This window comes from Neoarius graeffei, chromosome 19 (assembly GCF_027579695.1).
Source record: "Neoarius graeffei isolate fNeoGra1 chromosome 19, fNeoGra1.pri, whole genome shotgun sequence".
Lineage (NCBI taxonomy): Eukaryota > Metazoa > Chordata > Actinopteri > Siluriformes > Ariidae > Neoarius > Neoarius graeffei.
The window spans coordinates 63,086,243-63,147,190 of NC_083587.1; the positions used below are offsets into that span (position 1 = coordinate 63,086,243).

General features: G+C 41.7%; 4 protein-coding genes across 5 annotated transcripts; 1 reads left to right on the forward strand and 3 right to left on the reverse strand.

The window, feature by feature from the left end:
• Positions 1–973: 973 nt before the first annotated feature.
• rab25b (RAB25, member RAS oncogene family b) lies at positions 974–8,561 on the reverse strand. Of its 2 annotated transcripts, XM_060900395.1 has the most exons (6): positions 8,455–8,561; positions 8,222–8,293; positions 6,616–6,811; positions 1,980–2,173; positions 1,765–1,845; positions 974–1,648 (listed from the first exon to the last, which is right to left on the reverse strand). In XM_060900395.1, the coding sequence occupies exons 2-6, from the start codon at positions 8,256–8,258 to the stop codon at positions 1,521–1,523; spliced, it is 636 nt and encodes a 211-aa protein (XP_060756378.1). In that variant the 5' UTR covers positions 8,259–8,293; positions 8,455–8,561; the 3' UTR covers positions 974–1,520. The 2 variants fall into 2 exon arrangements, with proteins under 2 accessions (XP_060756378.1, XP_060756377.1); XM_060900394.1 differs by lacking the exon at positions 8,455–8,561 and having other exon boundaries at positions 8,222–8,448.
• A 3,860-nt stretch (positions 8,562–12,421) lies between these two features.
• Positions 12,422–29,562, reverse strand: lamtor2 (late endosomal/lysosomal adaptor, MAPK and MTOR activator 2). The gene is made up of 4 exons (XM_060900984.1): positions 29,402–29,562; positions 28,999–29,161; positions 12,720–12,809; positions 12,422–12,630 (listed from the first exon to the last, which is right to left on the reverse strand). The coding sequence occupies exons 1-4, from the start codon at positions 29,467–29,469 to the stop codon at positions 12,574–12,576; spliced, it is 378 nt and encodes a 125-aa protein (XP_060756967.1). The 5' UTR covers positions 29,470–29,562; the 3' UTR covers positions 12,422–12,573.
• Positions 29,563–33,176: 3,614 nt separating this feature from the next.
• Positions 33,177–47,844, reverse strand: ubqln4 (ubiquilin 4). Its single transcript, XM_060900396.1, has 11 exons — positions 47,654–47,844; positions 44,534–44,685; positions 44,184–44,344; positions 41,827–42,089; positions 41,383–41,541; positions 40,969–41,182; positions 40,617–40,756; positions 40,148–40,231; positions 39,210–39,325; positions 38,855–39,029; positions 33,177–34,740 (listed from the first exon to the last, which is right to left on the reverse strand). Exons 1-11 carry the CDS (start codon positions 47,798–47,800, stop codon positions 34,588–34,590), a joined length of 1,764 nt encoding a protein of 587 aa, XP_060756379.1. The 5' UTR covers positions 47,801–47,844; the 3' UTR covers positions 33,177–34,587.
• Positions 47,845–52,348: 4,504 nt separating this feature from the next.
• Positions 52,349–54,137, forward strand: LOC132868008 (1-phosphatidylinositol phosphodiesterase-like). The gene is made up of 3 exons (XM_060900985.1): positions 52,349–52,516; positions 52,884–52,939; positions 53,285–54,137. Exons 1-3 carry the CDS (start codon positions 52,394–52,396, stop codon positions 54,135–54,137), a joined length of 1,032 nt encoding a protein of 343 aa, XP_060756968.1. The 5' UTR covers positions 52,349–52,393.
• The last annotated feature ends 6,811 nt before the right edge of the window (positions 54,138–60,948 follow it).

Genomic DNA, 60,948 nt, shown 5'->3' on the forward strand with positions numbered 1-60,948 from the left:
GTGTTTAAGCCAAATCCAAAAACAGATTATATAATGCATAATTATACACTCACTGGCCACTTTATTAGGAACACCCATACCTCCACCTGCTGTTTGATGCAGTTCTCTAACTAGCCGATCCCTCGACAGCAGCACGATGCATCAAATCATGCAGATACAAATCAAGAGCTTCAGTTAATGTTCACAATGTTCAAACATCAGAATGGGACAAAATTGTGATCTCAAAGTGTGACTTTCTTTCACTGTGGCGTGGGTGTTGGTTTGAGCCAGATGAGTATTTTTGGTTTGAGTATTTCAGAAATTGCTGATCTCCTCCTGGGGTTTTCACACACAACAGTCTCTAGAGTTTACTCTCAAGAATGGTGCGAAAAACAAAAACACTGAGTGAGTGACAGTTCTGTGGGTGGAAACAAACGCCTTGCTGATAAGAGAGGTCAGAGGAAAATGGACAGATTGGTTTGAGCTTATTTGGCCAGGAAGGGTATAGTAACTCATATAATCACTCTTTACAACCGTGGTGAGCAGAAAAGCATCTCAGCATGCAACAGAAGAACACATTGGGTTCCACTCCTGCAGCCAAGAACAGGGATCTTAGACTCAAGAACATGTTCCTATTAAAGTGGCCATATCAAATCAAGTTTATTTGTATAGCGCTTTTAACAATAAACATTGTCGCAAAGCAGCTTTACAGAATTTGAACGACTTAAAACATGAGCTAATTTTATCCCTAATCTATCCCCAATGAGCAAGCCTGTGGCGACGGTGGCAAGGAAAAACTCCCTCAGATGACATGAGGAAGAAACCTCGAGAGGAACCAGACTCAAAAGGGAACCCATCCTCATCTGGGCAACAAAATATGAAAGTATGAATATAATTTTAGACCTCGATGACCATGAAATATTTTTTAAACCGATAAGGAATGTTTTGATGTGATTTAAATATCAGAAAAAGAGGACATTAGTGTTTCATATGCATGCATAATCAATTTATTAATCATCAGTTACAGTTCACTCTGCCATATTTGATTGATATGTCAGTGTTAAAAGAAAACTTGTGTCCTTATTATAATAATAAGGTTTTATCAAGGGAAAGATTGCAAGTTAGGAAATGTAATGTGTGCCATTTTAATCTAGTCTGACAACTTTTAGTGTAAAACAACATTGTCAATGCCACATTTACATCTAACAGTCATTTGAAATGAATCCTAAAAGATGAGTAAAGATAGCTGCTGTGTGGTGACATTATTTCATAAATAACATCCTTTTCACAAAACTAAGAATCGCTTTTTTTAAAAATGCTGGCGTGCATGCGAGAGAAGACAGGAAAAACATCTAAGAAAGCAATTTCAGCCTAAAAAAAAACATGCACAAGAATACTTTCTCGTGATATTAACACAGTAGTGACACCCCACAAAGAAACACACATATGGCCACATCAGTCAACAAACAGTGGTTCGTTTGGATTCATCATTGGACAAACAGCACCCAGCACCATGTCCTTCCATGGTGTGGTCTTCATTCTTATGAGTTTATACAGCAGGGCTTCTTCTCGACCTGAGCTTCAGTGGGTGTGGCATTGGGATTGGACAGTGACACGGTGCCACCTGATCCACGAGTCGTCTCTTTGCTGCTTACTTTTTTGTGGATTTCTACAAGATAGATGATAAATTAGCTTCCCAATTCCCATCACAAAGTCTGCTGCCTAAATTCCAAGCATGGAAAAATGAGCAGAAATACAAGCTGTAGTATTGACAGTATACAGTACCTGTGAGGACGTTGTTGAAAGCTGCCTCAACGTTTGTTGATTCCAGTGCAGAGGTTTCCATGAACAGCAATCCATTCTTTTCTGGTTACACAGGAAAAATATACCATATGTCCATTGAGTGTGTATTATAACAAATGTATAACAAGTTAAATAGATTGTATAACAGGAAAGTACATCTTAAATAAATAAAAAAATAAAAATACATAAATACCTACCTGCAAAATCTTTTGCATCCTCAGTTGGCACAGCTCGTACCGATGCCAAGTCTGACTTGTTACCAACGAGCATGACCACAATTTGGGGATCGGAATGGTCATAAAGTTCCTTCAGCCAGCGCTCAGCACTTTGGTAGGTCAGGTGCTTTGAAATGTCGTAAACTAGTAGCGCTCCAACAGCACCCCGATAATAACTGCAGCAAAGAAACAGCAGAGAATCAGGAAATTGATTGGAGCAGTGTTTCCCATACCGGTCCTTGGTGGTTCTCTGAATGGTCATATTGTTGCTCTGTCTCACACCTACATTTTAACATCTACACCAGCTCTTCTGTGTTCGTGATTGCTTGATTTTAAGTCTGTTGGCAACGAGGATAGAGTAATAATTTGGACCATCATCTGAGAGTCTCCAAAGACCAGTTTGAGAAACACTGGAAAATTGGAATTTTTCATTAAAAAGTTAATTTATGTGATGGTTCTCCAAAATGATGTTCAACCAAATAATTCCTTTTTTGGATTTAGCTGTTGCTTAGGCATAACCTACAATGGCAGATGTTTTCTAATTGGGTTTCAAGTCATCAACCGAATGAGAAATGGGAACTCAAAAGGTGCAATAAGACAGAACGAGACAGTCAACGACGGCGTAGCTCACTCTGGGCCTGTCTAGTCCAGAAGGAACGGTCTAAAGTGCACAATAAATGTTGCAAGCTATATACACTATATACAAGCTACAGTGGGGCAAAAAAGTATTTAGTCAGCCACCAATTGTGCAAGTTCTCCCACTTAAAAAGATGAGAGAGGCCTGTAATTTTCATCATAGGTACACTTCAACTATGAGAGACAGAATGGGGGGAAAGAATCCAGGAAATCAAATTGTAGGATTTTTAATTAATTAATTGGTAAATTCCTCAGTAAAATAAGTATTTGGTCACCAACAAACAAGCAAGATTTCTGGCTCTCACAGACCTGTAACTTCTTCTTTAAGAGGCTCCTCTGTCCTCCACTCATTACCTGTATTAATGGCACCTGTTTGAACTCATTATCAGTACAAAAGACACCTGTCCACAACCTCAAACAGTCACACTCCAAACTCCACTATGGCCAAGACCAAAGAGCTGTCAAAGGACACCAGAAACAAAATTGTAGACCTGCACCAGGCTGGGAAGACTGAATCTGCAATAGGTAAGCAACTTGGTGTGAAGAAATCAACTGTGGGAGCAATTATTAGAAAATGGAAGACATACAAGACCACTGATAATCTCCCTCGATCTGGGGCTCCACGCAAGATCTCACCCTGTGGGGTCAAAATGATCACAAGAACGGTGAGCAAAAATCCCAGAACCACACGGGGGGACCTAGTGAATGACCTGCAGAGAGTTGGGACCAAAGTAACAAAGGCTACCATCAGTAACACACTACGTCGCCAGGGACTCAAATCCTGCAGTGCCAGACGTGTCCCCCTGCTTAAGCCAGTACATGTCCAGGCCCGTCTGAAGTTTGCTAGAGAGCATTTGGATGATCCAGAAGAGGATTGGGAGAATGTCATATGGTCAGATGAAACCAGAATAGAACTTTTTGGTAAAAACTCAACTTGTCATGTTTGGAGGAGAAAGAATGCTGAGTTGCATCCAAAGAACACCATACCTACTGTGACGCATGGGGGTGGAAACATCATGCTTTGAGGCTGTTTTTCTGCAAAGGGACCAGGACGACTGATCCGTGTAAAGGAAAGAATGAATGGGGCCATGTATCGTGAGATTTTGAGTGAAAACCTCCTTCCATCAGCAAGGGCATTGAAGATGAAACGTGGCTGGGTCTTTCAGCATGACAATGATCCCAAACACACCGCCCGGGCAACGAAGGAGTGGCTTCGTAAGAAGCATTTCAAAGTCCTGGAGTGGCCTAGCCAGCCTCCAGATCTCAGCCCCATAGAAAATCTTTGGAGGGAGTTGAAAGTCCGTGTTGCCCAGTGACAGCCCCAAAACATCACTGCTCTAGAGGAGATCTGCATGGAGGAATGGGCCAAAATACCAGCAACAGTGTGTGAAAACCTTGTGAAGACTTACAGAAAACGTTTGACCTCTGTCATTGCTAACAAAGGGTATATAACAAAGTATTGAGATGAACTTTTGTTATTGACCAAATACTTATTTTCCACCAATAATTTGCAAATAAATTCTTTAAAAATCAGACAGACAATGTGATTTTCTGGATTTTTTTTCTCATTTTGTCTCTCATAGTTGAGGTATACCTATGATGAAAATTACAGGCCTCTCTCATCTTTTTAAGTGGGAGAACTTGCACAATTGGTGACTGACTAAATACTTTTTTGCCCCACTGTATATATAGAAGCTATATACACCCTAGGAATACTGACCTATTTGCCAGAAAGAATCCAAAACAGCAAGGAATTGACTGAGAAGCAGCAATTTTTGTTGAACTGCTCATTAAGGCTTAATTAGTCCATAACTTCATTAATAATTGTAATTAAGCAAATATGGGTAGAAGTTATATGCACTCTAGCTACCCCTACCTTCATGCCAGAGAGAATCAAAATCGGTGAAGAACTGAAGGAGAAGAAGCGATTTGGCTCATTAGGGCTTAATTAATAATTGTATTTTGTAAATCTGGTACACCCTGTACCAGATTTTCTATGGGGTTGAGATCTGGAGACTGGCTAGGCCACTCCAGGACTTTGAAATGCTTCTTACGAAGCCACTCCTTCGTTGCCCGGGCGGTGTGTTTGGGATCATTGTCATGCTGAAAGACCCAGCCACGTTTCATCTTCATATCTTCATTATTAATTGCAATTATGCAAATTTGAGTAGAAGCTATATGCACCCCAGGCAGACCTACCTTCCTGCCAAAAAGGACAAAAATCAGTGAAGAATTGAGAGAGAAGAAGCAATTTTCGTGAAACGTGGACGACGTTGGACGGACAGGATGGACGGACAACACATGATGGGATAAGCTCATCACCTGTCGGCTGGATGAGCTAATACTTGTCCTGCTTTCTGGGTAAAGGACAGTTTTCATCTCTTCCCTGCCAATCACAGCAACCCCGTCATGGGCATCTGTAAGCACCCTGTACCAGGTAGTTAGTTTTCTTGATTGCCTGTTTTAGATATGGTGAGACTTTGGAGAGAGCAAAATGAGATTTTAGGGCCAAAATGATGGCCCATCCTTGCAGTTTCAGTGAACCAGTCTGAGAAACACTGGAAGTTTGCAGTTTTTGACTTGAGATGGTCTTCATTTAGGATCTACATTTCTTTTGCAATTTCTCAGTTTTCTAATCTTTTGGATCAGAAGACTAACCCAAATCCAACTAATGCAAAATATGGCCTAAAGGTTGTAGAAGCAGCCTTGGACCCAAAGGGTTGCTGGTTTGATTCCCTAGACTGGCAGGGCTGAAGTACCCTTACGCAACACACCTAACCCCCAACTGCTCCCCAGGTGCTGTGTATGTGTGTGTGCTTGTTGTACGTCACTCTGAATAAGAGCGTCTGCTAAATGCCTGTAATGTAATGGATTACACAAAGAACTAGAAGGGCTCTTGGTAAAGTGTATACCTCTGCCAAGCCACATATTAGAATATCCTGGTATCCACATATATATCCAGATTTGCATCAAAATCTAATCAATTGTTCCTTGGCCCATGGCCTACCTTTCCTCAAAATCCATTCACTACTTTTTAAGTTACGTTGGGAACAGACAAACAAGCAAACAAACAAATAAACATAGATGAAAACATAACCTCATCCAACAAAGCCAGCGGAGGTAATTAGGTTTTGGATTCAGTTGTTACATGAAATAACACCAAGTTGAACCAAGTATTTGGCAGATATCAACTAACTGGGTTTCAAGACATGCAGGGACTCCCAAGTAACACAATTGTCTAAACATTCATCCTTTCTTTAGATTGCAAGTTGGACGAGAGTGCGATGAACCATTTCTCTTCACATGTCTCGGAGTAAGAAGGTGTTTGGCAAGATGAGGGTTAAACAAGACCCATGTCTATGAGCAGATGTATGGCCCTTTCTACTTGAGGGCCTCACCATCCCATCACTCACTGTAATACCTTTTTTGACCACATGCTTTAATTTTGTGTAACACTGAAGATGGTGAGAGTTGAAATGATATAGGTGTATTCTGAGAAAAGAGCAGATACAGTGGCAGTGTCCATTAAACCAATCTCCTCATGACAACGTGGAGTGTATTTATGGCTACCACATATTGAATGTGTTGCACAGTGTATCGCTTCACATCCTGCCATGTTGTTTATGTTGGTATTGAACCAATTGTACAAGGCATATAAATTTACTTTTAGACACGCATGTGCAGCAGCCACCTTGGGCAAAAGTTAAAGCGTAACCACTACCTTCAACCTCACAGATTAGTAGATGTTGTCCGACCATGAAGACGAGCTTACGTGGTGAGAAAATGGTTGTAAATCTAAAAGTAAAACTGGATTTCGTCACCACAAAATTTTTTGATGATTGAGATTTTTGGACTTTTATAAGGACCTGTGATTCCTGAGCAAGATGCCCTTCTGATGAGGACTGACTGTTGAGTGTGATGGAATATTGAACACTGAAATGGCCTTCTATTGTACAGTTGGACAACAACCATGATTACTTACGCCGAGGTGATGGCACGATACCGCTCCAGTCCGGCTGTGTCCCAAATCTGGGCTTTAATCGTGAGGCTGTTCAGCTCTATCGTCCTCGTACTGAACTCCACACCAATAGTGGTCCTGCTGTCATGGTTGAACTCGTTCTTAGTAAAGCGTGAAAGCAAGTTGCTCTTGCCTACGCCCGATTCCCCTATGAGAACCACTGGGGAAATAAACACAGAGGTGATTATAAAGCCAGGATGTTGGGAGTTAGTACAGGTTCGGACCTGTACTATTTAGCAACTGTGGTCAGAAAATCACTTTAGGTTGGACTGGACTGGGACTGGTCTAATCTTCAGGTGGATTGAAGAAGTTATGAGTCATTTGAGAGTGAATTATGTGAAATACCTGTTATTGTACACTCCCTGTAACAATTTGGGATGTTGCATGTAATGTCTAGGCAAGCCGAGAGAGATTTGAAAGTTTCATCACTGAGAGCATCACACCCATGAAACAGTCCGTCCCAATTTTTTTTGGCAAAACAGAAATGAGGAAATTGTGCTGGGAAAAAAACCAAAACCTTGCTGATTCACACAGGCGTCTTAAACTTGTGCAATTTCAGGATTAAAGTCCCCCCCAAGTACAGCATCTTGCTACACTTGAATAGTTGTGCGTCTGAACTCAATATGATGAGATAAATCCAGATCCAGTACTTTCAAACACATTCCTGTAATATTGTAGCAACCCAGAACTATAAAAACCAGCTGTGATTTTGTTTTTCACAAAAGATAAGAAAAGTAAGGGATTTGCTGCTCCTTTGCCAGATTATTGCAGAACTTTGCACTTTCTAAAGCAACATGGAATTCAAAAATACCCTGTTCTCCCTTATTCAGTAACCTGTCGTGTACAAACAACACACCAGTTGCTATGGCAAATCAGATTTGTGACCTTGAAGCATTTTGTTCAGCTCGTGTTGTGTGTAGTGAAAAATGCTGGACGAAAATATCTCACTCTGGCTCCATGCATGCAAGGCATGCAACTGCACAAAAGTGTAGGTGTTCGTGTCAAACTGTTCAGCAAACATGTATTTCTTTCTCGTCGCCACTTCAGCCAACGTTCCTCCTGATTGAAGCTCTGCACTTCCAGTATGCACAAAGCATTTCCTCTACAGAGCATTTCAGAGAACAGGATACTCACTGGATGACATATCACGAGACAGGCGTTATCATCAATTTATCATTAGGAAGGATATTAGACAGAGGAATTAGGTTTAGTTCTGAGCTGCAGCGTGATTATACGACGTTATTATCATGGTTTGTTTCCGTGAAGCATAACATGACCATAAAACTGATCCTGATCCCTCATGGTAGTATTCTCAGAATGTTTTCACGTCAAACACGACACAGCAGCAGCATGTGATCGAGACGCTGTTTGCTCAGTAGCCGAATCCTGTATTGCTTAATAACTTTTTGGAGAATCTCATTTGCTGTCAAATATCAAAGCATTGCTCTTGTGTACTTTTCTTACAGACACTCTTCAGATAGTTTCTAAGCCAACAAAACACTGTGTACGTTCTGAACTCACAGGAAAAGGTTTTAATATTGTATAATATAAAGATAAAAATAAGACACACCTTTAAAGACAAAGTTGTAAGCCTCGTCTGACCCCATTCTCAGCCCTCACATTAGTTCTTCTTTTTCAAACTCTGGATAAAACACCATGAGTCAGGATCCAGAAGGAAGACCAAAGAGGGATGACAAAGCACTCAGTCAGCACTGCCAGATGTTGAGGCAAGAATGAAACCAAGAAACAAAGAACCAATGAGGAATGCTCCAGCTGTCTGTGTGTTGAGGGGTGAAGTTTTACCTGCGAGGACGAGGAAGCAGCCTTGACGTTTGGCTTGGCATTTCCGCTGAGAAGTAGAACTCAGGTGGTTGGAGATGGGGTGTGACCGAATCGTAAAGCAGGTTGAACGAGTTGGGCAAGCACAGGTGCAGTCACATGAAACTGCCCTCACTGCTGCACCTGCTCAACCAATGACAACACAAGTTGACACTAGGACCGCCCACTTTTCAGGAAGAGCCAATTCCCGAGCTGGCTGTGTAGAGCAGGAATGCATTGCCTTCAGCTCTAGAGCTTGCTTACATAGACAAGTGTACACTTCCTGATTTGAGAGTGTGTGTGTGTGTAAACGCAGATTGCACTCAGCTTGGTTTGGCCATTTGGGACGTAACCTTTCTTCTAGTGCAAGCAGAGCAGTCTGAATAGCACCTGTTACTGTGCCATTCTCATTAAAACTTTTTGTAGTCAGGACACCAATGCCTTCAGTGTATTAAAAAAAAAAAACTGAATAACTACAACAGTGTTTTCAGCCTGGTTTTGAAATCACAAAAACAGGACAATGGTGTCTAAGACAACAGTGTTACAACAGTTCCTTATATGACAACACATAAGGAAATTAAAAAAAAAGCTGCATGAAAGGAACTTTGAGGCAGATGAGATGGTTAAGTGTAAAGAAATGTATAAGGTTACTTCCTTTTTTGGAAAAATTCTTCAAATTTGTGAAATTATCATCATACAAGTTTGAAACAAACCAACAAAGTGAGATTGTTTAATTGCAGTTTACTGAAATACAGGATATTAATTGTAAAAATTGGACTCATTGTTAGACTGGTTAAGTAAGAATCAGTTAAAATCACCAACAACAACCAACCAAGTACAAAATGACCAGAGTTCAGATAATAGATTACAACCAAAAAAAAAAAAAATCCAGAAAAATCGCAAATATGATCAGAATTCCAACAAAAAGTCTCTTTTGCATTAATATCTAAATAAGTACGTAGACTGACGCTGCTGTATGATAGGATCTAGACAGTGATCCTCACTTCCTTCTTGTCTTTAGTTCTCATTGTACAGGGAATAATGCTGTTAGGAACTGACAAAACAAACAGACCTTACTTTTATCTCTTTTATAAATGATGCATAGCCTTGACTTGACCTACAGTGGTGCTTGAAAGTTTGTGAACCCTTTAGAATTTTCTATATTTCTGCATAAATATGGCCTAAAACATCATCAGATTTTCACACAAGTCCTAAAAGTAGGTAAAGAGAACCCAGTTAAACAAATGAGACAAAAATATTATACTTGGTCATTTATTTACTGAGGAAAAAGATCCAATATTACATATCTGTGAGTGGCAAAAGTATGTGAACCTTTGCTTTCAGTATCTGGTGTGACCCCCTTGTGCAGCAATAACTGCAACTAAACGTTTGCGGTAACTGTTGATCAGTCCTGCACACCGGCTTGGAGGAATTTTAGCCCATTCCTCTGTACAGAACAGCTTCAGCTCTGGGATGTTGGTGGGTTTCCTCACATGAACTGCTCGCTTCAGGTCCTTCCACAACATTTCGATTAGATTAAGGTCAGGACTTTGACTTGGCCTTTCCAAAACATTAACTTTATTCTTCTTTAACCATTCTTTGGTAGAACGACTTGTGTGCTTAGGGTTGTCTTGCTGCATGACCCACCTTCTCTTGAGATTCAGTTCATGGACAGATGTCCTGACATTTTCCTTTAGAATTCGCTGGTATAATTCAGAATTCATTGCTCCATCAATGATGGCAAGCCGTCCTGGCCCAGATGCAGCAAAACAGGCCCAAACCATGATACTACCACCACCATGTTTCACAGATGGATAAGGTTCTTATGCTGGAATGCAGTGTTTTCCTTTCTCCAAACATAACGCTTCTCATTTAAACCAAAAAGTTCTATTTTGGTCTCATCTGTCCACAAAACATTTTTCCAATAGCCTTCTGGCTTGTCCACGTGATCTTTAGCAAACTGCAGACGAGCAGCAATGTTCTTTTTGGTGAGCAGTGGCTTTCTCCTTGCAACCCTGCCATGCACACCATTGTTGTTCAGTGTTCTCCTGATGGTGGACTCATGAACATTAACATTAGCCAATGTGAGAGAGGCCTTCAGGTGCTTAGAAATTACCCTGGGGTCCTTTGTGACCTTGCCGACTATTACACGCCTCGCTCTTGGAGTGATCTTTGTTGGTCGACCACTCCTGGGAAGGGTAAGAATGGTCTTGAATTTCCTCCATTTGTACACAATCTGTCTGACTGTGGATTGGTGGAGTCCAAACTCTTTGGAGATGGTTTTGTAACCTTTTCCAGCCTGATGAGCATCAACAACACATTTTCTGAGGTCCTCAGAAATCTCCTTTGTTCGTGCCATGATACACTTCCACAAACATGTGTTGTGAAGATCAGACTTTGATAGATCCCTGTTCTTTAAATAAAACAGTGTGCCCACTCACACCTGATTGTCATCCCATTGATTGAAAACACCTGACTCTAATTTCACCTTCAAATTAACTGCTAATCCTAGAGGTTCACATACTTTTGGCACTCACAGATATGTAATATTGGATCATTTTCCTCAATAAATAAATGACCAAGTATAATATTTTTGTCTCATTTGTTTAACTGGGTTCTCTTTATCTACTTTTAGGACTTGTGTGAAAATCTGATAATGTTTTAGGTCATATTTATGCAGAAATATAGAAAATTCTAAAGGGTTCACAAACTTTCAAGCACCACTGTAGATTCATTATTTTTGCAAAGTATATTCCCTTCCCATCAAATACACTTTTTTATTAAACAAATTAAAATGGTTTATTCTTCAGGTTTCGAAGTTACCTCAACACCTAAAACACGTACTTCCTTCCTTCCCTCCCTCCGTCCATCCATTTTAGCTGATCATCTTTTTATATATAAAAGTGTTGAATACGGCTTTGTAGCCAATGTTTAGAAGTTTCCAGAATGTCAGGACTTCCTGGATATTTTGTCTGTTAGGTCATCATCCTAGACTATAATGCTGTTATTAACCCCCCCCCCCAAAAAAAAAAATAAATAAAATGTTCAGAAACCTTGTGAAGCATCTAAGAAAAAAAAAAGTGTTAGTGTGAACAATGTGATGCATATTTATTTTCTCCTGCTGTATGAATAAAGTAGATTTGTTAGGTATTTCCACTGGACCTATAATCAGCTACATGTGGATTTCATGTCATTTATTTATATATTTTTTATTACATAAAAATGGTTAACATCTTCGTGTACCCATAAAAGGACACCGTGATTTCTAGGTAAGAATTAGATGTTGGAACTATAAGGCAATTCTTAATTCATCTGGCCAACAGGCGATGAGCTTATACAATCATGGGTTATCCGTCATCCACATTTCACACAAATCACTTCTCTCTTAATCCTTCACCGATTTTTATTCTATTTGCATGATTACAATTATTAATGAAGTTATGGACTAATTAAGCCTTAATGAGAAGTTCAACAAAAATCTCCCCTTCTCGGTCAATTCCTCGCCATTTTGGATTCTTTCTGGCAAATAGGTCGGTATTTCTAGGGTGGATATCACTTCCATATATAGCTTGGATGTAGCATATATAGCTTATAACATTTATTGCGCAAGGTGGCCCACTTTAGATCGTTCCTCCTGGACTAGGCGGGGCCGGAGTGAGCTACGCTGTCACTGACAGTCCCGTTTTACTGTTCAACAGAAAATAAATTTTACATTTCCTGATCTTAAGATACACTTGAACAATTATTAGTTATATCCAAATGAACTTCCTGGAATTACATCAGAACAATTTCAACACTGAATTGCTCTGTCAATGATAATGAAATAAAACCAGTGTTAGAACAAATATACAAAAAAAAGCAAACATTTATTGTTTTTTTTTAAACCAAATTTTGGCTTAATTGAAAGTTTACTGGTAAGGTTCAAACACGGGGGGGGGGGGGGGGGGGGGGGGGGGGGGGATTTGGGGGTGATTTACATCAAATTCTGATCAGTACTTGTGTAAAGAACAGTGCAATTTTAGTCTGTGATCAACTAAGCAAATAAATAAAGCCTGAAATAACAGGGTTTTAGCAAAGTAAGGGTCAAATTTCAGATTTATCCATCTACGATGCTGCAACTTGCGTCAGTGGTTCCTGAAGGTACTCCACCAGGGCCTCTGCCTAAAAACAACACACACAACGAAATATTTTCAAATGCAATTTAAAAATTAAAAAAAAGCATGCACAGCGTGTCCGTTCCACATCTTTACCTTGGCTTTCAGCATCCCGAAGCCCACAGTCTCCTTCGCATACATGCACAGAAGTAAGTTTGCGACCCGGGTAATGGCCACTCTGCCTTCCTGTAATCACAACCATGTGGCTATTTAGCATAAACAGTGAAGACACTTTTGTATCATCAGTGGTAAAACATATACAAAAAAAGATTTACATTTTATTGTTTTTTTTTTTTTAAAGGAGCAGAGCATTTTTTTTTAAATAATGCTCTGCCTGCAATTAGGTTTTTCCATCATATACACCACAAATGTCACACAAGACTGTTTATCTCATCTCATCTCATTATCTGTAGCCGCTTTATCCTTCTACAGGGTCGCAGGCAAGCTGGAGCCTATCCCAGCTGACTACGGGTGAAAGGCGGGGTACACCCTGGACAAGTCGCCAGGTCATCACAGGGCTGACACAGACACAGACAACCATTCACACTCACATTCACACCTACGGTCAATTTAGAGTTGCCAGTTAACCTAACCTGCATGTCTTTGGACTGTGGGGGAAACCGGAGCACCCGGAGAAAACCCACGCGGACACGGGGAGCACATGCAAACTCCACACAGAAAGGCCCTCGCCGGCCCTGGGGCTCGAACCCAGGACCTTCTTGCTGTGAGGCGACAGCGCTAACCACTACACCACCGTGCCGCCCAAGACTGTTTATATTAATTTTAAAAAAAAATAAATAAAAAAATAAATACTTACTATCCACTTTTTTACAAACATCTGTAAACTCATTTTCCTGCAATTATCTGATCAGCCAATCACATGGCATCAGCACAATGCATAAAATCATACAGATACAGATCCTTCAGAGAACATCAGAATGGTTAAAAACAGGATTTCAGAACGTGACTGACTGTTGCATGGATGTTTGAGTATTTCAGAAACTTGATCTCCTGGGATTTTCACTCGCAACAGAAGAGGATTGCTCTTACAGGGGTGATTGAAAAACACTACTGCGGATGATCTGTGTTTTCACAGAGCGATGTTACGTGATTAAAGTTGAGATTTCTCCTCTTGTGATCGTTGTTCCAATTAAACATGCTGATGGCTCTCCAAGACCTGATAAGCGTTGGCGCAGTGATTTTGATTGCATCCAGCACAACGCAACCAGTCTTGGCTTAAAATAAAAAAATGTGCCTTTCCATTTCAAGTTTTCAAAATATTGCTGCAAGTCTGAAAAACCATATGATACGAGTCGAGCGGATAAACATTTTCGTAATGAGTTTTTCCAAAATCCATGTTTCCATTACTCAGTTTTTTTAGTTCACAATTTCAGATTGCGCATTAAGCAGGTTGTCAACAATGTGCAGTTATTACTCTCACATGTCACTTTCTCTTACAACCCCGATTCCAAAAAAGTTGGGACAAAGTACAAATTGTAAATAAAAACAGAATGCAATAATTTACAAATCTCAAAAACTGATATTGTATTCACAATAGAACATAGACAACATATCAAAATGTCGAAAGTGAGACATTTTGAAATTTCATGCCAAATATTGGCTCATTTGAAATTTCATGACAGCAACACATCTCAAAAAAGTTGGGACAGGGGCAATAAGAGGCTGGAAAAAAGTTAAAGGTACGAAAAAGGAACAGCTGGAGGACCAAATTGCAACTCATTAGGTCAATAGAGATCTTGCATGTGACGTCACAGCCGATCCAGATTGTGACATACGCCATCTTGTCGGTCAAACGCCATATTTCCGCCTTCTACTTCTACTTCTGGTTCTACTTCTGCTTCTACCTTTTCTTCTGGAAAACCCTACTATATACAATTCTACTACAATGGCTGCAGCTACAAGCTCTCCCTACCTGTGCAGGTTTATGTTTTTTTTGTGTATCTTTGCGTGTTGTTCGTCTGTATCGGACTGCAACATCCACTACAACCGTATGGACTTACTGGACATTGGTTTCCAGCAGAAAATGACGGTTTGTAGCAATTTCCATCGCATGCACAACATTCCGGACGAGATAGCGAGACCAGCGGGGTCTCCGTGGATTGTTATCGGAAGCAAAGCGAAGGAGGCGGCGTCGGGAGTGGAAGCAAAAGCGAGGCTGCAGGCAGAGCCGGCCTGTTGACTAAGCTCAGAAAACAGCCACTCAAATCTCCACTGCTAAGCCTCTACCTCTCCAACGCCAGATCCATGGTAAACAAGACGGACGATTTGGAATTACAGCTGGAATTACCGTATTTTCCGGACTATACGTCGCTCCGGAGTTTAAGTCGCATCAGCCAAAAAATGCATTATGAAGACGAAAAAAACATATATGTCGCACCGGACTATAAGTCGCACTTTTTTGAAGGGTTATTCTATCCATGGAATCTGTGATTGTATCTGATAAGCAGCGCGTGGTTACTGCGCGACTGCATTGTTTATTTAATAAACGAACAGCTGAGCAGTGATAACGCGCCCTTTGCCCTGTAAGTAGCCTAGTCTGATTATTTTAAATATCTACTACTATCTTTAATACTATCACTATCGTTATTACTAATAGCCTATATTATTATTATTATAACTAATATTAGTAGCCTATTACTGATGCATTAATCAGTTTGCTTTTAGATTATTTTTACCGGTAGGGCTTATTATCGCCCCATGGCTCTTTCATCTTTGTTATTAAAGCTGTAGTCATCATCGAGGAGAGTCATTCTTCATTTTTGTCGAATTTTATTTCATTAAATCAGAGGTCAAGTAGGCTATAGGTATATCATCTCCAGAGACAACCGTCTAGTGAAAAAAAAACAACAACCGCTTTTAAATACCCTACTTAAATCCTTAAAAAGAGTAATTTAACTCATGTCTTGTGTGATCTGATCTCCAATGGTGAAATAAACCGGTTGTGATATGAGTAGTCTGTTATTTTAGAAGATAAATTTAATATATAGCCTAATAAAAATATTTTATAACATATCACGACATATTACTGTCTGTAACTGTTCGTCACTAAAGCGTTTTCTAAGATCATAATGTCTGATATTATTATTTTTTTTTTTACACACACAATAAGCGCGTGTGCGTAAAGTTATAGTAAACCACCCCCCACCTTTTTTTTTTTTGAGTCGCCGGACCCACCCACCTCCTGCGTTCCGGGACCTCCCACTTCACAAATTAAGCACTGCCTAAAATCATTACATAACTTATTTAAATAACTATAGGCCTATCATTAATAATAAAACACAGGTCAATCAAGTTTATCAAGCTGATGATTTCACTCCAAATCAGCAAATCCATTGAATTCCTCATCCTCAGTGTCGCTTCTGAACAACTCTGCCAACTCCAGCGGCAGACGAAGCGCCGTTTCCTCTTCTTCTGCATGGCTGTCGTCAGACTCGGCATCAGCTCCAGTTATTCCGCGGTGAAAAAAAAACAAAAAAACAAAAACATATATACGTCGCACCGGAGTATAAGTCGCATGGCTAGCCGAACCATGAAAAAAAGTGCGACTTATAGTCCGAAAAATACGGTACCTTATTCTATAATCGGCTGGTCAGTGCTAGATACTACTGATATATCTAGTATCAGTACTAGTAATACTTAAGTAACTTACCCGTCCAATGAGGATTGTTATTTTCTTGTTTACAAGATGCCACATCTGAATCGCTGACAAATCCTGAATTTCTGTAAAGATAACTGTCCAGAGATTTATAAGCACGCAGTGCTTCACCACTGAACAGCGAGGGAAAGTTAGTGAAGTAATTATACACATCTGGGTATTCCACCTCTGGCAGTTCAATATCCACTGACACCGTCATGAAAACTATGTCCGGTAAGCCATAAGGGTCACTAATCTGTAGATCGTTTATTTTAGACATGCATCTAATTATCTGTTCATTAGAAAAATGAGCCGTGTAGTCCGTCGGTTGAAACTGATCCATTCTGTACACGAGTGCAGCAGTATTCAGCTGTGTTTTTTACCGACAAGATGGCGGCTGTTAACTTTCCGGTCACGTGACTGCAAGATCTCTATAGGCAATAGGTCATTAACATGACTGGGTATAAAAAGAGCATCTTGGAGTGGCAGTGGCTCTCAGAAGTAAAGATGGGAAGAGGATCACCAATCCCCCTAATTCTGCGCCGACAAATAGTGGAGCAATATCAGAAAGGAGTTCAACAGTGTAAAATTGCAGAGTTTGGTCATCATCTACAGTGCATATCATCATCAAAAGATTCAGAGAATCTGGAAGAATCTCTGTGCGTAAGGGTCAAGGCCGGAAAACCATACCGGGTGCCCATGATCTTCGGGCCCTTAGATGGCACTGCATCACATACAGGCATGCTTCTGTATTGGAAATCACAAAATGGGCTCAGGAATATTTCCAGAGAACATTATCTGTGAACACAATTCACCGTGCCATCCGCCGTTGCCAGCTAAAACTCTATAGTTCAAAGAAGCCGTATCTAAACACGATCCAGAAGCGCAGACGTCTTCTCTGGGCCAAGGCTCATTTAAAATGGACTGTGGCAAAGTGGAAAACTGTTCTGTGGCAGACGAATAAAAATTTGAAGTTCTTTATGGAAATCAGGGACGCCGTGTCATTCGGACTAAAAAGGAGAAGGACGACCCAAGTTGTTATCAGCGCTCAGTTCAGAAGCCTGCATCTCTGATGGTATGGGGTTGCATTAGTGCGTGTGGCATGGGCAGCTTACACATCTGGAAAGACACCATCAATGCTGAAAGGTATATCCAGGTTCTACAGCAACATATGCTCCCATCCAGACGACGTCTCTTTCAGGGAAGACCTTGCATTTTCCAACATGACAATGCCAAACCACATACTGCATCAATTACAGCATCATGGCTGCGTAGAAGAAGGGTCCGGGTACTGAACTGGCCAGCCTGCAGTCCAGATCTTTCACCCATAGAAAACATTTGGCGCATCATAAAACGGAAGATACGACAAAAAAGACCTAAGACAGTTGAGCAACTAGAATCCTACATTAGACAAGTATGGGTTAACATTCCTATCCCTAAACTTGAGCAACTTGTCTCCTCAGTCCCCAGACGTTTACAGACTGTTGTAAAGAGAAAAGGGGATGTCTCACAGTGGTAAACATGGCCTTGTCCCAACTTTTTTGAGATGTGTTATCATGAAATTTAAAAGGTCACCTAATTTTTCTCTTTAAATGATACATTTTCTCAGTTTAAACATTTGATATGTCATCCATGTTCCATTCTGAATAAAATATGGAATTTTGAAAATTCCACACCATTGCATTCCGTTTTTATTTACAATTTGTACTTTGTCCCAACTTTTTTGGAATCGGGGTTGTATATGTAACACTGGCGCTTGCACTACCCCCCCGAGACAATGCATGCACATTTCTTAATTATTTCTACGTTAATTTTACTTCCATTTTTATATTTAGGAATTTGAATCTTTTTATTGCTATTCTTCATGTGCATGCTTATTTTCCAAACTGGAAGTCTGCCATGTTGGATGATAACCAAGATAGCAGCACTTCCCGTGTGAACACCTGCAACGCCTTGTAATTTTCTTTTGATTTCATTGCATGCATTTGAGGAAAGACAACGCCTGCCTTGTGTGTGGGATATAACTGTGGTAATAATGCCACTCGTGACAAAGAGAAACAGTTCTTTAGAATTCCCAAAATAATTAAAAACAGCGACAAAACAGATGAACTGTCCAGAGAACGCTGTGCGTACGCTGTGGTTCAAAAACATAAATCCTAAGGACTTAACTGAGGAAAAAGCTAAATACACCCATGTGTGTGGTGACCACTTTATATCTGGTAATACTTTGTTGCTAATTAAAGCTCTGTTTTCTGCTGATTAAACTGAACTTTTGAGCTTTAGGCCATTATTAAAAAATGTTCTGTTTCCGGTCCACCGGCCGGGTGAGTGCCGTTTGTGCGGTTGAATTTTTTTTTTTTAAACGCCGGTTTTTCGACATTATTTTCAGGTTCGTAAATCTAAAATCGAACTTGACATTTACGCATTCCGCGCAGAATATAGAATCGAATCAACTCTGCGCATGCGCCGTGCGGCACAAAAAAAATGGCAGCCACCATGAAGGAAGGAGATCCGGAGTTTTCAAACATTTGCTTAAGTGTGAAATCGCAAAATGGTATTCTAGCGAACAACAAAATAGTAAAGATTCAGAAAAACAAATCATTCAGTGATCATTTTAATAGTGTAATTTCATCCGAACTAGGCCTAACGGTCGATTCAGAACTACAAAAAGTCCGTGTGTCGGACCATCACAAACCGTTACTGGAAAATTCGTTTGATCTTGATCCATCCGAGACGTTACAAACAGCTTTTGAGTTTTGTTATGCAAAATTCATTACCTACTTTGTTAATGACCCTGACAGATCTGTAGAACCTAATACATATATTCAAAATGAGAACGGAACTGAACAAAAAAAAAAAAATGCGTTTACGGAGCTAATGCAGGTTGGCTGGACAGAATTAAAAACTGTGTCTGTAGCAAATAAAAAGAACGAATTACACAACGAAATTATAAAAGACATCCAGAGAGAAGGACCTTGTCTATCTAGACATACTGGCCAAACTGAAGGAACAAATGTAGTAATGAACATTACAAACTGCTTGTGGTATTTAGACGGCCGCCAAGACATAATCAAAGAGGCAGTGAAATGCCGAGGACCGTCTGTGGTGACGCCTGTTCCTGCACGGTAGGTTTTATAATAATAAAGTTTTTGTACAAGTTTCAGTTGATTAAACTGTCATTTTATTAAATGTGTCTGCTTTTGTAATAAAAAAAAAGTACTGAAAGAAAAAGCAAACAGCATTGCGATTTATCCATCCATATAAATTAAAAAAAAAAAAAATCCCTCCCTCCCTACTGAACATTTTTTTGCTCACCCGGTGGACAAGAAATGGATTTTTTTTTTTAAGGATGGCCTTATGCCGCTTTTCCACTACCAACGCGGCTGAGTCGAGCTGAGTGGGGCTGTTGGACTTGCATTTCGACTACAACCGCGCTGAACCGTGCTGGCTGGAAGTGGGTGGACACATTGGGTGGAGTTAGCGAAAGTGGGTGGACGCCAGGTGATGTCGTTAGGCAGCGCAAACAGTGACATCAGTGACCTTTTAAGCGGTAGTCTCACTACCCGGAGAGTAAACAATAAACATGGAGGACATGGAGTCGTTAGTGTTGCTGGTCTTGGTGCTGTGGCTTGTTGTCGCCGACAACGCCAACAGATACTGGCAAGAGCGTATAGATGAGGCGAGGTGCATAAGGCTTCATAATTCTCGTAATTCTCCTTCTTCCGGGTTTACAGATCCCAGCGTGCTCGCGGGGCGTGTGTGGGCGTGTGAGAACACTCCTCCTCACCAATCAGTGCACAGGGGAGTGTCTCCTCACGCCCCTAGCCTCACTCGGCTCGGTTTGGCTCGCTTCAGCCCCACTCCAAAACCGTGCGAGTTTTGGGGGCTGAGCAGGGCTGAAGCGAGCTGAGTCGTGCTGTTCTTAGATAGTCGAAACGCGAGCCGTGTCGGGCTGAAGCGAGCTGAAAAAGGGTAGTGGAAAAGGGCCATTAGTGCAAACACTGTGCTTCTCACCTTGCACCAGCAAACCTGCGCGATAAAACAAATCCAGATTGGGCACCAACACTCAAATTAGGAGACGATAAACTCAAGATGAAAACTCGTCTCACAGTATCAAGAAGCAACAGGATAAATGAAAGATCTGCCAAGAAAGCCAGATTAGAAGCAGCGCAAACCTTAGCAAGTTCGTATACGCAAGGAGAACAATGTGGGTCAACTTCGCCAGGTGAGATATTAGCGACGCCGTTCCAGTAACTTTGTTTTACTCATGCCCTTTTTTTTTTTTTTGGTAGAACGAGAGAGTTCACAATATCAGGGTATTCAATCGGTGCTAATGAGGCTAAATCCTCTATATAATCAGACGGCTTTAACATATATGGGTCAAAGGCACAAATTTCAACTTTTTCTCAGAATCTTGACTTGGCAGAGGACTCCAGAGAATCATAATACAGGGTTAGGCGAAATTATGTTCACACTAATGGATTATTTTTCTCCTGAATGTGTGGTGCGCCGTGACTGCTGCTGGCGTAATTGGGCCCTGCTTGGAGTTGCTTGCTGGTTTGTGTGTGTTGAACACGATGGTGAACATCATCTCATCTCATTATCTCTAGCTGCTTTATCCTGTTCTACAGGGTCACAGGCAAGCTGGAGCCTATCCCAGCTGACTACGGGCGAAAGGCGGGGTACACCCTGGACAAGTCGCCAGGTCATCACAGGGCTGACACACAGACAACCATTCACACTCACATTCACACCTACGGTCAATTTAGAGTCACCAGTTAACCTAACCTGCATGTCTTTGGACTGTGGGGGAAACCGGAGCACCCGGAGGAAACCCACGTGGACACGGGGAGAACATGCAAACTCCGCACAGAAAGGCCCTCGCCGGCCATGGGGCTCGAACTAGAGGTCTGCGCGGGTCGGATTTTTCAGTCCCGCTCCCGCCCGTGCCCGCAAAGAATTATGATTTTCAGTCCCGCTCCCACCATATTTTGTCCCGCTCCCGCCAGCAAATCCCGCATGATGCAGACGTTCGCGTTATTTCTCAGGAAAGTTCTTGTCTTGACACAGCGTGATGGTGCCCCGCCCCCTACTTTGAGTGGATTTGAGCATAAATATCTACAGCTCACGTTTGTTATTGTTTACCTTGTTTCTGAATTCAGCATGTAGTATCTCTAATAATAATAATAATAATAATAATAATAAGCTGTCAAATGATTAAAATATTTAATCGCAAATCGCACATTTTTATTACATGAGAAACCATTGTAATTCTCTGATCAGTATAAAAAAGTGAATGGGCTTGCTTTGTACCAATGTTTTTTTTTTTTTTATTGCAAAGCAGAGCTAGTAAGAGAAGTGAATTGATTTACTGCTTGCGTTAGTCTACAACTTTAATCAGAGAGACAGTTACACAGTGACGGTAGGCTTGACTCAATGCTATCCCAGAAATCCTTCCTGTAATATGCAAATTTGGCCGCCTCTGATTGGACAGCCAAATTTGCATATTACAGGAAGGATTTCTGGGATAGCATTGAGTCAAGCCTACCGTCACTGTGTAACCTGTCTCTCTGATTAAAGTTGTAGACTAACGCAACAAGTAAATCAATTCACTCATGGTTCTCTTGCTAGCTGGGTGTGAACTGCGAGTCATTAGAGTGATCAAAGAATTTCCCGTTAGGGTGATCAATGGCAAGTTTAAGATGCCATTCCTCACTCAATCTGGCAATCTGACTTTCTCTGCAAATTTAGGCATCTTAAAATGTTTTTATTAATGCCAAATAAAATATCCAGCACAAATTATATATGATAGACATAAATTAATTTATAAATTTTATTTCAAGCACGTTTTTTGTTAGCGGGACTGCAGCTCATCACCGCTCCCACCCGCGCCGCATATGTGCACTCCCGCTCCCATATGTGCACTTCCGGTCCCGCCCACGCCCGCAATGAGCTTTCAAAATTTGTCCCGCGCCGCACTGCTTTGCGGCGGGTCCCGCAGGACTCCCGCGGGAGTGCAGGGCTCTAACTCGAACCCGGACCTTCTTGCTGTGAGGCGACAGCGCTAACCACTACACCACCATGCCGCCCACGATGGTGAACAGGTTGTGTAAATCATCTTGCACATATGATGCATGTTTTGTGAATAAATGGTTTCTACTATTTAAGCGTTAACATAATTTTGACTAACCCTGTAGTTCTAGAAAGTCAGAGATGCATCACAGTTATTGTTCGCAGGAGGCGGCATTTTGGATTTATAGATCATCCAACATGGCGGAGAATGCATATGTCACACTATTTTGTCACGTAGTTGCACATGAACACTGTTAAACTCCTGTAGGGCTCCAATGTCGAGAGACTTGTTTCTGGTTCGTACCTCGTCCAACACATTTCACTGCAAGTTGACCCTGCGCTAACATGCATATGACGAATAAAACTGAACTTAGTGGAAACACACCTGGTGTCTCGAGTCAACGGTGATGTGAGCGGTCTGAGGGGAGCAGAGGTGGACGGTAACAAAGTACATTTACTTGAGTGTTTTTTTTTGGGAAACTTATGACTTTAACTTCACTACATTTGAAAGACAAATATCGTACTTTTCACTCCACTACATTTCTATCAAGGTCCTCGTTACTTTGAAGCAGCTGTTTTTTTTCACAGGTGACACTAAAGCAGCCGATCAGTAATCACTCGGGTCAGGTCACATCCATAGACTGGATAAAATCTAGTTCAATGATTTCTCCGCAGCATTATTTAACACGATCAGCTGATGGCAGAATGGAAGGAGGCGGTTCTTCTGAGGAATGCACGCACTCGTGGCTTTACCTAGAACCCATGTTTCAGATGCATTTTGTTTTAAATGTTTGCCAAAAACGAACCACATTACGGCCTACAAAAACTCACCATCCAACCTACAGAAGCACATTGAGGTGTGTATTAAATGTTTTATTCCAAGATAAAGCTTGCACTGAAGTTGTCTGTGCATTTAGAGCTAGCGATAACGTTGCAATAGCTATGCAGTCTGTTTAGTCAAATGACTTTCTATGGATTTTCCCGCCAAGTTGCCATCGCCTTGTCCATGGCTAACGTTAACACATAGCTAGTTAACTTGGACACTGTTAGTTAGCATGTAAAAACAGAGAGTTGCGCCAACATGAATAACGTTAACTTATCTGAAGTGCTTTCAGAAATACGTTTTAGCATAATCTTGCCAAATAAAGAATATAGAAATCTCTCTTTTCTAGTATTGTTAGCTACCCAATATGATTTCGAGTTTGAAAAGCGTTTGCTAGCATGTCAGGTGGAGTTCCACTGACTAGCTAGCTTAACATTAAACCACCATGATGGCACAGCATGCGTTCATTTTGTGAATTCACATGTGTGTCTTTGGTAGTGGCATTAGGTTTTGTAAGCATTGTGGCAATAATACAACGATGCGTTGACAGAAAATGTACTTTCAATACAACCCCGATTCCAAAAAAGTTGGGACAAAGTACAAATTGTAAACAAAAACGAAATGCAATAATTTACAAATCTCAAAAACTGATATTGTATTCACAATAGAACATAGATAACATATCAAATGTCGAAAGTGAGACATTTTTGAAACTTCATGACAGCAACACATCTCAGAAAAGTTGGGACAGGGGCAATCAGAGGCTGGAAAAGTTAAAGGTACAAAAAAAAAAAAAAAAAAAAAAAAAAAACCGGCTGGAGGACCAAATTGCAACTCATTAGGTCAATTGGCAATAGGTCATTAACATGACTGGGGATAAAAAGAGCATCTTGGAGTGGCAGCGGCTCTCAGAAGTAAAGATGGGAAGAGGATCACCAATCCCCCTAATTCTGCGCCGACAAATAGTGGAGCGATATCAGAAAGGAGTTCGACAGTGTAAAATTGCAAAGAGTTTGAACATATCATCATCTACAGTGCATAATATCAAAAGATCCAGAGAATCTGGAAGAATCTCTGTGCGTAAGGGTCAAGGCCGGAAAACCATACTGGGTGCCCATGATCTTCAGGCCCTTAAGGCCTCTGCATGCTCTTGCGACAAGGCTTTCGCAGATAGCTTTTCGCAGACAGTTGTAATTTATCGTTGAGCGGGGAGTAATAGGTGTGCGCGATGTTATTCACCGGCACAACGCAAGGGGGCGCGAAGTCGCTAGGAGTAGTTGGTGGGTGTGGTTAGTGGAGTGTTTATCCTCTGGTTACTTATAATGACTAGAACTTTTTTTTTATAATGACTAGAACTGGAGTCGTATAGATGTACGTACTTCCTCAATCAACCGCTCTTCATGCTGCTCCATCTTCGCTCGTGTTTTTAAAAATGGCGGTCGTGAAAACAAACCAAACCGGGAAAGTAGGGAAGCGGAAGTGCGTGTACAGCGGATGTAGAGTGGACCAATCAGAGCCCTCTTGTCTGCGACGCTGTCTGCGAGGCTTCTGCGGTGGTCACAATTTTTGGGAGGTGCGCGCAGAGCGTCTGCGAAGGTGGGGGGGCTACGCAGACACTGTCTGCTACGCTATCTGCGAGGACTGGGTTGTCAGCATAAATTGGCCTTTAGATGGCACTGCATCACATACAGGCATGCTTCTGTATTGGAAATCACAAAATGGGCTCAGGAATATTTCCAGAGAACATTATCTGTGAACACAATTCACCGTGCCATCCGCCGTTGCCAGCTAAAACTCTATAGTTCAAAGAAGAAGCCGTATCTAAACATGATCCAGAAGCGCAGACGTCTTCTCTGGGCCAAGGCTCATTTAAAATGGACTGTGGCAAAGTGGAAAACTGTTCTGTGGTCAGACGAATCAAAATTTGAAGTTCTTTATGGAAATCAGGGACGCCGTGTCATTCGGACTAAAGAGGAGAAGGACGACCCGAGTTATCAGCGCTCAGTTCAGAAGCCTGCATCTCTGATGGTATGGGGTTGCATTAGTGCGTGTGGCATGGGCAGCTTACACATCTGGAAAGACACCATCAATGCTGAAAGGTATATCCAGGTTCTAGAGCAACATATGCTCCCATCCAGACGACGTCTCTTTCAGGGAAGACCTTGCATTTTCCAACATGACGATGCCAAACCACATACTGCATCAATTACAGCATCATGGCTGCGTAGAAGAAGGGTCCGGGTACTGAACTGGCCAGCCTGCAGTCCAGATCTTTCACCCATAGAAAACATTTGGCGCATCATAAAACGGAAGATACGACAAAAAAGACCCAAGACAGTTGAGCAACTAGAATCCTACATTAGACAAGAATGGGTTAACATTCCTATCCCTAAACTTGAGCAACTTGTCTCCTCAGTCCCCAGACGTTTACAGACTGTTGTAAAGAGAAAAGGGGATGTCTCACAGTGGTAAACATGGCCTTGTCCCAACTTTTTTGAGATGTTATCATGAAATTTAAAATCACCTAATTTTTCTCTTTAAATGATACACTTTCTCAGTTTAAACATTTGATATGTCATCTATGTTCTATTCTGAATAAAATATGGAATTTTGAAACTTCCACATCATTGCATTCCGTTTTTATTTACAATTTGTACTTTGTCCCAACTTTTTTGGAATCGGGGTTGTACTTAGGTATTTTTAAAAGCAAGTAAAAAATTTGACTGTACAACTTTCACTTGTATCAGAGTAACATTTGGGATCTGTTTGTTTGTTTTATCTGTAACCGCTTATCCCATGCAGGGTTGCAGGGGGCAAGCTGGAGCCTATCCCAGCTGACCATAGGCGAGGCTACACCCTGGATAAGTCGCCAGCTCATCGCAGGACTGACACACACATCGAGACAAACATGGTCAGTTTAGAGCCACCAATTAACCTAACCTGCATATCTTTGGACTGTGGGAGGAAACCCACGCAGAACCATGCAGGAGTACACCCTGGTCATTGCAGGGCTGAGACAGAGACACAAACAACCATTCACACTCACGGTCAATTTACAGCCACTAATTAACCCAACCTGCATGTCTTTGAACTGTGGGAGGAAACCCATGCAGACACGGGGAGAACATGCAAACTCCACACAGAAAGAAAGACCCTCGTCAGCCACTGGGTTCGAACTCAGAACCTTCTTGCTGTGAGGCGACAGTGCTAACCACTACACCACCGGGATCTGTACTTTGACTTAAAGTGCATATCTTGGACCAATTTCGTTTTTTTTTTTTATATGAAAGTACGTCCCTTTACACACTCATCCAGAAGGGTAATTTTGCACAAGTGTCTACAGCAGAAAAAAATTAAATAAAACGCGTCTGGAAAAATCCCAAGGGAGACTGGAGCCAGATTTGTGACGTCACCTGCGGAAGTGCCAGCAGGCTGCGCTAGCTTTGCACGGTTTCAGTGTACAGCCTGTGTAGACGAAGCGCTCACATTTCTCTCTCATTGCCTGGTCTTTTGGAAAACGATGAGTACTAATCCCATCAAGATTGGTGTTGCTACACCCTCCTACGATACATCTGTGAACCATTTTAATAATTACGCGATAACGTTGAAGAAATTTGCAGAAAACCACCAGGTCATTTCCTCATAAACAAACCAGCGCTGACGTAGGATTCAGAGGGAGGCGTCCCGCACGCGACGTCATGAAAATCAATGTTTGCCGGGAAATCCAAATGGCAAGTGTAACGGAGTTAAAAAGAACCCTATTTAGATAAAGTGAATTCATCCAAAATTACTGTATACTTAAGATATTGTAATCTCTATTTTTCTATCTTGCTGGTTTTTACGTGCTATAAAAGGTTTTCAAGTCGTACCCATTCACTCCAGGTTAAATAAGAGGCTTCGCGGCTGCAATTCTAATTTACTATCACTTCTGTGTATTTTTTTTTTGAGCTCTTGCGCTTCCCATACTCTCCAGTCAGAGCTCTAGTCTGCTGGAGGAAAGCTGGGCATCGGCACGCTCTGTGAATAACTTAATATTTTTAATAAAAGAGCTCATGTAATTGTAAAACTTTGGATGCATGTGTTTCTGTAAAAGCTGTATAACTGATACCCTTGGAAAGTAGCGCTGTAGTAGTGACAAATTAATGTTTTATCTAAGATACATGTATATTTTTTGGATGGAAACACATGACGTTAGCTATGCGCAATGGAGTGAATGCTTGCTTTCTCTTGACTTTCTTTTTACGTTTCTTTGTAGATTTGAGTGCAGTCGCGATTGCCATTCTCATGAAACGAATGTTTGTTTTGTGAATGCAGGTATGTTGTTAAAGCACAATGTAAAGGTTAAAGAATTTGTTAAGATTCAAAGATGTATTATAAGAACTCTCACTGTACCAGCCAACTCTGTACATGAATTTCTTAAGTTTCCTTATTAAGTCAGAGCTCTAGTCTGCTGGAGATTTGAGTGCAGTCGCGATTGCCATTCTCATGAAAGGAATGTTTATTTTGTGAATGCAGACGGGAAATAAAGCCACAGTGAGGTACTCCGGCGTTGGCCCATCTTTTAATCACCACATCTGAGCAGCGATGAGAACAAAGCAGTCACATGAGTTTTTTTCAGAGGCGGACCAATTTGCCTCAAATGGCTTGATTTCAACTGCATATTTCGCAAGGTAAAAATAATTGCACAAAATGCAACAGATATTTAACCAAAGTTTATTATAAAACAGGAGAATTACATTGATCTTGGGGCGGCACGGTGGTGTAGTGGTTAGCGCTGTCGCCTCACAGCAAGAAGGTCCGGGTTCGAGCCCCGTGGCCGACGAAGGCCTTTCTGTGCGGAGTTTGCATGTTCTCCCCGTGGGTTTCCTCCGGGTGCTCCGGTTTCCCCCACAGTCCAAAGACATGCAGGTTAGGTTAACTGGTGACTCTAAATTGAGCGTAGGTGTGAATGTGAATGGTTGTCTGTGTCTATGTGTCAGCCCTGTGATGACCTGGCAACTTGTCCAGGGTGTACCCCGCCTTTCGCCCGTAGCCAGCTGGGATAGGCTCCAGCTCGCCTGCGACCCTGTAGAACAGGATAAAGCGGCTAGAGATAATGAGATGAGATGAAAGGAATGTTTGTTTTGTGAATGCAGACGGGAAATAAAGCCACAGTGAGGTACTCCGGCGTTGGCCCATCGTTTAATCACCACATCTGAGCAGCGATGAGAACAAAGCAGTCACGCGAGTTTTTTTTCCAGAGACGGACCAATTTGCCTCAAATGGCTTGATTTCAACTGAATATCGCGCAAGGTAAAAAAAAAATTGCACAAAATGCAACAGATATTTGACCAAAGTTTAATATAAAATAGGAGAATTACATTGATCTTGGGGCAGCACGGTGGTGTAGTGGTTAGTGCTGTTGCCTCACAGCAAGAAAGTCTGGGTTCGAGCCCCGTGGCCGACGAGGGCCTTTCTGTGCGGAGTTTGCATGTTCTCCCCGTGTCCGCGTGGGTTTCCTCCGGGTGCTCCGGTTTCCCCCACAGTCCAAAGACATGCAGGTTAGGTTAACTGGTGACTCTAAATTGACCGTAGGTGTGAATGTGAGTGTGAATGGTTGTCTGTGTCTATGTGTCAGCCCTGTGATGACCTGGCGACTTGTCCAGGGTGTACCCCGCCTTTCGCCCGTAGTCAGCTGGGATAGGCTCCAGCTTGCCTGCGACCCTGTAGAACAGGATAAAGCGGCTAGAGATAATGAGATGAGATGAGACATTGATCTTGCTCCTGAATTTACCCAAGATGTGCACTAGAACAGGTGGTGTTCTAAGAAACATTTTCACTCTCACCATGCAGTCCATCAGGATAAACTTGAGCTTGTCCTCGTTGAAAGCCTGGTGTCCGTTTTTGTCATAAGCAGCCCAGATGTTGCTGGCGATGGCTGCTGTGACCCGAGCGTCCGTGTCCCCGTAACCCGAATAGGCCAACAGAGAACCTTCATTATTCAGCAACCTGAAAGTCCACAAACATCTCCACAAGTCATGGGGTGAAGAAAACACGCTGGACTCAAACCTACTGCACTCCAACATGAGTTCATTTATAAATACAAACACCAACCAGGCAAAGCGTGACTGAGTAATCATTACAGGACAAAAAACAAACCAAACACAGCCTCAGTGTGTGAACTAGTTAAACGACTAGTTAGCAGGTTGCTATTTAACCTGTGAACTAAACTGCAGTGATGAGACTCACAGTGTGCTCTGGACTCCGTTAGTGTTCGCCTGGCTGAGAACCTGAGTTAACGCTTTTGGGCGCAGCATTGTGTCCGTGCTGTTAAAAAAAAGTGAGCAAAACCGCTACAGAATTATTTTTCCTTTAAACACGGAGCTGCATAAACGTCAGCTGACACTGACTTCCGCAACAGCGAAAGGAATCATGGGAAATGTAGTGCTCGAGGTCACGTGCACGGTATAAGGGGTGGAAACCTCAGCTTTCTACACAGACCCGAAAGTCTGACAGAAATATAACATCTCATCTCATTATCTGGAGCCTATCCCAGCTGACTATGGGCGAAAGGCGGGGTACACCCTGGACAAGTCACCAGGTCATCACAGGGCTGACACATAGACACAGACAACCATTCACACTCACATTCACACCTACGGTCAATTTAGAGTCACCAGTTAACCTAACCTGCATGTCTTTGGACTGTGGGGGAAACCGGAGCACCCGGAGGAAACCCACGCGGACACGGGGAGAACATGCAAACTCCGCACAGAAAGGCCCTCGCCGGCCACGGGGCTCGAACCTGGACCTTCTTGCAGTGAGGCAACAGCGCTAACCACTACACCACCATGCCGCCCATATTATATTATCCATCCTTCGATTATCTCTAGCCGCTTTATCCTGTTCTACAGGGTCGCAGGCAAGCTGGAGCCTATCCCAGCTGACTACGGGCGAAAGGCGGGGTACACCCTGGACAAGTCGCCAGGTCATCACAGGGCTGACACATAGACAACCATTCACACTCACATTCACACCTACGGTCAATTTAGAGTCACCAGTTAACCTAACCTGCATGTCTTTGGACTGTGGGAGAAACCGGAGCACCCGGAGGAAACCCACGGGGAGAACATGCAAACTCCGCACAGAAAGGCCCTCGCTGGCCACAGGGCTCGAACCCGGACCTTCTTGCTGTGAGGCGACAGCGCTAACCACTACACCACCATGCCGACCGTATTACATTACATTATATTGCCTTTATGGCTGAGGACTACAGTTAACTTGCTAACTTTAGGACTGCAGCTGTTATGAACAGTTTTGCACTTAAGTTTCTATCACTGAAGAGTTTATAACTTCAACGAAACAGACTTCATGTTAAAAATGTTATAATCACGTTATCTGTTATCACCCAAATGAGGATGGGTTCCTTTTAGAGTCTGGTTCTTCTCGAGGTTTCTTCTTCATGTTGTCTGAGGGAGACACCTTTTCCTTGCCACCGTCACCACAGGCTTGATCACTGGGGATAAAATTCTGTAAAGCTGCTTTGCGACAATGTCTATTGTTAAAAGCACTATAAAAATAAACTTGACTAAGTTCTTCTATCCGTACACAAGCAAAGATGGAAAGATGGACACTCAGCTGTTTTTCCTCAAATTTTCCTTTCAAATGAACACCACATTGATATAAACCACATGCCAAAATGTATTAAGTAGAATGTATGGACTCAGAAATCTGAGTTGAATAAATATATTTGAATTAATTTCAGGTTTATGTGTACTGGCTGTAATGTAACATTCATTTCCTAGAAATCGGAAAGCACTTCGACATCATTCAGAGAAAATATACAAAAGCATGCAGGACTGAGATCAAGGCTGCTATTGATGATGATGATGATGATGACGATGAAGAATCTGTCCAACAGGGAGGGACAGGCTTAGAGAAAAATCTTCATTGAACTTCATTCGAACTGAGCAATGCAACACTGCGATCACTTAAAGCAGGATTCTGGCATCATGCCGGATTAACCCTTAATCTGCTGTTCATCTTGTAATGTAATATTCCATAGCACAGAGGGTTTAGTCACTACAGTACCCAGCATGCATGAGGCAAAAAGATCATGCAGTCATTCTTAGTGCTAACATTCTGTCCTTAGTTCTGTATTACTGAGGCAGCCAACAAACATCCATCTTAAACCGAGTGAGTTTCTAACATTCAAATCAAGAAATTGTACTCTAGATTGCGTAACGAAGAAAGGCCATGTTCATTAACAGCACACGTGCTGCATATTTACTGTTTATTCTGAAGACGGAAAACTTCCCGCTGAAGCGCTAACACTGGAGACTCCTTCCATAAACATCCCCTTACAAAAAAAACCTCTCCACATCAACATATTTTTCTTTGTTAAACACCACATTTTTCATCAGGTTTATTATTCACTATAGATATGCACACATCATCTGCTGTACAAGTCCCTCAAGATGAGAGGTTACTATAGAAACAAGAATGTGATCTATTAGAAGTATTAGATTTAATACAAATCTAACTCCAGGATGAGGCATGCTTTTATAGAAAATTAATGCACAGCTTTTGATCTGAGAACTCAGCCACGCTAGATGATGATTGCTGTTAATGAAGGAGGGGGGGGGGGGGGGGGGGGGTAATTGGATTTTTGTGAATTTAGCCCAGACTGTAGATTCATGCAGTCTATCAGAGACTGTCATACCAGGCAATTATACACAGGCAGCATGACACGCCCACTAGATTTGGTCTTCATTGGAGCTGATATTTTTCAGATATATCAATAACTCATTATCAGTAGTGACTGAGAAGGCACAGGTGAATTAATTTCTCAATCATTTCTGCTTCAAAAAAAAAAAACAACCCTTTGGATGAAAAACAAAGTGTAAATCCTAAGTTTAGTTTTTTTTTGTTCAATCATAAGTGTTACGCTGTTTGTGGTATTCAGAGTAACTCACGACTGCAGCTGCTGACCTGTATTTAAACGTGTGCAAAAGTTATTACATGAAATCGAGTCATACATGAGCTGATAGCTAACGAGGCCTGTAGCACTGAGTTGGCTACAATTAAGCCATGTACGATGAGACTGAATGGAATAACTCTTTTCTTCTATCCACATTCACTGGATCGGGAAACTGAGCATTTTTATTTTTAGCAAATTCAATACATAAAAACTTTACACAAATTGTCCAACAAAATAATTTCTGCTTAGAATGTAAACAAACCGGCTAAAGGACAGTAGCAATTTGTGAAAACCGCTAAAATGATCATTCTTGGGGAAAAAAAAAAAATTCTTACCGCAAAATACGTTTATTCCCTATTTTGTTGCCTTTTTAGGGTTTTTGTTTTCAAGTAGTTTTTATCTCATCCTCAATTGATTCAGCAACACACTGCCATTTTGTTTTTCTCTACTCATGGTATATGAGCTGATAGCCTAGTAGCAGAGTAGCCAATCAGAGCCCACGATTGCTCATATGCAGTGAATGTCTCATCTCATCTCATTATCTCTAGCCGCTTTATCCTTCTACAGGGTGACACATAGACACAGACAACCATTCACACCTACGGTCAATTTAGAGTCACCAGTTAACCTAACCTGCATGTCTTTGGACTGTGGGGGAAACCGGAGCACCCGGAGGAAACCCACGCGGACAAGGGGAGAACATGCAAACTCCACACAGAAAGGCCCTCGCCGGCCCCAGGGCTCGAACCCAGGACCTTCTTACTGTGAGGCGACAGCGCTAACCACTACACCACCGTGCCGCCCATGCAGTGAATGTGGGTAGAATAAAATAAAATGCATTGCTCAGCACTAATAGTTTCATTGTCAAGCTATTGATAAAGATAAAATCTAATATCTTCTACGGTCATGTCCAGCTATCATTGCATTAAATTCATTAGAAAACATCCCAGAAATCATACTTACAGAAGTAGGTGGAAGTGGGATTAAAAACATTCCCAGGCACATCTAATATTTTCAGTAGTAGATAGAAAATGTTACTACGGATATATATATATTTTTTAATTTCGGCAAGGTTCTCCCATAACGGCATCATAACTCACAGTAACAACTGCAAGATTGTGTGTTATGAGTTTCCTAGTACAGTACTTTGAAAGCAAACCTAAATATACAGATCCTGAAAATGTCAAGTACCTCATTTCTGTCTCATAGCCCACATTACTTGCCCAACAAACATCCCGGAACATGCTTTTAAAAGAAATTCACTGTCAATTTTGTGCCAACTTGATTTTTTTTTTTTAAAAGAAACATTCCAACTCGAGTATGAGTTCAGATTATTGCAATGTAATTAATCAAATAAGATGAAAGAGTGGATTATGAACGTGCAGCAAAAAAAAAAAAAAAAAAAAAAACTTGAACACATTTTAATTCACATCAAAAACTCAACTGTTAGTTCCATTAGACTCATGATGATTAGCACTGAGATTGGTGCACAGGAAAGCATCACGTTCATGCTGTTACCACACTTGCTCACTACACCAACTGTAAGATGATGTATCCAGCACACACTGTGGGTCTTTCCCCCCCGACACACACTAGAGTACTATTTCAAAGCATAAAGATATGGTCAAAACAAACGGTGTCTGCTTTTTGCATTGTTTGTAAGCTGAGAAATATTTTTTTATTGATGCCTTGTTACAAACTTCCCCCAAAACCACAGGCTTAATTCCATCAATCAGACTCAGACTGCTCCTATGAGGCAAAAAGACTAAGAGATGATTGGATATCTCATCTTTTAAAAAAAAAAAAAGGAAAAAAAAGAAAAAAAAACCTCTAACCAGCTGAAGAGTACACAATTGTCTGCATGAGGCTGTTATAATGGTCAGACAAGGACTCTGATATCTTCCTCTATTAAAATTTCAATTAATTTCAAAACCAGAAGCTTTGTGAATGCTGGAACATTGATAAGGGAGTAAAAGGTAACCTCTAGGTTTTTGCAATAAATACTGGTTCAGTTAGGTATGACGTGTGCGCGAGAGAGACGGATATTAAAGAAACTGACCATCCTCATGAAAAACAAAGCATTCTTCAGACTTGGGAGATCACCTTTAGGTTTGGTTTCTACTCCCCATAAACCAGGAAGAAGTAGTGCCTCGACTGACTGAGTGAGTGAGTCAATTAAAAGGAATGATAACCTACACTTGGTGCACAGCATTGCCCTGTTGTATTTATTAATGGACGCAGTCAAAAATGAACAAGGGGTTAGCCTGATGTCATTCCATTGTGATTTTTTTTAAGGGAATAAATTTGAGAACCCCAATTTCCTAAGATTCACAGATCAACCGCGTTAAAGGAAGAAGCAACTGGAATTCAGTCTATTTGTCAGATATTAGGTGATGATGAGGGACTGTGTTCGTGACTGTGACTTGTCTCTGGTTGTGATTAGGTGGTGAAGGGATTAAGATGGCTGCGAGCCGAGAAGTCTTTCGATGGCGGCGTTGATGTCTCCTCCTGTAGCGATGAGCGCCTGGAGGTTGGCCTCTCTGTTGATGAAGCCCATTGCACTCAGCTGCTCCAGCTGCTGCTGGAAACGCACCTCCGGAGTCTGGGTCTGGGAGACGAGAGACAAAACAGTAACAAGTTTTTGTTTACCTCCAACAAAACGCAAATGTAATAAAAGGATCAAATGAACATACACAATTCACAACAATTAGCTTTCGACAGCTATATAGTGCCATAGTCCAAATACCTGTGTGCGCTAATGTATAATATAAAGCATACTACTTATTACAATATGCTTTTTTTTTTTTGCACCAGATGAACATTCTAACTCAGGGTGTAATGTCATTTCTAAACTATACAAAGCAAAGACAGACAGTACTGCATGAAGGTATCATAGAATGGCTAGTGATGGCAAAACATGCCAATCAGAAATAATTACTCCATGAAATCGAGTCGTACATGAGCCGTGTACAACGAGATTGAGTGGAATAATTGTTTTACTCTATCCACATTCACTGGATTTTGAGAAAATGGAGCATTTTTATTTTTTGCAAATTCGATAAAGAAAATCTTTATACAAAACGTCCGACAAAATCATTTCTGCTTAGAGCAAGTTGACTTCTTAAAAACATATCGACAGCTGCACAAATTGACTTTAGTGGGGTTTTTTGTTTTGTAGAAAGTGCTGTCTTGCAGTCATGCTGAGGTATAGAATAGCTTTAGACATTTATTCAATTCTTCCTTGGATATTTCAGTTATGTCATTTTCAAACTCCTTTGAGCTTTTGTACCAGTAATTTTAATGCTTAAAAAGATGAAGAATGTAAACAAACTAGCAAAATGACAGGAGCAATTTGTGAAAAACGCTATAATAATTCTTGAAAAAAAAAACCTTTTTTTTTTTAAAGGTTTTTTCACCTTTATTGGATAGGACAGTGTAGAGACAAGAAATGAGCGGGAGAGAGAGATGGGGAGGGATCAGGAAATGACCTCGGGTCAGAATCGAACCCGGGTCCCCGGATTTATGGTATGGCGCCTTATCCACCTGAGCCACGACACCCCCACCCCACACATTCTTACCATCAAATATCATTCCATATTCTGTTGCTTTTTTTTTTTGTTATTTTTTGGGGTTTTGTTTTGTTTATAGCCCCCCCCAGGAAAATTTTGAAAAATAAGGTCTTACAAACCACTTTTCCTGCAATCTGAGCTGTAGTAGATTTAAAAAAAAAAAAAAAATCTCTGTTGTCTTTTTTTATACATTTACTAGGGGTGGGACATTAACGCGTTAAGATTAATTAATTTCAAACAAATTAATTCGTTAAAAATATTAATGCATTTTATCGCAGTTTGCATGCCAAACAACCCGGAAACGTTGTTAGTGCACCGTGTTATGGTGCGACAAATATACTGACGCGCACAGTTCCAGTTACAGCAATGGAGCTTGAAAGCGCGCCGGCTCTGCTGGACGGTAAATTTATATTCAAAAAAAGACCCGATGGAACTGTTGATAAAACCACAGTTTATTGCAAACTGTGCAGAAAGGAGTTTGCTTATCACAGAAGCTCATCAACTTTACGGTACCTTTTAAATGCCAAGCATGTCACCGCGATTACTGAAACAGCTGCAGCTCGCGGTAGCAGTTCTGGTCAGCAGTGCAAACTCGGAAGAAATGGCTGGATTCCAGAAGAAAATGAGCAGGGCAACGTCGGAAAATTTAACAAACACGCTGGCCAAGTGGATCGGCCAATTTTTTTCATTTTCTTTCTTTTGTATGTACAAATAGTTACATACATTTTTATACGTTAAAAATAAATAAATTCATTCATTCATTCATAAATTCATTCATTCATTGCCCTGGACTGCAGACCGCTATCGGTGGTAGAAGACAAGGGTCTACGAGATGTATTGCAGATTGCGGCGTGTGATCCAGAAGGTAATAACTAAAATGGTTAGTAAAATGGCACTGAAACTTTAGTCTCTTCAATTTTGGACAGGGACCTTACTTTTGTTTACTACTGCAAAATGAAATGCAATTTATTGTTTACAGCCATTAAATGAGCTTGAATCTAAAAATCATGTCTGTGTATTATTTGAATTCTTCACATATTATTTAGTTACATAAAATAAATGTTGCTTTTGGGGCAAATACGGTAGTGCGATTAATTAAGATTAATTAATTACAAAGCCTGTAATTAATTAGATTATTTTTTTTAATCTAGTCCCACCCCTAATATTTACATGAAAATATGTTTCAAATCAATAGGAGTATTGTTTGAATTCAAAATAAAATCACATTCTACATTCAAGGGTATGGTTATAATTAATGATCAACAAGAATGATAAGTTTAATGTGAATTTAGTTTAAGTTCTATTAATTATCAAAATGTTCATATATTAAATAAAATTTCTTAGGGTGACTGACCTTTTCTCCCCATGTCCTCATTAGTTGCATAGGATTTCTTCAAAAAGTCTTTGGAAATATTTAAGTTTTCACAACTGTCAGCATTAATTCAGATTTACTGGCTATGTTCAATGTATTAATTGAGTAAATTGAGGCGTTTTGAGTAAAAAAGCCGATACGAAAGAGAAACGCATTTTTGAAGAGCAGCGACGATGAACATGTGCAAGTTGCAAGTTTCGATAAAATAGAACGGATGTGGGTTCTTTTGTAAGAACTTATGATTGGCCATCATGCTCTCGCCATCGATGTTTTGGCCAATTACATTGTAGATAACACGTATTCTACCACGAGACTTAGCGAGACTACAGATGGCGAAAATGTAAACATGTAACGTCATCGTAGGAATGAATACACTTGAGTATCACGAAGGAACATACCCCAACCCCCCTCAATAAATGAAAAATACATAAATAAATTCTCAACAGATTTGGCATAACATAAAAAGGTCGATTTTTACTCAGAAAAAGTGGAAAACTCATCCCTGTATATGAGCTGCTAGCCTAATAGTAGAGTAGCCAATCAGAGCATGCGATTGCTCATATCCAGTGAATGTGGATAGAATAAATATAATATACAGGAAATACTACATCCATGATTGAATTAGTATCAGTCTTTTCCTGTGTACTTCCTTCAAGCGAGCTTGCTGTGCCTAGTTGTTCTTTTTAATGACAGATAAACAAAATGCAAAATGCCATGACTTGAATGAGCAAGTATTTATTTTATACTGCTTTATTTTACTGCGTGGGCTCTTGTCCAAGAAATGTCACTGAATTTTAAGGAACCATAGTGACACCAAAATCCATCAGTTATCTGTAACCGCTTATCTTGTGCAGGATCACGGGCAAGCTGGAGCCTATCCCAGCTGACTATGGGTGAGAGGCGGGGTACACCCTGGACAAGTCGCCAGGTCATCGCAGGGCTGACACAGAGACAAACAACCATTCACACTCGCATTCACACCTACGGTCAATTTAGAGCCACCAGTTAACCTAACCTGCGTGTCTTTGGACTGTGGGGGAAACCGGAGCACCCGGAGGAAACCCACACGGAGAACATGCAAACTCCGCACAGAAAGGTCCCCGTCAGCCACTGGGCTCAAACCCAGAACCTTCTTGCTGTGAGGTGACAGTGCTAACCACTACACCACCGTGCTGCCCTGACACCGACATATATGAAGCAATTTAAAACACAAAAGTACATTAATAGTAGATTGTTTAAACACTTGTGACCTTGCCAATAGTCTAAACTGAGGAGTAAATGCTCCAATTTAAAGCTGATATTAAATTAAGATCTTCAAGTTGATAGTAATAAAACAGTCCTTATGATTTATGTCTTGCAAATAGTGTACTTCAGCAAGGTGGACTTCCGGTGATCATAGACCTAACTAACTCATTAATTAACTAGTCAAAGAACGATCCTTCTCACAAAATAAGATGCAAGTAAACGCATTATATCTGGTGCTTTTACTTGGCACACAGTAGACTGTGCACACCTGAGCAGGTAAGCAAGTCTTAAGTTAAAGCTTGGATGAAATTAGTTACTTAGTGAGAGCATTTAATTTAAATTAGTTTATAAACTCAAACTAGTCTCCAACAGAGCTTAGGTTCAGCTGGTGCAGGACTATTATTCCACCAAACTGCTCATGTTGTAGTATTTGTGACACACCCACACAATTACTCCAAAATCCTGTTCTGCCTAAACCCTTTTATTCTTAAACTGAATCCCTCAGAGCTAGCAGTTCAAATCAATGATGACTATACCGCTGCGCTTCCGCCGGCGAACATCTGTAACATCTGTTGCATGAGTTGCTGTTGGGAGGAGTTGGTTCCAGCAGCAGGGGTGGAGCCTTGTCCAGAAGTTGGGGGTGGAGCACTCTCAGACGAAGTCACATTAACCCCTGTGGGGATCCCGCTAGGAACTCCTCCAGGAATCAGACTACATGAGAGGAATGACATGCAGTTTAACAGCAGGTTGTTTCTTCTGGAGAACACATTCTTTATTACTTCTCTAACTCTCTCAGTCCCACCCCAACGTTTCATTTGTTTACAATCAAAAAGTATGCTTTTTCTGGGAGTTTTATTAGCACCATTGTAATCGAGCTCAGCTTCTGTATACCTGGGCATGAGTCCAGGAGCTTCGGTCTGGAGGGTCTGCAGGCCTTGCTGGATCTGCATCAGAGCCTGCATGGCCCTCGGGTTCGTCATCACAGAGAGGGCTTCAGGGTTCTGCATCTAAAAAGAGCCAACAAGCGGGTGAAAAATTAAAACCGGACCTCCGTGCCCAAAAAGCATTGCATAAGGTTAAAGTAACAGTCCACCGTACTTCCATAATGAAATATGCTCTTATCTGAATTGAGACGAGCTGATCCGTACCTCTCCGAGCTTTGCGCGACCTCCCAGTCAGTCAGACGCGCTGTCACTCCTGTTAGCAACGTAGCTAGGCTCAGCATGGCCAATGGTATTTTTTGGGGCTGTAGTTAGATGCGACCAAACTCTTCCGCGTTTTTCCTGTTTACATAGGTTTATATGACCAGTGATATGAAACAAGTTCAGTTACACAAATTGAAACGTAGCGATTTTCTATGCTATGGAAAGTCGGCACTATAATGACAGGCGTACTAACACCTTCTGCGCGCTTCGACAGCGCATTGATACGGAGTTCAGATATCAATGCGCTGCCGAAGCGCGCAGAAGGTGTTAGTACGCCTCTCATTATAGTGCGGACTTTCCATAGCATAGAAAATCGCTACGTTTCAATTTGTGTAACTGAACTTGTTTCATATCACTGGTCATATAAACCTATGTAAACAGGAAAAACGCAGAAGAGTTTGGTCGCATCTAACTACAGCCCCAAAAAAAATACCATTGGCCATGCTGAGCCTAGCTACATTGCTAACAGGAGTGACAGCGCGTCTGACTGACTGGGAGGTCGCGCAAAGCTCGGAGAGGTACGGAGCAGCTCGTCTCAATTCAGATAAGAGCATATTTCATTATGGAAGTACGGTGGACTGTTCCTTTAACGTAGTTAACATATTAATGTCAGCCAGGACTTACCTGCTGTAGAAATACTGGCAACTGATGTCTCATCTGCTCCTGCAGCTGGGGGTTTCCAGCAAAGAGAGGGTTGTTCATTAACACCTGAGGAGAGGACATGGGTCAAGAGTAAGTAAGTAAGTAAAATCTATTTATATAGCACATTTACAACCAAAGTGCTCGTCAGTGTATGAAATAAATTAAAATTGACATAAAATCAAAATAAAATAAAATACAAGACACATTGAATTTTAGACAAAAGCTACACAGAGAACAACCAAGGACAATAACAGCAACACTGACAGAAAATACAATACAATACAAGAAAGGAGAGACCTCCAACCAGAAATTACACACACAAAGAGGGAAAGAACAGTGACAACATACTGGATGGAAAATTACAGGAAGGACTGGAAAAATCAGGAAATTTCTAGATGCTACATTTTGTTCCCATTTTTGTGGTTAAAACTCCTTTGTGATGAAGTCAGACCTGCGAGGCGATGTCAGGGTTCTGTGCCAGAGACTGCATCATGCTGCGCATGTAGGGAGCAGAGAGCATGTTCTGCATCAGCTGAGGATTCTCCGAGATCTGCTGCATCAGGCTCTGCATGCCAGGGCTGTTGAATATACCTGCACAAGTCACAGGAACAAAATAAACAGGCTACTCTGCACATAGAAGTTAGCGTGAGCACCACTGGTCACGATATTCTTCCAAAAACAACCTACAGTAATGATTATTTTAAAACTAGATATAGAGCTCAGGATATATTCTTATGACACATTTGAATATTTCTCAACCATGCCAGAAAAGAGAAAATCAAAGGAGGTAGCTGAGGTGGTACCGGAGCCCAAGCTGGCAGAGTTGATGCCCAGGGGATTGGAGACACTGGGGGTGGTGGAGCTTGTGGTAGAGCTGCTAGAGGTGGCAGTCCCAGAAGAACTGGTCTCAGGCGGTCCCCATGGATTTGGCAGTGGCTCTCGGTTCTCGGTCCTGGAGGGCTGAGCCCCCGAGTTGTCCGTGTTCCCACCTAAGGCTGAGAAGGGATTGTTTCCAAACTGTACAAATAGGGGAGGGGAGGGGGAAACAACCCACCAAAGAGCTGACATGAGTAATCTTTATTCTGTAAATAAATCTGAAGTAAAAAGTAATTCTCCAACCCTAACCAAGCTGTTATTGATTTTACAAATTATCAAGTTTAACAAATTACTTTAGCTTAATGAAAAACCTTTCTTTGGCATCAAAATGTTTTTTAGACCTGCTCGCGTGCAGCGCTAAACATGGGCTCCTGGATGTCTGTGTACATCCTCCGGAGAGCGTTGTATCCTCCGGGGATGCTCTCGAGGTTGCTAAGCGCCCGGTCCTGGTTACGCATCATCTCTTGCATCATGGCAGGGTTCCTCGCCAACTCCATTGTCTAAATAAAGACAAAAATGATTCATTTCAGTATTTATGAATCTAAAGACAAAATAATATCCATGCTTCAACGTGATGTAGATGTCATGCTCTATTCTTAGCTGTCTAATTTCGGTGTACTGAAATCTGCATTTCCTAGACTTTCAGGTTCCCCTTATAGCAGGAATCTAACAGTCCAATTCTATTCTATTTTCCAATTAAAATGGTTACATATGGTGCAACACAATTACAATCTCAAACTGCATGTGAAGAAAGAAAGCACAGCATCTCTTCCTGCTTCAATCACCTGTCTCATCAGCTCAGGGTTATTGAGCATGTGTGAAATCTCGGGGTTTCGCTCCATCAGCTGCTGCATCTGCGGATTGGCCATGATCATCTGCCTCATCAAGTCTGGGTTGGACATCATGTTCTGAACCAGTGGGTTCTCCATGATTTGCGAGAGCATCTCGGGGTTGGACATGAGCTGCCGCTGCATCTGCTGCTGGAGCTCCATGAAGTTAGCTGAGCCCATGCCCAGGTTGGCCAGACTGGACAGGTCACCGAAGCCAGCTGAGGACACGTGGACAAACACGCAGCAGGTGAGTGACCTATGATTTACTGATATACTGTCTGTCTGTTTACTGTAATGGACATGTTTGCACCAGGTTGGATTGTGTATCCTGTACAAGCAAAGTCTCCAGTTTTATTGTGCATGAAAACCAGTATTACTTAATGTATGAAAAGAGGTTTTTGGTTGTTAACCTTGGCTTGGAGAAATCCATTTACTCTTGTATACTACTCATATCTGCCTACAATGAGCCTCAGAGCGATCTGGCCGGATTACTTATTTATTTTTTTTAAATGCCATGTCAGCACCTAAGACTATTATACACTCACTGGCCACTTTATTAGGAACACCCACCTGCTGTTTTATGCAGTTCTCTAAATCAGCCAATCCCTTGACAGAAGCACAATGCATCAAATCATGCAGATACAAATCAAGAACTTCAGTTAATGTTCACTTCAAACATCAGAACGGGAAAAATTGTGATCTCAAAGTGTGACTTTCACTCTGGCATGGGTGCTAGTTTGAGTATTTCAGAACCTGCTGATCTGCTGGGGTTTTCACTCACACACACACACACACACACGTCTCTGGAGTTTACACAGAATGGTGCGAAAAACAAAAAACATCAAGTGAGTGAGCGGCAGTTCTGTGGATAGAAACAGACGCCTTGCTGATAAGCGAGGTCAGAGGAAAATGGGCAGATTGTTTCGAGCTTTATTTTGCCAGGAAGGATGGAGTAACTCATAGAAAATCACTCTTTACAACTGCGGTGAACAGAAAAGCAGCTCAGCACACAACAGCAGACCACCACATTGGGTTCCACTCCTGCAGCCAAGAACAGGAATCTTAGAATCAAGAACAAGTTCCTATTAGAGTGGCCGGTGAGTGTAATTTCTACCTCCAAAGTACTTTGAGAATAAGACTGTTCCCTTGTGGAGTTTAGATCAAGACAACAAAGTAAAATATTCTTGCTTGTCAGAGATCCTATAGAAAAGGTATGATGCTGCCTCTTCACCCTTTAATAAAAAGCCTCAGACCTCATGAAAGATTTAAAATGGTGCAAAATGAATTCTGGGTGCATTTACACTTGCATTTTTATGTGAACGATCACCATATAATCCTGATAGTGAAATGCATGAAATGATTAAATGTGAGCACAAATGCTGAGTTCACATTAAGAAAAAGGAAAAGAGTTATGTTTAAAATGCAGAATGGCTAATTTTCTATTTTGTAAAATGTATTTAAAAACAAAAGTTTTCAAAATAATACATTAGCATAATAATAATAATAATAATAATGCTGGGATCCGGGGGCAGCACGGTGGTGTAGTGGTTAGCGCTGTCGCCTCACAGCAAGAAGGTCCGGGTTCGAGCCCCGTGGCCGGTGAGGGCCTTTCTGTGCGGAGTTTGCATGTTCTCCCCGTGTCCGCGTGGGTTTCCTCCGGGTGCTCTGGTTTCCCCCACAGTCCAAAGACATGCAGGTTAGGTTAACTGGTGACTCTAAATTGAGCGTAGGTGTGAATGTGAGTGTGAATGGTTGTCTGTGTCTATGTGTCAGCCCTGTGATGACCTGGCGACTTGTCCAGGGTGTACCCCGCCTTTCGCCCGTAGTCAGCTGGGATAGGCTCCAGCTTGCCTGCGACCCTGTAGAACAGGATAAAGCAGCTAGAGATAATGAGATGAGATTCTGGGATCCTGTAACTTTCTAAACCTTCTCAATGGATGCCTTACAAAACAAAACAAAACAAAAAAAAACCTACGTGATGAGAAACTACTGACGTCAGCATCCACAAAAACAACACATACACAATGTATTGTTAAATGCTGGATATATTCTACTTAAATATTTTACCATTTTAATACAGAAACAGTAGGGAAAATATTGGCACTCCATACTGCATTGATTTTTATTTTCCTATGTAATATCTTATATTAACCTTTCTCCCCCTCAGGCAACACCCATCATAAAAAAAACAAAAGATCCCGACAGATTTCTTTTTTCATTTTCACTTTGGAGAATTGCATTACAGCTGTGCAGCTTTCAGATGTAAACCCTTGAACCTTTACAAATGATGCAACCCCTCTCTCAACACTCACTGAATATGTTGGATGGCTGTGAGGGAGCCGGCGATGGCCCGCTGCCCTGCGATGTGCCCAGGTTGCCAGCTGGACTGGCGTTTGCAGTGGGTGCAGTGCCGCTGCTGACCTGCGGCGCACCAGAGCTGGATGAAGCAGCCGTGGAACCTCCACCTGTGGCCCTGCACGGGGATCACAACCATAAATTAGATTCATGTGAATCAAAGACCGTGCACATCTTCCCCACCTGTCCATCCATCACATGGCCTTTATAAGCAGAAGAGCACAAAACAGCAGTAGAGCCTTGTACATTATCCATGGGGTGGTTCATAATTAGTCATAGAATAACGAGTGCATTATGGACTTCTTACTTTTGTGCAGTTTTGATGACAAGATGAACAGTGAGGCCATCCTTAATGCCATGCTGAGTCAGTGTGTCGCCGTCTTTCAGGATTTTGCCAGCAAAGATCAAGACTAACTGGTCCTGCTTTGCCTTGAACCTTTTGGATATTTCCTCTTTGAACTATACATGAGGAGAAAACTAACGTTAGAAGTATTTTATACTTATTTTTTCACCAGAATGTGCACATTAATAATTTCATACAATGCTTATTATCCTGGACCAAAACAAGGCTTTGTTCAAAAGAATCAAGAGACAGAATTATTTAACAACAGTACTTTGTCAAGTTGTACCAACATTTCTATGACCTCCTTTGTGCAACAAAGACACAGACAGAAGGACAGAAAGAAAGAAATAAAGCGTTATCGTTAGGGCCAGAAAGAGGTCATACGTCCATATTGTAGAAAACGGCTCTCTACAAGCAAAAAAACAAACAAAGGAAAGGAACTGCATGACTACTCTAATTAGAACAACAATTTTGAAACTGAATTTTAGGGAAGTTTAAAAAAAATTCCATATAGTTCTACATTATTACACGTTTTTTAAATATCCAAACAAATTCAGAACATTAATCGACTTCATGTAACTAATGGATTCCAGATCACTAATTAAAAACAAACATCATATCCTGATAAATCATAAAATTTGTTAAACATTTCTAACTTCTTGCCCATTATTTGAGCTACACAGAATTATTTATAAAAAAAAACCCACAACAGGGCTTTACGTTGTGAGAAAATAAACAGGCTGATGTGATGAAACAAAGTTACTGTCACCACCCTGAAGCTGACTATTTTCCTAAACCAACAATCTGTACATTTACAAACATTTTGTTCAAGTGTGACACCATATTTTTATCCATTTATAGCTGCATTTAATGTTGTAGTGTGAGCATCCATAAGTCCATGAACAAGCTCCTGTTATAGCAGCTTTAAACAAAGATTCTCTTTTCTCCCTTCGATCTCTTACACTTAACAAGACAAAACTTGTCATGTTACTAAGAAGTCAAGCTGTAAACTCCTTCCTCATGAGGATGTTAGTAAGTAAACCTAAACTGACAGCTTTACCTCCGAGTGTTACAAAGCAGTGACACTGGAGACTCCTTCCATAAATGTTAAACATCTCATCGTCCTTGTGAATGAGCCGTTACTGTAGAAACAATAACGCATTAATAACTACTTGTTAACCTCACTTGCCCGGTCTTTACGGGAAAATATCAGACCTCGGTCTTGACAGTCCGTACTGTCAAGACCTCGGTCTGATATTTTCACGTAAAGGCAGAGCAAGCAAGGTTAATAAGGAGTTTATTATATGGCTTTTTTTTTAATTTCTAAGATTAAAATAGACGGTCATTTCAATGAGGCGTGATGCTGCTTTCCATCACGTCATACTTGTGACGTAGTTGAGTCACGCATGCAGAATAAACGGCTAGCGGTTTCAAAACTGAATTTATTTCTCCACCTGAGTAATACATGACAACAGCCACTTCAGGATAATAAAATTTGATTTCTGAATGCTCTTCGTTGCTCATTTCTTAAATAACTTGGTGACTTGTCTGTCTTTGATCTCCAATTTATCTTTTTTTGTCGTTTTGATTTTTTGCAACATTGAAAGCTGGCACCTTGGAAAGAAAGTCTGTAATCGCCCACAGGCATTATAGGAAAACATTGCCCACCAAGGAAACAAATCAGAGTACACGATTTTACCACAAGTGGCTCATACCATATAATAGTAATAATAATAATAATAAGTAGTAATATAATCCTGTGATTTGGCACTACACTACTATCAGAGCTGCTGTTATAGAAAACTAATCAACAACTACTGACTGAGCAGATTCAAGAATTTGACAGCACTGTGGTATGACGTTTCATAAACGGCCTTTTTTTCCCCCTTTGCACTCAACTCACAATCCAAATTGAGTATAAACCGCCACAATTAACATTATGGATTTTTTTTCCTTTTTAAAAATTAGTTTTATTAACAAGTCTGGAAGAAAAGAGAACATGTATGGCTTTGTATAATGCTTTTAAAAAATATGTACACCTAATCTCAAATTCCTTGAAATACAGTTTAGAAAATGCTCCAGAAATTTCTCTAAGCAAATAATGAAACGCACTGATATATTATTGTCAACATTATTATTATTAAAACCGTGATTCTGTTGTACGATTATCATATCGTGATTGTTTATATCGGTCCTTCCGTGAGCTATGACAAATTATATATTTACATAAAGGTAGACGTTTCTGGTGGAAAAAAAAACCAACAACATTGCCATCATCGAAGCAGGGGCATATTAAAGTCTAACCCACAGCCTTTCTTTCAAAAACAATATAAAATTAATACCTAAACCGGCCAAGAAAAAAAAAATCAGCCAGAATTCTAAAAAGCTAGAACCTTCTCTCAGCCAGCTAATGCTAGTCATTTAGCTTCGTTAGCCATTTAAAGATAAAACAAATCACAATCCAATTTGACCAAACAGAGAGATGTGTAAAAATATTGTAATATTTATTAGCAGTTTAACAGCAACAAAAAAGAAAACCTACTTATTAACAGTTACTACTAATTAAACCTTAAAACGTCAGCCTATGTGGCTAGTAAATAAGGTTAAATCCCAAACCGCTCCGTACTTCCTATAAGGAAGTGCACTACTTGTGATGTAAGATATAGCGCTCTGCAGCCTAGCTAGTGACCCAAGTATCTAATAGATCGCCATTTGGGATTTGGCCGAAGAATTTTCCCGTTGGCCGTCGCCATAGCCGGTAACGATTCGAGCTAAACTCACAGCGTCATCCTAAATTTATTTTTTTAAAAACCAGGATTATGATGATGATAGTAAAACTTTGTGTGCGCCATGATGTAAATAACGACCTATGCAATCCTAAAAGATGAATATATATTTGAATATAGGAACGACTGTGTCTGTAATTCCAAAAAAAATAAAGCTGTCTTGAATTTATTGTCGTCGTAAATTAACTAGCTAGCTAGCTAGCTAGCTTATGAGCTAACTAGCGTCTCGGCTACAGCGGCCATTCACGGCGAAGCAGCCGAAAAACCCGCTGACCATTTCGGCTGAAATCCGACATACCTGTGCAACAGACGCGTCTTCTGAGATCGCTATTTCCTCCTTATCCTTAGGTGTTTTGACCGTGACCATTATAATGGTCCCGCTGGTTGCATCATTTTCCTCGGCGTTCCTGTCCACAGCAGGATCCGTGCCACTGTTCTCCGCCATTTTTTACTCCTCTTTTACTTCATTACATCACCAAACCGACAGGAATTGGAAAAGGAGTGAGAGACGACACGGTTGCGTTTAACGGGTGTTAATGTAACAGCGCCCCCAAGCGTCACGGCGCATGCAATTCTGCTCATTTAATTATATATCGCTTTACAAAATAAAATATTAATAATAAAATTTAATTTCCCCAAATTTTATTTTAGTTTCAAATTAATTAATTAATTAATTAATAATTTCAAATGTAGTAGCCATGTTTTTTTTTGCCTCTTTAGTTTTACACTGGAGCTGTGAAGTTAAAGGAGGAGTAGGCTATGTGAAATAAATTCAAGATTCAGAGCTTTATTGTCATACAGTGCACTCTCAGAAAATAAAGTGCATGATTATACGTACAGGACACTTTTTTTGATGGAATAAAAACATTAATTTTTTTTTTGCGGTCCGGTTTCCATCAAATCCTGCGCTCTGATTGGCTGGCGAGCGGGTCCGTATCCTACGATACGGACCCCGGTTACGGACCTCTGGCAACTCGCTCGTTCACAACAACAACAAACATACTAGCATTTTTTGTCAACATTTATCTTTTTTTTAAGATTTATTTATAAGATTATCAAAAATCTTATAAATTTTTGCCAGCATTCCTCAGGAGAATAGCATTAATTTTACAGCATGGATAGCGATAACGACAGTGTTCACAGCAAAAGCGAGTTTTACTACCCTGAGGAAGAAGAAATAAAATAAAACATTTCAGGAGAAAGCTAAAAACCTGTAACTGTTGCTAACGCCGAGCAAAAACATGGCTTAATCCTGAATGACTCAATTTTGTATAAATAGGGGACTACATAGGCAGCAAAATGTAGTTTTTTCCCTGCCATGGAAGTGCACTCGTATACAGAGGAGGAAGCCATTTGCATAACAGCCGTGAATGAGGATTCAAAATGGCAGCTCACCTCGGCTCGGTTTTCCCTTTCGGGCGCTATCGTTTTCTGTTAGAATTTGGTAAAGAAAAAATATATATATTATTTACCAGCTTCAGGTTGGTCTGTATGGTGAAATACCGTGACCTCGGCCTTGAATACTGACCTCGGCCCAGAGGGCCTCGCTCAGTACTTTCAAGACCTCGGTCACGGTATTTCACGATACGGACCTCCCAGCTGGTAAATAACATATATGTATTCAATTCCTTTCTAGTAGGTTTATGTCTGTGAAGGTTCTCAGTCATCCAGGTCATTGTACGCCGTAAACTCATGCGAACTCAACGACTCCCCTTAGATTTGCTTTTGGTCCACTAGAGGATTAATACCTGGAACTCCCCACCTGAAGAAGCCTTTAAGATGGGAGGTGAAATGTCTTCAAGAATTTCAAGCAAGTCCAATCGCCTTCTTTAGCACCTACGGTTTTCTAGTGAGTTTCATTCATTTGGTTCGATAGCATGCAATATTGTTAGCATATCGCTTATCCTACATGTATTACGTCACTCTACCCAATGAAGAATGAGTGTTGAATATGGTTTACAATATTGCATGGTTGTCAAGACAACATGACATCACACGTCGGAGATGTAAAACTTCAGCGCTAGCGAGCAACTGTGACAATCTGTAAACAAACATGGCTGCCAGGTTTGCTTCATTAAATACGGAAGATTTTGAGAGAATTTTGAAAGAGAAAGACGTGTTGAACACCTAAAAGGAATGTATAATAATAATAATAATAATAATAATAATATTGGCTTTTTTGTGGTATATCAGATGTATTCCATTCAGCTACTCGTCTTCGACTTGTTCAATATCATGCTAGCCGAATGGAATATATCTGATATACCATGAAAAAAGCCAGTCAATATTATTTAATTATTGTACCTTTAGGGGTACAATGGCTTGTCACTGGGGCAGTACCCTCTATTATTTGTACCCTTTATATACTATTTGGGAATATATATATATGTACCGTTTTGGCCCTAAATAGGCCCTTGTGGTCCAAAAATGAGCCGGAAGGGTACATTAGCATAGATTGTACCTTGGGGGACAAGAAGAAGAAGAACAACAACAATTTTATTCATCACACACTTGTGAAATTCCTCTCTGCATTTAACCCATCTGAAGCAGTGAACACACACATACACACACACATGAGCAATGAGCACACACACATACCCAGAGCAGTGGGCAGCCATGCTAACAGTGCCCAGGGAGCAGTTGGGAGTTCGGTGCCTTGCTCAAGGGCACCTCAGCCAAGGCCGTCCCATACAGTATTAACCAAACTGCATGTCTTTGAACTGTGGGGGAAACCGGTGAAAAATGGACTCCTACTGTACCCCTATTTCTGACAGTGTGGGTTGCAAAATTCTGAGTGAAAACAGGAGGGTGGGGGTTCTTGGAACAATAAGAGCCCCAGGCAAAAGAGGAACATCATACAGTACATGCATTTAAAATTCTAATCTTCAACCAAACCAAACACGATTTGGAACATTAATATTGACAACCCTAATATATGCTTTAACACGTTAACAGATTATCTTTGATATTTAACAATTATTCACAGAAAGTGACGTGAATATCGGTGAATAATAATGGAAACAAAGTCGAGGTTATTATTCACTGATATTCACTGAGCCTGAGGTGGATAATTGTTTTCATATAAATACACAGGTGATTGTTTTAAAAAAAATCTAAAAAAAATAATTTATTTCAATCTTCAAAAGTGGCATGCAAATGTAATAATGGTGCAGCACAGACTTGTCACTTATCTACGCCGAGTCACATAAAATACTTTGTTTTGAAACTGATCAAATAAATCACAATTCCACCTTACCTTTGAATAGTTTTAGACCAAACTTTGTAGCATCTTTAGTACTTTTAGGAACAGCATTTTCTTTCATAATATTTGTAATTCTTCCTCACTTACAGTGACGAAGCGATTGGCCGCTATTTTGCCAAGTCACTCGAGGTGATTATCAAGAAATAGTCCGAGCCTCTCGACCAATCAGCATGCTCGATTTCCTATTATCACCTGCATATTTATACTAAATTAAAATGTGTTATTAAAGCAACAATTTTGTCAGCCCTAGCATTAACAACAGAATAAGCTACACTACTCACCAGGTACTATGGAACATTTCATGTGTAATCACATCCAAAATCATATTTTGTCCTGGTTGTATGCTATTTCGTTTCAATGAGTTGAGGTTGATGTAACTGAGAGGTTGTTTTCTGCTCAGTCATTGTGACCTGTTTCCTTCCGAACTGTGTATTGTTCTAATTCCTGCACCTGCGTTCTTTATATGTCGCAATGACCAGGCGAAGGCTGCTTTGAATCAAGTAATGCAATTTTTGGGAGGATCCCATGTTTGTAGACCCAAGCCTTGAAACTTCTGGGGAGCCCAGACTTGTCCATAGCTCTGGTCCATAGCTTCACTGTAAAAAAAAATGTTACGCTAACTTAAAAATTCAAGGCAACTTACTGCACAGGATTTTTGAGTTTATGTGACAACTAAGATTTTTAAGTTTTGAAGAAAGTTGTGCCAACTTATACTTTTGGTCTTCATATTCACACAACCTTAATTTTTTCAGTTTTACATGATAAGAATTCAACTTTAAGGCCACTAATCTTTCATCCAAGTAAAAACTAATTTGACAAACGAAATGTGCAACCAATTCAGTGTACTGAATTGTTTGCACATTTTGTTTGTCAAATTAGCTTCAGGCTTAAAATAAGTGAATGTGTGACTTAACAAAAAAGCACTGCCACTAGGGTTACACGTTTTATAGCAGTTTTGCTACCATCATGCTAAAATAAACATGCTATTTGAACTGGATTGTTATTTGTTTTATTCTTTTTATCCCACAATAAAACAAATAACAATCCAGTTCAAATAGCATGTTTATTTTAGCATGATGGTAGCAAAACTGCTATAAAACGGTAGTGGCAGTGCTTTTTTGTTAAGTCACATATTCACTTATTTTAAGCCTGAAGCTAATTTGACAAACGAAATGTGCAAACAATTCAGTACACTGAATTGGTTGCACATTTCGTTTGTCAAATTAGTTTTTACTTGGATGAAAGATTAGTGGCCTTAAAGTTGAATTCTTATCATGTAAAACTGAAAAAATTAAGTTTGTGTGAATATGAAGGCTAAGTTATCTGAGACCAAAAGTATAAGTTGGCACAACTTTCTTCAAAACTTAAAAATCTTAGTTGTCACATAAACTCAAAAATCCTGTGCAGTAAGTTGCCTTGATTTTTTTAAGTTGGTGTAACTTTTTTTTTACAGTGATAACTCTGGTCTTCTCCCAACCTGAATTTGCACCTGAATTTAAAAAAGCTAACCATAGCTAAGAGTAGTTTACTTTGCATAATTATAAGCTAGCTAATTTAGCTGTGCTTATTGTCTTGTGAGAGCAGAAAGGAGTTGATTAAGTGTCCAAATCAACAAGATTTCACACGCATAATCCTAGCTGAAACTTTACAGCAGTGGGCTGTAATCTAACAGTTTCATTAAACTTAAATCCAACTTACAGTCTGAAACCATGGCTGTTATCGAGACTTGCCCTCTTTGTAATCAAAAACACATCACATAAAATATCATTTCAAAGCATGATAAATTACCAGGCGAAATGTATTGCATACACACCCTATGTCTTTTGTATAAAGCCTGTGAAATCGAACAGCAAACACATTTCACCTTGGTTTCTCAGCCAGACTGGTTCATCACATCGAGTGAGTACTTTGACTTTTTCTGGAGTTTATGAATTCCACTACATTTATACATCAAAGAAAAAAAAGAAAGAAATATCGACAAACTATCGATAATATTTCAAAATGTTTCACTTTTAGGAATTAATTCAGAGGTAGTATAGATTCAATGCTTTTAAAGTCATTGTAAAATTATCACAAATTATCACATCACAATTCTTAAAACTATTTTATTAATTCATGCTTTTTTGGTTAGCTCATTAGCAGTGAATTGCTTTTTATACCAGTTACAAAGTGAATGTGTTGTATTACTTTTTAGTGCCAAAGTGAATGAGCTGTTGTAAAACATAATTTTTTTTAATGATTTGTATTTTTCCACCATTAATTATAGGCAAAGATGAAGAAAATGATTGTTAACCAAATCCTCTGTGTGCCATTACTTATTCTGTAAGTATGAAATAAGACGCAAAAACACGCCAAAAGTGCCACCTGGATTTTTTTTTCCCCCAGATAACATTATTTCAACATGTAACATTTCTTTTCTACAGTTTGAATCCACCTCAGTTCTGTTCATTTCAGTGAATTCATTTCATAGTTTGCTTTAAGAGAACAGCTTAATGTGCATTATAATCTTTTATGGGTGTGTATTGACATAGCAGTTATCGTTTATGATAAGATCTGCCAAGGAAAGTACAAGCTTGCACAATCATCACACAGCTTTGGGACAAATGCATTAGATCCATCATCCATGCTCCAACATCTGAAATTTTCAAATTCACATTTTTGTCCCAGGTTGCTTGCTGGAATGATCAAAAGTCAAAGTTTGGCTTTCAACGATAATGCGCAGCTCGTCCTTCCAGAGTCCTACAATATCGGCTGGATGAAGGAACTGGATGGTAACACTCTCCTGTCTGATATTACCATTCCTGCAACGCATGACACTATGGCACTTTATGGAGGACCTGCGGCTGAATGCCAGGCCTGGACTCTGGAAGACCAGCTGAAGGCAGGTATCCGGTACCTGGACCTCCGAGTGTATGCTTTTGAAAACACGCTGTACCTTATGCACGGGATTGTTTACCAGCACTCGACCTTCTCCAAGGCTCTTGAAACGCTCAAGGCGTTCCTGTCGGCGTTCCCAAGTGAAACGGTTCTCGCCCGACTCAAGCCTGATTTGTTTGATAAGAGTAAAGTACAGGAATTGGTTTCAAAGCTCATTGAGGGCGATAGCAATGTTTGGGTGAACTCTGCCATACCACAACTAGATGAAGTAAGAGGCAAGATTGTCTTCGTACAGGAAGACAGTTTTCTGCTTGGAGTCCCTCTGTTGGAAACCGACACCAAAGGTGACTACAAGGTCATTCATGTTAAAGATAAAGAGCAAGAAACCTTACAGCACCTCAATCAAGCCATGAAAGAGTGTGGAGGAAATTCTCTCATCCTGACCTACTCCAGTGGCACAGGCATCGGCACGTTTGAAGGCATGTTTTTAACACCGAAAAAGGTGGCAGAAAAGATGGACCCTTGGCTATATGATTATCTGCAAATGCTGCATGCTGAGGGATCAGCACTGTGTTTCGGGATCATTGCCATGGACTTTCCAAGCTTTGACCTGATTCAAACGGTCATCAAGTTTAATCAGTAGCTTTCCAGGTTTGCTGCAAATGATAATCAATCTTTAATGGCTTGCAAAATTCCACATAGAGATTCAATTATCATTTTATCTCTATTATGGTGAATTAGGAAATCATTACATGTATATTAAATGTTAACATAAATCTCTTTCAAAATAAGTCTGTTACTCTTGTCTTACCTCTGTTGCACCTACTGGAGGATGGTTTGGGTTTTTTTTTCAATCTCTTTAACTGTGATTGTATTGCATTCTGAAAATAATAGCAATAAAATGATCCCTGCTGTTGCTTTTGTGTGTGTTATTATTTCTCCAGGCACTATTAATCAAGTGCAAGTAATAGTGACTTGAAATGTCAAGTGTGACAATTCAATGACATATAAGGCTCAGAAAAATATCATGACTGACAAATAAAAACAGACAACATATTATTAAATCAACAACAAAATTAACATTTGTATGCAAGCGGCACTTTCTGCTTACTTCCTGTCATTTTCTCCCTACTCTCAAGTATTGGGTGTCATATGTGACTGTCAAATTTGTCAGACACTTTGTGTACAGTGTGACATTAGTATGATTATGCTACCATCTACAGGCATCACAACATAACTACTGGACCTTTTAGGAAACTAAATTCCATAATAATAATAATAATAATAATAATAATAATAAAATGTATTGTGTCTTTATGTATTTAGTTTGATCTAAATTCTCTTATTCTGTGTGGACACAGATGTATGCCGTTTTGTGATAAATATAATAAAAGTGCTCAGGGTTGAAATTATTGGCTTACTTTACTTTGGAGGAACTGACAGCGTGTACAAGGCAGTTGGGAAAATTCTTGCTCAGAGACTTAGCCATAGATCGCGTGTTACCTTTCTGCTTCTCTTTCTCTATTTGATCCTTTATCTGGACCTTGTCGAGTGGTTTAGGGTCATCAGTAAAAGACACAACAATCTTTATTTTATTATTACCCAAATGTTCAAAATAATTGACACCTCCACTTTTTACATGGTGCCGCTTGCCAAACAGAAATATCCCATCATCTTTAAAGACCCTAACTGACCAGGAGACCCAGTCATATTTCTCGACAAGGGCATCCAGTATAGATTTAGCATACTCAGGGTCAACACTGCTCTGACTCTCCTTAAGCTTCTGTTCTAAATCAGTCTTGGCTTGCTCAACAAAGTTGCTCACACATTCATCCACAGCCGCCTTCATGCCTTCATGCGCTTCTCCACATCCTCCATGCGGTCTTGCCATTTCTTCACCATATCCTGTCCAACACTGCCTTCATTAAGTGCAGTGTAGTCCATCAATGATATGATCCCAACCAGGCCCGCCGACAGGGGGGGACAAATGGGTATGTTGTCCCGGGCCCAGGAATGGGGAGGGCCCAGAACTGGGCTCTCATGAAGTTGCGATTAAATTATTTTATTTCATTTCAAAATGCGTTGATTTGGGGGAGAAATGTGCTATATTTGCATTCAATAAATGATTTCTAGATCTTTTGCCTTTATTGTTGTTAGGACTAGGACTGTTTTGGCCTCTAGAGGCCGCTGTTATTTCCTTTTCTTGTCGTGTTCATTTTGGCCTCTAGAGGCCGCCACTGTTCCTGTGTTTTGTGTTTGTGTTAATTGCCTAATTATCTTCACCTGTGTCCTTAATTAGTTTGTCTATTTATACCCCTGAGTTCAGTCCTCTTGTCACGGAGTCTTTGTGCTGTTATGTTTATCTCCAGTTTCCTTTGTACTGTGTTTTTTGATCTTCTTAGCTTTTGAATTTTTGCACTTTGCTTTTCTTTTGGATTATACTCTTTGTTTTTTTTTTTGTTTGTCTTTTGTTTTGCCCTGTATATAGTGTATATAGTTTAAATAAACCTTTTGATTCTTTTTCTACTTCCGCCTCACGCCTCTGCATTTGAGTCATCCCCCTGGTGGCCTAGTGGGGGTTTGCTGGATTATCACACCAACGAACCAGGTTCGAATCCCAGCAAAACCCTAACAGAAAGACTCCGTCATGACCGACTCAGCAGAGGCTGCTTCAACTGTCTACCCGGCCAACCTTCAGGGAATTATGGCAGCTTTGACACGCTTCGGAGCGACCATGGACGCTCATGGACGTACGCTCACCAGCCAACGTGAGGCCCTCGCTCGCCACGAGGAACTGCTTCAGCAAATTGGGAAAACCCTGGCACAGCTGACATCTCTGCCTGCATCTCCTGCTCCTGATCCAGCTCCCACTCCTGCTCCAGTGCCTCCTGCAATGCTGCCTTCTTCACCTCGCGAACCCAGCCTTCCTGCACCACAGAGGTATGACGGCAAGCACAGTGAGTGCCGAGAGTTCCTTACCCAGTGTCAACTCACCTTTGAGCTTCAGCCTACCACCTACACTACGGATCGCCGCAAGATTGCCCTTGTGATCACCTTATTAGCTGGTAAGGCGCGAGCCTGGGCTACTGCTATCTGGCAAAGACAGGGACCTGAGTGCTTTGATTTCCAGCTGTTTTCTGAAGAGATGCTTCGGGTCTTCGATCAGGCAGACATCAGTACCGACGCAGCCCGAAAGCTCATGTCCATCCGGCAAGGAGGAAGCGTCGCAGATTACGCCATCTCGTTCCGAACACTCGCAGCAGTAAGTGGATGGAACGAGACTGCCCTGGTGTCAGCCTTCCACCATGGTCTGTCTGACCCCATCAAGGACGGTCTGGCCTCTATTGGATGCCCAAGTGACCTCGAAACCCTCATCTCACATGCTATTCGTCTGGACAACAGGATGAGAGAACGCCACCAAGCCTTGAGCCCCCCCAGCCTCCCTACCTCTACCTGGAGACCGTCTACCTCCTTCAGTGACTGTCCAGAACCCATGCAAGTGGGTCGTACTCGCCTCTCCGCATCTGAGAGGGAGCGCAGAAGGAGGGACAAGTGCTGCATCTACTGTGGCAAGCCTGGTCACTTCCGAGCATCATGTCCCGAACTCTTGGGAAAAGGACCGCCCCGTCCAGCCGAGGGAGGGTTGTGACGGGGCCTACCCTCTCTCCCGGACTCCCTGGCCAAGGAATCTACATCCCGGTCTCCATCTCCTGGGGTGAGTCTGTCCACTCTTGTCAAGCTTTGATAGACTCAGGGGCGGCTGGGAACTTTATGGATATTCACTTCGCCCAAAGCATCAATATTCCGACTGCACCTCTTGAAGTCCCACTGTCTGTGTCTGCCCTCGATGGCCAAGCGTTAGGTGATGGAAGAGTCACCCAAGTTACTTCTCCAGTTTTCCTCCAGTCTCAAGGCCACAAGGAAGAAATATCCCTGCACCTGATTCCTTCACCTGAGTTCCCAGTTATTCTAGGCCTTCCTTGGCTTACTCGCCACAACCCTCGCATAGACTGGGTAACAAGCCAGGTTGTGGAATGGGGCCCTGCATGCCATGCCTCTTGTCTGCTCTCTAGCTCTCCTGTGTCTCCTGCCGAGCCCCCTGATCTCACCGAGTTATCTCAAGTTCCCACAGAGTACTGGGATCTCAAGGAGGTATTCAGCAAGAGCAGGGCCGCCGTTCTTCCTCCGCACCGGGCCTACGACTGTGCCATCGACTTGCTCCCTGGGACTACCCCTCCTCGTGGCAGACTGTTTTCACTCTCTCAGCCAGAACGCAAGGCCATGGAGGAATACCTCAAAGATGCCCTGGTCTCTGGGTTTATTCGACCCTCCACTTCACCTGCTGGAGCCGGCTTCTTCTTTGTCGGCAAGAAGGATGGGGGGCTCCGACCATGTATTGATTACAGGGGCCTGAATAAGATCACTGTGCGCAACCGATATCCCCTTCCGCTGATGTCCACAGCTTTCGACCTGCTCCAAGGCGCCACCGTCTTCACCAAGTTGGACCTACGGAACGCATACCACCTCATCCGTATCCGACAGGGAGACGAGTGGAAGACTGCCTTTAACACCCCGTCTGGGCACTACGAATACCAGGTGATGCCCTTCGGACTCACCAACGCACCAGCTGTTTTTCAGGCCCTAATCAACGACGTCTTAAGGGACATGATTAACCTATACGTTTTTGTCTACCTCGACGACATCCTTATCTTTTCCAAGACCGTGCAGGAGCACCGCCACCATGTCCGCCAGGTTCTCCAGAGGCTGCTACAGAACAATCTGTTCGCCAAGGCCCAGAAATGCGAATTTCATGTTCCCGAGGTCTCCTTTCTGGGATTTATTGTACGGACAGGCCAACTCCAAATGGACCCTGTCAAGACCCTGGCCGTCCGGGATTGGCCTACTCCCAAGTCCGTTAAGGAGGTTCAGCGGTTCTTAGGATTCGCTAACTTCTACCGCAAGTTCATCAGGAACTTCAGTTCTGTGGCAGCACCCATGTCAGACCTCACCAAAGGGACAGGTGGATCTTATGGCTGGTCTCCTCAGGCAGAAAAGGCGTTCAAAGACCTCAAGGACCGCTTCTGCACGGCACCCATTCTGGTTCTCCCGGACACCTCCCAACCATTCATCGTGGAGGTGGACGCCTCGGACAGTGGTGTCGGCGCGGTGCTCTCTCAACGTTCGGAAGGAAAGCTGCACCCCTGCGCTTACTTCTCCCACCGCCTGAGTCCTGCTGAGTCCCGGTACGATGTGGGGGATCGAGAACTGCTAGCGGTCAAACTGGCCCTTGAGGAGTGGAGGCACTGGCTGGAGGGAGCACAACATCCATTCCTGGTTTGGACTGACCACAAGAACCTGGAGTACCTCCAGCAAGCCAAGAGACTGAACCCTCAACAGGCTAGGTGGGCCCTGTTTTTCAGTCGGTTTGACTTCACCCTCTCATACCGCCCCGGCTCCAAGAACACCAAACCTGACGCACTGTCCAGACTGTTCTCTGCCACTAACAGGGAAAATGAAGTCGGGCCTATTATCCCTGTGTCCCGGATTGTGGCCCCTGTCCGCTGGGGTATTGAGGAGGCTGTCCGACGAGCCCAACGCCAGGACCCCGGTCCTGGGACGGGGCCACCAGGCCTCTTGTACGTCCCACATCAAGCCCGGGCCAAGGTTCTCCAGTGGGGTCACTCTTCCCCTCTCACCGCCCACCCGGGAGCTCGGAGGACCCTGGACTTCCTGAAAAGACGCTTCTGGTGGCCTAACATGGAGAAGGAAGTAAGGTCATTTGTCCTGTCCTGTGAGGTTTGCACCAGAACCAAGAACCCACGACAGCGTCCCCAGGGTCTCCTGCATCCTCTGACCATTCCCCGGCGTCCCTGGTCCCACGTGGCAGTCGACTTTATCACGGGTCTCCCTGAGTCACAAGGTAACACGGTCATTTTGGTCTTAGTTGACAGATTCTCCAAGGCCTGCCGCTTCATACCACTGTGCAAACTCCCCTCTGCTCTTGAAACTGCGAAACTTTTGTTTAATCATGTCTTCCGAGTCTTTGGTCTTCCACAGGACATCGTCTCAGACCGAGGGCCCCAGTTCTCCTCCCGAGTGTGGCACGGGTTCTGCAAGGTCATCGGAGCCACTGCCAGCCTCTCCTCTGGGTTTCACCCACAGTCCAATGGTCAGACGGAGAGGCTCAACCAGGACCTGGAAACCACCCTGCGAGGCCTGGCTATGGATAACCCGACATCGTGGAGCACCTGGCTGCCATGGGCGGAGTACGCCCACAACACCCTGCAGTCATCGGCCACCAAGCTGTCGCCATTCCAGTGCCAATTCGGGTTCCAGCCACCTCTGTTCCCGGACCAGGAGGAGGACGCGGGGGTGCCCTCGGTCAACCAATATGTGAGACGGTGTCGCAAGACCTGGAGCAAGGTCAGGAAGACCCTCATACAGACCTCCAGAACCAACCAGACTCAGGCCAACCGCCATAGAAGACCTGCACACGCTTTCCGCCCTGGGCAGCGTGTTTGGCTGTCCACTAAGGACCTTCCACTGCGGGTGGAGAACCGCAAGCTTGCTCCTCGCTACATTGGCCCCTTCAAGGTGGTGCGCAGGGTGAACCCTGTCTCCTACCGGCTCCAGTTGCCCCGGACTCTGAGGATCAACCCCACTTTCCATGTTTCCCTGTTACGGCCCGTACTGACGTCTACGTATGCCCCTGCCCCTAGGAACCCCCCACCCCCCCGCATCTTCCAGGGGCAGACTGTGTTCACTGTGAATCGCCTGCTTGACTCCCGCCGGGTCCGCGGCGGGTTGCAATATCTGGTGGACTGGGAGGGCTATGGTCCTGAGGAGCGCTGCTGGGTTCCTGCTCGGGATGTCCTTGATAAAGAACTATGTCGGGACTTCCATTCGGCCCATCCGGATCGCCCTGGGAACGTCAGGAGACGCTCCTAGAGGGGGGGGTCCTGTTAGGACTAGGACTGTTTTGGCCTCTAGAGGCCGCTGTTATTTCCTTTTCTTGTCGTGTTCATTTTGGCCTCTAGAGGCCGCCACTGTTCCTGTGTTTTGTGTTTGTGTTAATTGCCTAATTATCTTCACCTGTGTCCTTAATTAGTTTGTCTATTTATACCCCTGAGTTCAGTCCTCTTGTCACGGAGTCTTTGTGCTGTTATGTTTATCTCCAGTTTCCTTTGTACTGTGTTTTTTGATCTTCTTAGCTTTTGAATTTTTGCACTTTGCTTTTCTTTTGGATTATACTCTTTGTTTTTTTTTTTGTTTGTCTTTTGTTTTGCCCTGTATATAGTGTATATAGTTTAAATAAACCTTTTGATTCTTTTTCTACTTCCGCCTCACGCCTCTGCATTTGAGTCATCCCCCTGGTGGCCTAGTGGGGGTTTGCTGGATTATCACACCAACGAACCAGGTTCGAATCCCAGCAAAACCCTAACAATTGTCTTTGA

Coding starts and splice junctions, on each gene's coding strand:
- ubqln4 (XM_060900396.1), bottom strand. CDS start 47,800: ATGGCGGAGAACAGTGGCACGGATCCTGCTGTGGACAGGAACGCCGAG. Junction 44,345..44,533: donor GTCATCAAAACTGCACAAAA/GTAAGAAGTCCA, acceptor ATCCCCGTGCAG/GGCCACAGGTGGAGGTTCCA. Junction 42,090..44,183: donor ACAGCCATCCAACATATTCA/GTGAGTGTTGAG, acceptor ACGTGTCCTCAG/CTGGCTTCGGTGACCTGTCC.
- lamtor2 (XM_060900984.1), bottom strand. CDS start 29,469: ATGCTGCGCCCAAAAGCGTTAACTCAGGTTCTCAGCCAGGCGAACACT. Junction 12,810..28,998: donor TTATCCTGATGGACTGCATG/GTGAGAGTGAAA, acceptor TTGTGATTACAG/GAAGGCAGAGTGGCCATTAC. Junction 12,631..12,719: donor TCGGGATGCTGAAAGCCAAG/GTAAAGATGTGG, acceptor TGTTGTTTTTAG/GCAGAGGCCCTGGTGGAGTA.
- rab25b (XM_060900395.1), bottom strand. CDS start 8,258: ATGGGGTCAGACGAGGCTTACAACTTTGTCTTTAAAG. Junction 6,812..8,221: donor TTACAACTTTGTCTTTAAAG/GTGTGTCTTATT, acceptor TTATTTCCCCAG/TGGTTCTCATAGGGGAATCG. Junction 1,846..1,979: donor GGATGCAAAAGATTTTGCAG/GTAGGTATTTAT, acceptor CTGTGTAACCAG/AAAAGAATGGATTGCTGTTC.
- LOC132868008 (XM_060900985.1), top strand. CDS start 52,394: ATGATAAATTACCAGGCGAAATGTATTGCATACACACCCTATGTCTTT. Junction 52,517..52,883: donor AGACTGGTTCATCACATCGA/GTGAGTACTTTG, acceptor CATTAATTATAG/GCAAAGATGAAGAAAATGAT. Junction 52,940..53,284: donor TGTGTGCCATTACTTATTCT/GTAAGTATGAAA, acceptor TTTTTGTCCCAG/GTTGCTTGCTGGAATGATCA.